The sequence below is a fragment of the Salvia splendens genome, chromosome 2 (genome assembly GCF_004379255.2).
Source record: "Salvia splendens isolate huo1 chromosome 2, SspV2, whole genome shotgun sequence".
Lineage (NCBI taxonomy): Eukaryota > Viridiplantae > Streptophyta > Magnoliopsida > Lamiales > Lamiaceae > Salvia > Salvia splendens.
The window spans coordinates 34,973,302-35,044,905 of NC_056033.1; the positions used below are offsets into that span (position 1 = coordinate 34,973,302).

Below are 71,604 nucleotides of genomic sequence, written 5' to 3' on the forward strand. Positions count from 1 at the left end.
AGCCATCAAGGGACAAGCCTTGGCAAATTTTCTTGCAGAAGCAAAGTTCGATCAAGCAATCCCTGTTATTGCCGAACAGAAAAATCCTGCCAATGACGAACTAACACAGCCCCAAGAATCCGAAGTAGAACCGCCGGACTGCTGGAGTGGATTCGTAGATGGAGCTTCGAATAAGACGGGAAGTGGAGCTGGTATTCTACTTATCGCTCCCGACGGACACGAGGTAACTTATTCACTTCGGTTCTTATTCCCAACTACTAATAACGAAGCCGAATACGAAGCCCTCCTTGCCGGACTTCAATTAGCGCAAAGTCTATTTGTCAAATCTCTCAAAATCCATTGTGATTCACAAGTCATAGTGAATCACATGCTGGGTACAAGTGAAGCCCGAGATGAGAGGATGAAAAAATACTTGGACAAAGCGCAAAGCATTAGCCGAAGTTTCTCTTATTTTCGGATAATCCGCATTCCCAGAGCGGAAAACAGCCGAGCAGATACTTTAAGTAAGTTGGCCTCATATCCGAGCTCAAAGGTGGAGGAATTACTACACCGAAGCATTGATGAAGCTGAGGTACATTCACTAACCAGCTCGCCGAACTGGATGACGCCGATCTTACAGTATCTAGATCAAGGACAACTGCCCGAGGATAAGAGAGAAGCTCGGAAAATCACATGCCGAGCACTTCGGTATGAACTTCATGAAGGAGTCCTATACAGAAAGTCCTACCTTCAACCGTTATTGCGATGTGTAGGACCAGAAGAGACGGACTACATCCTTAGAGAAGTTCATGAAGGATCTTGCGGTAGCCACATCGGAGCTAGAGCTTTAGCTAAAAAAGTTCTGAGATGGGGATATTATTGGCCAACTTTGGTACAAGAAGCAGTGCAGCTCGTCAAGACATGTACGAAGTGCCAAATTCATGCAAATATCCCAAGGATGCCGCAGACCGATCTATGTGCTATGCAAAGCCCTTGGCCTTTTATGCAATGGGGCATAGACATAGTAGGACCACTACCACAAGCTCATCGGCAAATGAAATTCCTTATCGTTGCCGTGGATTACTTCACGAAGTGGGTGGAGGCTGAACCATTAGCTACGATAACGAGCTCGAAGGCATTGGATTTCGTCTGGAAGAACATAGTGTGCCGATTTGGCATACCCCACATCCTCATTTCGGATAATGGGACTCAGTTCACCGACAAGACATCAAGAATTGGTGCCAAGAGCTGAATATTCAACAGCGGTTCACTTCGGTCTCCCACCCACAAGCAAACGGACAAACGGAGGTAACAAACCGTATCTTGGTGAAAGGGTTAAAAGCTCGGTTAGAACAAGCCAAAGGACAATGGGTAGAAAATCTCCCTCAAGTCCTATGGTCCTACCGAACTACACCCAAAACCTCCAACGGTGAAACTCCGTACAGTCTGGTGTACGGCACTGAAGCCGTGATTCCGGTTGAGATCGGCATACCCAGTCCCCGAACTCTTAATTTCTCAGCAGAAATGAATGATGACGGACTGAGAGCCGAACTAGATCTGGCCGAAGAAAGAAGAGAATTGGCCTGCATAAAAGCAGCCAAGTACAAGGAGCAAGTAGCCCGGTATTATAACCAAAGGGTGAAAAAGCTGCAATTTCAAGTGGGAGATCTCGTCTTGAGAAACAACGAAGTAAGCCGAGCAGAAAAGCTGGGCAAACTCGAACCCACATGGGAAGGTCCATATCGGGTGTCAGAAGTCCTCGGCAAAGGGTCTTACAAATTGACTCACATGTCAGGAGAACAAGTACCCCGAACATGGTACATTTCCAACCTCAAGAAGTTCCATTTGTAAGAGACAGTCCGGTCAGTCAGTCTTGTGTCTAGTTCGGTCCTAGGGGTATGTGCTTTCTTTGTTTTTTACTTGTTTTTTATGTTTGTCTATGTGCGTTTTGTTCGTCTATGTGCGTTTTGTCTGTCTATATGCGTGTCGTCTCTTACAAATGTTACTGAGGTATCTTGTTCTTCGAAGGCTGATCCCCTTTTTAGAACATATATAAGCCAACGATTGTGAGTCCAAGCTTCTAAGGAGGATACAAGACCACAATTCAGCTTAAGAAACAAGCAGTTCGTCTGAAACGAACTGCAACAAAGGGAAAGTCCGATCCACGCGATAAAACTCGCCGAACTAGGACAAGGGAAAGTCCGATCCACGCGATAAAACTCGCCGAATTAGGACAAGGGAAAGTCCGATCCCCAAATTAGGACAAGGGAAAGTCCGATCCGAGCGATAAAACTCGCCAAATTAGGACACAAGCTTAGTCCGGTCAAAGAAATTTACTTCATAAGACCAAAGACGAGTCCGGTCAAAGAAATTTACTTCATAAGACCAAAGACGAGTCCAGTCAAAGAAGTTTATTTCATAAGACCGAGGACCAAGTCCGGTCAAAGAAGTTTACTTCATAAGACCAAAGACGAGTCCGGTCAAAGGAGCTTACTTCATAAGACCGAGGACGAGTCCGGTCAAAGAAGTTTACTTCATAAGACCGAGGACGAGCACGATGAAATTTTTTCGCTGAGCTGTAAATACGCAGTGATAGAAGCGAAATGAAGATTTCATTTATTAAAACTTGTTCGGCATACAACTCCGCTGCCCTACGAGAAGGCGTTACGCTATTACAAAGGACTATTCTACTGTCCCTGGTTGCTAAAGTTGAGCCATCTATTCACAAAATCCTCGTGAAGCCGAGTTCGGGCGTTCCGGGCAGCTGAAGAATAAGCAGGTCGACGAGATGCTCTGATCGACCTACCGCCTCTTCCTTGAGTCCGGGAAGTACTGGCACCTCGGCGGCGAAGAGTCTCTTCACGAAGCATTTGTTGATCTTGCTCACTCATAATCACAGCTCCTCTACGAACTTCAGTCCGTCCTTGTCTTGACGTTTCCGGTTGCTCCTGAGTCCGTTCTCGTCTTGACGTTTCCGGTTGCTCCTGAGTTCGTTGCTGATTTGGAGTAGGATTTTGAGCAAGTGGATCAGAGGTTTGAGCTGGAGTATGAGCATCTGTTGGCGGGAAATGCCTAAGGAATCTCTCGATTGAAGGACGCCGGGAAAGAACGATGTCGTACCGAGAAGCCCATCGCCGCAATGATTTCACAACTTGTTGGCAAGCCGAGCTCTCCAGCGCATTGTTCCTCCGGAGTACGTGATATTCCTCCCACAGTTCGTCAACTCGTTCCTGAACTTCAGAGATGGTCATTCCCCCGCGCCTGCTGATGAAATCCTCATATGCAGTCCTCTCAGCGACGGCAGTGTTCAGCTCGGCCTCCAGATCTTTCTTTTCGGACTCTAAGTCCTTATTGTCGGCCTCCAGCTTCACTAAACAAGCCAAGAGTTCGTCATTCTTCATCTGGTCAGCTATGGCTTTTTTCTCAGCTTCGTCTAAAGCGGAAGAGTACAGCCGCTTCCAGTGAAGTACCTCCAGCTCCTTAAAGAGTTAAGAATACAAAGCAGCTATGTCAGTTCGGCATTTCAGTTTACTGAGCAGGTAGTAAACCACAACAGGAGTAAAAGAGAGTACGAAAAGCTATACGAAGACACAAGTGCAGAAAGAAGAATTTTTTCATTCATAAGAAAAAAATTTTTACACAAGGAGGGCTTCAAGGCCATTTTACAAGAAGGAAGAAACTAAACTAAGAGAAGGGAGACGAAATCATACTTCGCCAGCTTCGTCTCCGGCTCCTCGGTGAGGTTCAGCTTCCTTCTCCTTGTCTGCCTCAGCTTCAGCCTCGGCCTCCCTGCTCCCCCCAGCCTGCTCGGTGCCCCCATCACCGATCAGCAGCACCTCTTGCTCGGCCTGCCTGTCTCCGGTCTGCTGATCAAGCTGCTCGGTCTCACCCTCTCCGTGGAAAATTGGAGCGGGTGAAACTGGCCCTAAGGAGGCAAAGATAGCCTCCATATTCTCGTCCCGGTCAGCTCGGCAACTACGAACTCGGTCAGCAGAAAGCAGGACCGAGGACGAAGCAAGCTCCTCAAGGAGCGGCAGACTCTGGAGACGAGCTGCTATCTCTCGGCCGTACAGCGGCAGAACGACTTCGTGCCCCTGCTCGGCATTATCGGTCATCAGTTTCAGCAGATCACCGACAAAGGCCGAAAATTGATTGCTCAGAAAGAGTTTCTCCGCGAAAGCACGGAGAACCTCCCCTTGGGCAACCACGGCGGCAGCATCCCTCCGTTTCGTCTGCTCTCGCTGGATGACGAGCTGGTTTTTGGCAAACTGGGCTTCATCCTGGGCCGAGATCCTAGCAGCTCTGGCCTTCTCAAAGTCTGCCTTAGCCTGTTCGGCCTGGTGACGAGCAGCCGCCAACTTCCTCTGCATCTCAGCATAATCGTTGGACGCTTTGGAGAGTTCAACGGCGACGAGCTTGGAGAGCATATCGTTCCTCTGAAAATGGAAAAAGGAAAAAGTCAACCGAGGGGCCACGACAAAAAATACAGGAAAAAAGCAAGGCCAGAAAATCAAGAAGACAATTCACCTCGGCGAAGTCCGTGGGCCATAAAAATGGCTCACAGATATGCTCCGAAGGAGGCGCCAAGACCACGTCTTTCTCTGGCGCTCTTGGGGGCTTCTGGGTCTTCCCCTTCCTACTTGCCGAAGTCGACTCCGGCTTCTTTGGATCCGAAGAGGTCTTTTGCCTCTTCGGATTCTTCTCGGCATCAGGCGCCGAGCTGGTAGCCTTCTCTTTCTCCGACTCCTTAAGCTCGGAGGATTTGCGGCTAATCTTATTCAGCATGTACACTGCCAAAAAGCAAGAAAGCAAAGTTAGTTTTCGCCACAAAAGCAGTAAGGCACAAAAAAGAATTCCTCACCCTCGGTCTCTTCATCCGAAGACGAGGAGTCGAACACGAAGTCGCCCTTGACGAGCTCAGACTCCAGGTACTGCTTCCTAATCATAGGAATCTTATTGAGCTCGCCCTCGAGCTCGTCCAACGGTTCTAACCGAGGATGAGGAATCACGGACTTCGGCCCTCTCCAAGGAAAGCCCGGAGCCGCTGTCCTATTATAAAAAAAGAAGCGATGTTGCCACTTTGGCCACTTGGTTTTGCAGAAGGCCCTAAAAGGCTGTAAAGGGATCAAGTAAAACCAAGATCCTTTTCTCTTAAACTGGAAAAAATTAAGGATTGCCCTCAGAGACAGATCCTTGTCTAGCCTACGCAGTTCGGCAGCAAAGGCCGATAAGTGCCTCCAAGAGTTCGGAGTCACCTGACCTAAAGGGAGTTGAAAAAAATCAAGCAGCTCTACAAAGGCAGGGGGAAGAGGGAAACGAAGCCCGCATTCCAAGCCGGCTTCATAAACGGTGGCGTAACCCTCCGGCGGCGAGTCAGCCCTATGAAGGTCGTCGGGAATCGCAACCTTCCCCCCAGGAAAAAAATATTTTTCGTGTAAGGATATCACAGTATCCTTACTCAAGATGCTGTGAAAATACTCTACGGTCTTCTCCCCGGATTCCTTCCGGCTAGAAGACCCCTTATCCCCTTTCCTACCGCTACCTGACTCAGAAGAAGAAGAAGAAGACATGGTTCTTACTCTTTGAAAGTCTGAAGAAATTCTGAAGAAATTCTCGAAAGCGGAAGGAAATTTTTACGCAAAAGAGAGAGATTGCAGAAGAAGCAATAGCAAAAGTGTTCAACTGATGAAGAAAGGACGTATTTATCAGATTCGGAGAAGATTTCAAAATCATCGCACCGTTTCGAATCCCACCTTTTCAGGATTCAACGGCCGGATTTTACTGTCGCATTTAATGCAGTCACGCGCAAGGCACGTCCCCTGACGTCAGCCTCCCCCGTACCTTTATCCAGAATGCCGAAGTGACTCGCTTCGCCGAAGTGATTCACTTCGCTTTTCGGGGGGGGGGGTAGTGATGGGGTACGTACTAAACAAGCCCAATAGCAGTGACGGCCCATCAGCCCAAAGCCCAAGGAAGAGTATCAGTTCGGCATTACCAAAGAGTTCGGCCCCAGCCTACAGCTCGGTAAAAGCCAACCAATCAGTTCGGCATTACCAAAGAGTTCGGCTCCAGCCTACAGCTCGGTAAAAGCCGACCAATCAAGCTCTACTCTCAGATCGGCAAAAGCTGCTCGGCAATAGTTCAGAAGTTCGGTCTCAGTATTCGACCGAACTGGGAGATAGTGGACTCATGCAGAACCTCCACGACCTCCACTACACGATCTATTTAGTGGTGTCAACTCATGCAGGATAGCGGACCAAACAAAGAGATAGTGGACCCATGCAGGATCTCATGACCTCCACGACATCCACTACTTAGTTAGTGGTGATGCAAGCCACGACCTAGTTAGTGGTGATGCAAGCCACGATCTTAGTTCAATGTATAAATAGAACTTAGATCAGAGAGAAGAGGGCTCTCGAGACATAAAAGATCATATAGCAAGTCTGTATTTGTAAGCTGTAAACCAGATCAAGCAATACAATCTTGCCCTCCTTTCTCCCCGTGGACGTAGATTTACCTCAGTAAATCGAACCACGTAATTCTTTGTGTCGTGATCTATATTCCTTACCTGCATTTACTACCATCAAAAATTCGCCCAACCATCAAGAATCTATGACTAAAATAGTCTTTAACGTTTATAATGTCCATAAATAAAGTGCGCAATTGTTTTGACTCATATTGTCCTACCTTAATAATTAGATTTTTTTATATTTATTTTGGCACTTAGATTTTCAAATTTTCGAATTTTTGGTAATGACTAATGAACTTTCATTTTTTTTTAATATTTTTATGCAATTTCAGAATCTTCGAATCAGATTAAATTTCATAATTCAGATTTTTAGACAATTCAAAACAAATTCTTAATCATAAAATTTCAGATTTTCAAATTAAATTGAATTGAAAAAAAAATGTTATACGAAATCAGAATGTTCACCTTACTTTTTCCCCTTTACTAAAGGAGCTATCCCTCTCACGGAATTTAGCTAGTAGTACTATATGTTTTATAAATTGTGTGAGAGACAGGTATAACCACCTCAAAAATTTCCAAAATTATAGGCGAATCTCCCACTTATTTAATCCTTAATTCCTCCGCCAATATATAGGAGATACATTCCTCCTTATTTCCCTCCTCAACTAAAAATGGCCATCATGTTTTCCTATCCCGGCGCCGCCCTCTTCCTCGTCGTGGTGTCCACCGCCGTCCATTCAATCGGCGTGAACTACGGCACCGTGGGCGACAACCTCCCCCCTCCGGCCCAGGTAGACAACAATCGACCGCATAAAAATGTTCGACGCGAACCCGGACATCCTCCGCGCCTTCGCCAACACGGGCATCCTGGTGGCCATCACCCTCCCCAACGGCGAGATCCCCTCCCTCACCGACCCCAAATCCGCCGGGCGCTGGGTCACCGACCACATCAAGCCCTTCTACCCTGACACCCACATCAACTACCTCCTGGTGGGCAACGAGGTCCTCCACTGGGGCCCGCAGGAGGTCATCGACAATCTCGTCTCCGCCATGTCCTCCCTCCACTCCAGGAGGGCATCTCCGACATCGCCGTCACCACCGCCCACTCCCTCGCCATCCCGGAGCCCTCCGACCTCCTCAGCATCACCACCACCTGCCCCGGCTGGGACGTCGGCGTCCTCGCCCCCATGCTCGACTTCCACCGCCAGACCAAGACCCCCTTCATGGTCAATCCCTACCCTTACTTCATGTACTCGCCCGAGAAGGCCGACATGGCCCTCTTCCGCCCCAATAAAGGCTTCTTCGACAAGTACACCCGCCGCACCTATGGCAACCTCTTCGATTTCCTCCTCGACTCCGTCTACACGGCCATGAAAAAGCTCAGGTAATATCATTATCATTATACTAGTAAAACCTAGTATTCAGTTGATATATATTTTCTTATTTTATTTATTTCCGTCTACAAAGGTATGCTGACGTGGAGATTGCGGTGGGGGAGACGGGGTGGGCCTCGCTGGGGGAGGTCTTCGAGCAGCCCAAGTGCTCGGTGCCCAACGCAGCCGACTACAACGGCGGTCTAGTTAAACATTTTGAAGCCGGGAAGGGCACGCCGCTCATGCCGAAGAAGAGGTTTGTCACCTACATTTTTGCGCTATTCAATGAGAATCGGAAAACGGGCTCGCTCGCCGAGAAGAATTTCGGGCTTTTCAGGCCCGATTTTAGCCCCGTCTACGATGTTGGGATCATGCGGCCCGGGGGTGCACCCAATAAGCCTATTAAGGTAATACTTTTCTCTGAATAACTTTTAACCATTCATAATTTGTATTTGTGTGATTGATTCTGTCAAAGATATTTAAGGAAAACGGTATTTAATGCTACCATCTCAATTTTGGTCTGAAAATATGAGTAATAGTATAATATAATAAATTTGTAAACCTGGAAATAATTTGTCATTGTAAGCTGTAAAGTTAGCATATGGATGTGTATGTCGTACTGTTACTTGAGACGTTTTTTTTTGGCACATGATTTAAGAAAATTGTGTTTAGTGAATTAAATAAAGTAGATGAGAGAATAAAATAAGGGATAGAAGAGAAAGTAAAATAAGAGATAGAAGAGAGAGTAAGTGCGATTAGATGTTTTGTTTTTAGCCAAAAAGAGAAATGACTCAAGTAACTTGGGACAACTCAAAGTGGAATATGACTCAAGTAACTTGGGACGGATGGAGTATATAGTACTAATATATTCAGTCTATTTTGAATTCTATGCAAAATAATTTCAGTAATCGTATATATTGTTTGACAAATAACAGCAATTCATTATACTACTACTATATAGAAGGATGGAAATTAAAATTTTACAAGCATTACTTAATTACTATGATTATGTTTCCACATGACGGTGGTTGTGGGCCTTGTGGCCTGGGCGGCAAATGCAATCATCTTTATCAATTATGAACGTTAAGCAGTCAAAAGTTGCATGTGCCCATTGAATTTTTTTATAACATATTTTGCTGTTTGCATATTTAAAAAAAAAAGTGGTTTACCAAATTTTGTGAATATTTAATTTCCGAATCTTGGGACATTGCCCGTTACTCCCTCCGTCCCACAAAGATGGTCTGATCACTTTAATATAGAGTGTTTGCATATACAGGATATTCCGGATCCGGCAGGTCCAGGTGGGAAAGAAGTACTGTGTGCCCAAGTCGGATGCGAGCGACGCTGCACTTGAGAGTAACATTAACTATGTGTGCAGCCAAGGCGTCGACTGTGCCCCCATTAAACCCGGCGGCTCATGCTTCAAACCCGACACTCTCAAGGCCCACGCCTCCTACCTCATGAATGCTTACTATCATGCTAAAGGCCTCCATGATTTCAACTGTGACTTCTCCGGCAGCGCCGTTATCATCTCTACCGATCCCAGTAAATCTATTCCCTTCTCATTCTACAACCCTAATACTTATATTTTCTCGATATTAATCCATACTACTTTGTTTTTCTCAGGTAACGCATCTTGCAAATATGTTTCTTGAGAGAGCCCCCCCCCCACTTTTGTCAACTTAGCTTCTAGACTTAGGTATTTATTTGTAACGAGCTTCATTTGTACTTGGAAAAAATAACAAAATGGGCTCAAGGTCTGTCCAATATTGGTTGGGGGTCCTACAAAAATAACATAGTGAAAGGGAGTAATATCTTTGTAAATTACAGAGTGAGTAGTGTTAGAACACACAGAAAAAATTCCCTAAGTCTAGGCATATCAAGGTGGAATGGTGATGTGGTGTGTCCCATCTATAATATATTGACAAATGGAAATTTACATAGCTCCACTTCCACTTGGAAATTACACCTCCACACATGCTAATTGTCAAAATTTTTAATATGGTAATTATGAATATCCCAATATAACTTCCATAACCATATTACCCATGCAAAATATATTTACGCAATCTTTTTATGATTTAAATCTTCTGTCTTCTTCAAAACAATTAAAAAAGTTCTTCATTGCAATCAATAAATTTCAAAGGAATACCATTTTTTTATGCACACATACATGTATATATATGTTCGTTTATATGTATAATGTATTCTTATTAATACCGGCTACATATTTATTTTAATTAGTTATCTAAATGTTCTTTTATATCATTACATAATTATGTATAATCGAATGAACTAAAATTTAGTCTTCTTAATCAAGTAAAACTATATTTTGATCATCTTATTATTATTAACTACCTTTATATTTTAACATGGCATATAAATAAAATACTTAAGCAATAAAATAGTGATAAATATATACAAGTAAAATAAAAAAAAAATAAAAAAAACTTAAGCTATATGACAATATTTATTCTGTTCAATGCTATCAATTAAAGAAAAAATATTCCCGTAAAACGTGATTACACTCTATTATGTGTGTTCACATATATATGCATTAAAAATATATTTTACGTATATATATAATGAAATAGTTTCATAGTTTACAATTGCTGTAATTATTTTTTTCAGTTGATGGAAAGATAATGGGAGATTTAAGTCATAACGTTTAATGCGTATATATATTATATATGAGAGCATATATGGTTATGCATAGTATTATATATGGAATATTCATAATTTCCATATTAAAAATGTTGACGGTTAGCATGTGTTGAGGTGTAATTTCCAGCTGGAAGTGGAGTTATGTATATTTCCATTTGTCAATATATTATAGATAGGATACACATCATCATTCCACCTTGGTATGTCAAGACTAGAGAATTTTTTCTCATTGCAAGATTGTGTGTTCTTACCTTGCTCCATGTATTCTTGCAAAAAAAATGTTTCAAAAAAATGACTCAACCTGTTGGCTTGGTTCCTTTTAATGGCAAAAATGATTTTGTGATTTGGAAACAGAAACTGAAATACGTTCTTATTCAACAAAAGGTGTTTAAATCTGTTGATGATTCTTTGCCTGATGATACTCCTCAAGATAAACTAGATGAAATGAATGAGTTGGCTAGGGCTACTATTATTCTCAATTTGTCTGATGCCGTGATTAGGAAAATTGATCATATTGAATCTGCTTCTGAAATGTGGAAACACCTTGATACTTTGTTTACTGAAACTTCTATGTCTTCAAGGATGTATTTGCTTGAAAAACTGTTCAAATTTAAGCTTGACTTGTCTAAGGATATTGATGACAATGTGGATAGATTTCAGAAGCTTGTGCAAGATATTAAGAGATCTGGTGATAAAACAATTGATGAATATACTAGTATTGCTTTGATGAATGTCATACCTGATTCTTATAGTGATGTGAAAGCTGTCATTAAGTATGGCAGGGATTCTGTTCCTCTGGACTTAAAAATTAGCTCCCTAAAATCTAAAGAACTTGAATTAAGGGAAAGAGTTTCTAATAAAACTGCTTTTAATAAGGCTTTAAATGTTATGGGAAGATCTAAGTCAAGAGGGGGAAATGAATCAAATGGTGGATTTAATACCAACTCTAATTTCAAGAAAAAATATAGATCTAGGTCCAATAGCAAGGACCATAGATCTTTCAGAAAATGTTTTAATTGTGGAGAAGCTGGGCATTATCAAAGAGATTGTACTAAGCCTAAAAAGAATAGACCTCATAATAATAATAACTCTCAGATTGAAAATGTTGCAAATGTGGCAAAATATGATGTTGACAATGAATCTGTGTTTATGCTGCATGATTTGTTGTAAATAAATGCTTCCCCTATGTGTCCCTTTACTTCAAATGATTGGCTGTGTGACTCTGGATATACTTATCATGTTAGTCCCTTCAAGGAAGTGTTCACTGATATTAAGCCTGTAACTAATACTTATGTGTTAATGGCTGATGACAAGAAGTGTGAAATTCTTGGCATTGACACTGTCTGTTTGAAGTTTGATAATGGCTATGTGTTGAACCTGAAGGATGTGAGATATGTTCCAGATTTGTGCTATAATTTGATGTCATGTACTGCCTTGGAAAATTCTGGCATGGGTGGAAAATGGGGGAAGGTTGCATGAAAATCTGTAAGGGTTCTATGTGTTTGTTTAAGGCTAAAAGAAAATGTGGTTTATATGTCTGTACTGTTGTGCCTCTTACTTGTGAAAAAGCATGTGCCAATGTTGTGAAATCTGATAAATTGATGTTGTGGCATAATAGGCTAGGTCACATGAGTGAAAAATGGCTGAATATTCTAAAAAAGCATGCTATCTTATCTGAATCTGATGGTTATGGTAATTTGCCTTTCTGTGACACTTGTGTGCTGGGTAAACAACATAGGGTTACCTTTCCTACCCCTGTGTCTGCTAATATTAGTAGAAATATTCTTGAATACTTGCATATGGATGTGTGGGGCCCTGCCTATGTGTCTTCTCACCTGGTGCTGTGTATTTTCTTTCAATCATTGATGATTTTTCAAGAAAAGTTTGGTGCTTCCTTATGAAACATAAGTATGATGTGTTTGGAAAAGTAGTTACTTGGAAAACCTTGATTGAAACTCAGACTGGAAAGAAAATTAAGGTTATAAGAACTGATAATGGATTAGAATTTTGTAATAAACAAATGGATGATATGTGTGCTGATTTTGGAATTAAAAGACATAAAATTGTGCCTTATACCCCACAGCAAAATGGAGTTGCTGAAAGAATGAATAGGACTTTACTTGACAAAGTAAGATGCATGCTAGCAAAGTCTGGTTTATCTAAAAAAATTTGGGGTGAAGCTTTGTTGACTGCTACTTATCTGGTAAATAGATCTCCCTCTGTGCCTTTGTTAGGGCAGTGCCCTGAACATGTTTTTACTGGAAAATCCCTAAATCTTTCTCATCTGAGGGTGTTTGGTTGTTCTGCTTTGTGCATACTAAAACTGACAAACTTGAACCTAGATCTAGAAAGGGTGTGTTTTTGGGATACCCTGAGGGTGTCAAAGGGTATAGAGTCTGGTTAATAGATGAGCCTGGGTTTAGAGTCATTATTAGTAGGGATGTGGTGTTTAATGAAACTAAATTCCCTTGCTTGAGATTGACTGATAACCCTGCTCCAGATAGGGTGGACAATGATCCTCTTATTGAGGTGGAGTCCACAGAACAACCCACTGATGTGGAGCATCCAGTGGATTTTCCAAGTGAGATGGAGCAGCCTTTTTGGAACTCTACTCCAGCCTATACTTCTAATAAGATACCCAATGAGGGGAATCTTCAAGATAATGATGTCAACAATGTGCCTTTGCCCGATAATGTTGATAATGCTGGTGATATGCTTAATAGTCCTATGAGAATTAATACTCCTGCTTCTGCCCGGAATGTGTTAAATAGCCCCTCAGGAATTCAAAATGCTATTGATGCTCCCAACTTGAATGACTATGTGCTATCTAGGGATATGCCTAGAAGGCTTAATGTTCAGAAACCTGCTAGATATGATGGTTATGTGGGGTTGGTTGCTTTGATCAATTTGACTTTCAATGTGTATGAATCTGATGGGGATGAGCCTCAGTCTTATAAGCAGGCTGTTAAATCTAAATTCTGGAATAAATGACATAAAGCTATGTTGGAGAAAATGAAGTCTCTTAAAATAAATCTTACATGGATTCTTGTACCTCTGCCTCCTGGTCCATCTATGGTTGATTGCAGGTGGCTCTATAAGCTGAAAAGTGAGGTGGAAGGTCTGAGGTACAAGGCCAGATTAGTGGCAAAGGGTTTTACTCAACAAGAGGGGGTAGATTATACAGAAATATTTGCTCCTGTTGTTAAATTCACTACTGTGAGGTTAATGCTTTCTTTATGTGCTCATTTTGACTGGGAATTAAAACAAATGGATGTTAAAACTGCTTTCTTGCATGGTGACTTAGATAAACCAATTTACATGAAACATCCTGAAGGCTTTGTTGATCCTAAGTTTCCCGATCATGTGTGTTTGCTGAAAAAAGCTTTATATAGTTTGAAACAGTCTCATAGACAGTGGAATATCAAGTTCAATAATTGTATGCATAAGTTGGGCTTTGTTAAAAGTACTTTTGATGCAAGCTTGTATATGAAGAACCTTGATTATGTGCCTGTCTTCTTGCTTCTGTATGTGGATGACATGCTGATAATGGGTCCTTGTTTGAAAACCATATTTGTTGTGCAAACTGCCTTGAGTAAGAATTTTGATATGAAGGACCTAGGTGATGCTCAGAAAATATTAGGAATCAATATTGTCAGGAATAGAAAAGAGTGTGTGCTTGTGTTGCATCAGGAACCTTATGTGTACAAAATTATGAGAAAATTTAACTTGTTTGATGCTAAGCCTGCTTCTGTGCCTTTAGCTGCTCATTTTATGTTGAGTAAAGATATGTGCCCTAAAACTGAACATGATATTAATGCCATGAAGAAAATCCCCTATGCTAATGCAATTGGATCAGTAATATATTTAATGGTAAGTACTAGGTCTGATATTGCCTATGTTGTGTCTTGCTTGAGTAGATATATGGCTAATCCTGGTCATGTTCATTGGGAAGCTCTAAAATGGCTTTTGAGATATCTTAAGAATACTGCTAAGTATGGATTGTGTTATTCTAAATGTGATGATGGTGTGAAATTAACTGGTTTTATTGACTCCAATTATGCTAATGATAGAGACAAAAGGAAGTCAACCACTTCCTATATGTTTACTGTGTGTAGATCACGTATAAGTTGGAAGTCTTAGTTGCAGCATATAGTGGCTCTGTCCACTACTGAATCAGAGTATATTGCCATTACTGAGGCAATGAAAGAAGCTGTGTGGTTGAAGGGAGTGCTTTCTGAACTGAATTTTGCAAAATCTCCCCCTGTTGTGTTTTCTGATTCCCAATCTGCTATTCAGTTATGTAAAAATCCTGTTTTCCATGATAGAACTAAGCACATTGATGTAAGGTTTCATTACATTAGAGACATTGTAGAAAAGGGTGAAGTTTCTCTTTTAAAAGTGCACACTGATAAAAACTCAACTGACATGGGGACTAAATGCTTACCACTTGAAAAACTTCTTTTCGACATAAACAATCTGCATTTTGACCCAGGATAGGTGCATGTCCTGGGGGAAAAAAGTCCTCAGTCGCCTTATCTACTATGGTAAGGGTGTTAGGTGGCTGGAGGCATTAAGTCCTTTAGACTAATGGGTGTCAGCCCCTTTGGTGTCTAATAGGCAAACCTGGTGGCTTCCCTAAATGCTAGTGAACTTTGTTCTTTGGAGCTGAGGGGGCTGCCTTGTAGGCAATGATGATTTAAACCTTAGCTAATAGTACAATTGGTTTCCCAGAATAATGTCCAAGGTGGAGTATGTTGATTTATTGGGCTGATATATTGGTGGACTATTATTTGGGCCTGGGAATTATTTTGGCCCAGGTGGTGACTAGGGCTTGTGGCTGCCCTAGCCCAGTTTCCGGATGATATATCCCTCCTCCCTCCATCTGTCGCTTGACATTCACTACTCTCTCATTCTCTCTCTGCTCTCTCTCGCTTCTGTGTGATTCCCTTCTTTCTGTCTTCTTCTCTGATGAGTCTCCGATTGTTTCACGGTGATCTTTCACGGTTATTTGAGTGATTGATCTTGTGTAAGTGTGGGAGTAAGTAAATGCTTCGGTTGCTTGGGTGTTGGAGAAACTAGAGTTTCTGTTCCGAGGGTTTCCTGTGAGCTTGTGTTCGGAGAGTTGTTAGATCCGACATTGTGGAGTGGATTGGGGTTGGTATCCGGTGTGTGAGGTTAATCACTTGTGGATTCAACGGTGCTCCCGTGGATCTTGGTTTCTGGAGAATAGATTCGTACTATTAGCGGGTGGCTGAGCCATAGCTACTAGACCTATTCGAATCATTTATTTTCCTTATTATTTCTGCACTGTGTTTGTATTACTATTTTAGATCCGAGAGGATCTTTTGTGTTTTACTAACTAGGATTTTGAGTGTGCAGATTCTCGGTGGTCCAGTGGCGCATCCGGTCAAGGATTGCATGGTCCGAGAGTAATAGCTAGTTGTTGTAATAGCTAGGGATTCATATTGTATAAATCAGTCGCGTAGGTGAGAGTTTGACTGAGCTCTCTTGTATAAGAACAAAGAGGTCTCGGTAATTAGTGAACCCGGACTTGTCTGATCCCTACACAAACGATATTATATTTGTCTACTACCAATAATCCATAGTTTTGATCATATTTCAATATAAAATTGATAAAATAGAAATGAAATAGAGAGAAAATAAGTAGTAATTACTCCCCAAGTCCACGAAAAATAAGTCACTTTCATATTCTATACTCATTTTGAAAAAATGATAATAAATAGTTAAAGTGGAGAGAAAGAAAAGTAAGAGAGAGAATAATATAAACAAGAGACTTCTCTACAATTATCTCTCGTACTTTGCTTTCTCTTCATTTTAACTATTTATTATCATTTTTTTCAAAACGATTACAGAAAATGAAAGTGCCCTATTTTTTGTGGACTGAGGGAGTATCATTTATGAAGAACATGAGAAATGAACTTATAAAAAATAGCTAGAAGATGACTAATTTTATAGACGATCCAGAATGAATTAACATGACTATCTGATTATGATGGAAGAATGCTAAAATGAAAATTTCCCATATCTCTAAACTTCAATTTCAATTTTTTGGGTAGTGCAATGTTAATATGCTTTTCTTGGAAAAAAAAATGATCTCGAATATATAATTGTACTTGATTTGTTAGGGGTAATTTCCACTTAATTGATGATTACGTGTTGAGTGAACGTTAGGAAGGAAAAAAAATGATAATAAATTTAATACGTAAGTACATATCTAGAAGAGAGAAATGCGTGCGCTGACACACTAACTACTTGTGGAATGTATATATGTTGTACTATTACTACTACTAAATAAGATGGGATATGTATTGACCTACTTGTGTTCCACGCCACTATGTCATCACTTTTTTATTTATTACTCATCTCATTCCCACTACAAGTTTCATGCCAATATTAGTTATAACTCATCATTATTATGACTACTTATGTTCTTTAGAAAACTATTAGTCAGACTCACATTTTCAATTACTATGATCTTAAACTATTGTTATATGAAAATAAATATGCAACCTTAAGATATTAATTTAATAAAAATAGATCAAGGTGTAAGTTAATTCAATAACACATCAACGATTATTGTTAAAATGTTAGTGTAATCTAGAAAGCTTGAAAATGATAGTAGTATTGAATATTGTACGGTAAATAGAATAGTGACGTGATCTAAAAGTATATTAGCTAGCGTGTACAAGTGAATTAGTCTAGAAGGAAGAAGTGAGGTCGCGCTCGCCACACACGACTCTCCTACTAATATTGATTTTACGCGCTTAGCTTACGCGGTCAGTGACGCATTCACTATACCTTTCACACTTAAACATAATAAATTTTCCTTAGTATCCACACTAACTGCACTACTAGTAATATTTTTTTACTCCTCCATTATTTTAGTCATCAACAACTTGAGCACTACTAATCGAGTAAATTAAATAGATGGTTAGACATTCTCTAAATTACTTTAAACTTTCAACTCATAACTAACACTTTGTATAGAAGAAAGATGGTACTGGTTTCTTCAATTAATCAGACTTAGCTTCTTGAAAAAGAAACATCCCCAAAATTTCCCCTTTGTGAAAGGTCAATTGGATTGCACAAAGTCAAACTGTCTAATCTACTAATCCATCTAACTCAACCTAAGTTTCCAGTATATATACACATCCTAATTCGCAGTCATTTTACTACTTGAACAAAAAACACATCAAATATTATTTCAAAACACAATTCACACGCCAAAATGGTGATGAAGAGAAACAGAGAAGGATCAGATCTCGAAGACATACACACGATGGCCAATTGCTTGATGCTATTATCCGGCAGCGGCGGCGGCGGCGGCGAAATTAACCGCGTTTTCGAGTGCAAGACATGCAACCGGCAGTTTCCGTCGTTCCAGGCGCTCGGCGGTCACCGCGCGAGCCACAAAAAGCCGAGGCTGGGAGACGATCGGGAGGCGTCGCCGCCGAAGCCGAAGACACACGAGTGCGCCATCTGCGGCCTGGAGTTCCCGATCGGGCAGGCGCTCGGCGGCCACATGAGGCGCCACAGATCCGAGACCGTTCAGAAACTGTTGCCGTCGCCAGATCTGTCGCTGTCACCGTCACCGTCACCTTTACCTCCAATCGTGAAGAAACCGAATAGCCGGAGAGTTTTGTGTCTGGATTTGAATCTGACGCCCTCGGAAAATAAGTTCATGTTTGGCAACGTCGCCCTTAATGTATTTTTCTGATTAGTATGGGAGATGATTTATTCATTTGTTTGTAGGATTAAACAGACCCTAGCATAGATAGCACCCATGGATTCAGTCATTTATCCTTTGTACAGAATTTTTAATTTCATTAAAATTAAGTATATTCTTTCGTTCATTTGAGAAATAAACGATTATTTACTTCGTGTTTAAGATGGTCTGTAGACTGTGATGATCAATCTATACAATGTCGAAAAGTCAGAACAAGATAGGATAGCTGAATTTCGCAAGTCGTATGCCGGTGCTCTAGTTCTAATAATAGTAATGTTTAGGGTTGAACGATGTGCAAATTACTTTACTCTGTCCGTATCATCAAAACAGATTTTAGAAACACAGTTTTAATATTAATTAATTTGGTAAAATGGAAGATAGGTGGGAAGAAAAACTGATTACAATTATTATTAGTAGAGAATATGGTCACGTCGTAAGAAAGAAAAATTTATGAGTGGAAGTGAGGTTACTTTTATATGATAAACTAAAAAAAGACTATTTTTATGGGACGAGATACTGCTTTCGCTCTTAATAAGTTAGATAAAACCGAGACTTGTGACTATTGTTGGCTGGAATAGACATGCGTCACACGCCTCCATATTTAATCTTGAAATAATGTTATTTAGGATTAGTTTTGAATTATAACTCATAAACGAAACTTTCAAAAAATATAAAATAAATAAATCAGTTTGAGCTACTATAATTTTTTAGGGGAAACTACTAGTACTTCTTTCGTCCAAATTAAGTTAAAGACATTTTTTAGGCACAAAGATTAAGAATTTGTGTTAAATAGATTAAGTAAAGATAAGATAAAATAGGAGAAAAAATAAAGTAAGAGGCATAATAGAAAGTAAAATAAGGGAGAGTAAAATAAAAATGTTTTGATGATTTGGCTTTTTTTTGTGAAAAGAAAGAAATGACTACTAATAGCAAAAAGTGATTTTGTATTTTTCACCTTTTAAATTATTGCATTTTGTCATTAGTATTTATTTCTCAATTGCAATTAATGACTTTTCAATTAAAATCCAATTATTTAAAATGCTAGAATTTGAAAAGTTGGGATTGTCTGCATTGTAGCTGGAATTTGAAAAACTAACATGACAGCTGAAAAATGAATTTATAGCTGGATTTCTAGTTTATCACTGTGGACGCTCTTAGTTTACAATATATACTCCTAATTCCTAAACACTAAACTCCACAATATTCAGAATGAAAAAGAAATTGTACTAGTTAGTCTCCACAATATTTCATTTCAGTTTTTTCATAATTTTCTGATCTGTTTTGGGGTTTCAACCCTCTCCAGCTAAGTAATTATGATTGTTGTTGTATAGGATGTCCATTGGATACCCGGTTCACAATTGTATTAGTACTAGTAAATACTTTCTGATGTGGTACATTCGTGAATAGATGAGCTATGCTATTTCATTTTCACATGGTTAAGCATTTTTAGGTTGGAGGAGTTGTAACAGTGACAATATGCAGGTAACTCTAATTTCCAAACTGTAAAATAAGACTTTGACTAATATGGGCAGGGGCCGCGCGAACACAGGCCCCCTCTGGCACAAATTATGACGTAGGCTCGACCACTTGGGTCGACCTTAGGCAGGCGCCACTCCTGAGTGCAATGGAGATCACCAACCTAGGCCATTGGTCTTATGGATCGCCCATCGACCCCGTCCAGGTAAGTATGTTTCTTAGACCTAATCGCCCCTTTTTTATAACCCAACTTTCTCTCCCTTCTTCTTCTCTCCACCGATGTGGGATACTTAATATCAGCTTCAAAAATGAAGAAAACCATAATGATTATTGCTATGACAAGAAAAGAACATTGGGTGGGGCTATTGAACTATGAAAAGGTAAAGTGAAATGTTTGAACTTAATTGATATGTCAAACAGGATAGAACCGATTCCCATGGTTGAATGACAAGAAACGAATATTGGGTGGGGCTATTGGACTTTCATTTATTCCAATTGTTATGTTACTCTTTCAGTGGATCTCTTGTTCCACAAATATCTACTAGATTGAGAATGTTAGTCAAATGATTGGAGGTGCTGCATCGAAATACTGAAACTGTCTGCTTCTACAGAAAAAGCACATTTTATTGAATCACACAACAAGAAGAGCATATATCAGCTGCCCCCGACTTTATATAAACTGGTTGAATAATCAAAACCCACATCTATTTTTTTTCTGTTTTTACAAGAACAAGATATCAAACTTATTGTAACATTGCATGACAAACACATTTAAAACACAAGAAAATAGTATGATAGAAAAGATCAACCATGGTGGTTTCCTCTGCTGCCTCTGAGCTTCCTAACAAGAGTTAGATGGATCCCGGGGTCGTTGTGGTGGCAGCTGCTGTTGAACACAATGGAGTTGTTCACTCCTTGAACGTTGCTGTTTAAGTACGTCTCCATGGGCGGCTGCGACTGCCCCACCGAATTCTTATCCTTGTGGTCACTGGTGGTGTCGTTTGCAAGGGTGTAGGCGGTGCCGTGAGGGTGTTTCTTCTTGTTGGAAGAGTTTATCTCCATGAGGGCTCCCCTGTTTTCACCGGCAATGGTGATCACTCTCATTCCCAAATCTTCAGAATCGGAGAGTTTCTTGATCGCGCCCTTGTCTTTGGGTGGAGGCTCCCTTTTGCCTTTGGATGGGACGGAATGGAGGGTATGAGCATTGTTGGCTTTGGTGGGCTTTTCAAAGCTTTCTTGGACGAGGACGCTTTTTTGCTCGATCTTGGGCTCGCGGTCCTCCTGCGATGGCCTCATTAGAGCCGGGGGTAGTTGGAGGGGGGAAGGGGGGTGAGATGAAGCCTTGATTTCTTGTGATGGTTTGAGTGGTTTGGGAGATGATAGGGGCGTGGCTTTCTTGGGATTGGCTGTTTCTGCATTTGGGAGAGGTGGTGTAGGTTTGGAGGAGGGTGGGGATGTGGTTTGAGTCTTGATTTGAGGGGACGAGGTAGGGACAGTTGCTGGTTTTGTGACCGGGGAGGATGGCGGGGGTGGTGGTGGTGGTGATGTTGCAACTGGGGCCCTCAGTGGAGAGGGCCGGGGTGCAACTGGTGACCTAGGTGGGGTTGATGGGGTGGTGGTTGGGACAGGGGAAGTTGGTTTGGGTGGAGCGGGAGGCGATGGCGGGGCAGTGGGAGGCTGAGATGCAGGGGCTGGCTCTTGAGGGGGTGGTGGAGGCCTGATTGGGATTGCTGGCCGCACTATGGCCGGTGGGCGGGGCGTTGGTGTTGGTGCTGGTGCCGGTGCCGGTGCCGGTGCCGGGGGGCGCATAGTGGGCAATCTGAACCATGGTGGACGTTGAGTGGCCATTTGCAATTAGAAGTGTAGTAGAAGTATGAAGTTATGACTTATGAAAGTGAGGAGTAAAAATGAGAAATATATAAGCATGAAGAGGTATTGTATAATAGAAATGAAATTTGGAAAAGAAGAAAGGTATCGGATTCGGGTGCATGAAAAGGTTTAATGATGGGATACGATGATGGTTTAATTTCATTGAAAACACAATGCATCTTGACTCTCAATACAAAAAACACTCTAGTACTGTTCCAAATTCAGCAATTCTTTTTGTTTGTCGCCTGTCGGATTCAGATTTTGGGTACCTTCTTGTTCATATGTTGAGTTGTGTTTGTATCACAGCACAATCTTAAGTGTATGAAACACACAAATTGATTGCAAGAGGTTGCTTGTGAATACATTGATTCGGTGTGCTTTAATTTTTTGTAGGACAGTTGTGGCTTTATTTCTTGTCTTTAAGAGCATCATTAACCCCGGCACGGTTTCAGGCCCCAAGTTCCCTCCACGTCATCATTCCTCTACAGTTGTGGCTCAGGCCCCAACTGCTCTAACCCTGCAGGCCACAACCCGGGCCGCAACTAATAAATGACATTATTCACAACTTCGACCTATTTTACGTGTAAATATTGAAAACGTTGAACAATTATAACACGAGAAAAACATTCTTAATTCAAAAATAATAAATTATAAACTAAAAAACTAAAAATTATAATATAAAAAATGCAAAAAAATGCAAAAAAAATTAAAAATTAGAAAATTGATGTCCCCCTCCCCCTCCCCCTCTCCCTCTTCTTCCTCTTCCGAACTGTAAAAATTCAGAAATTGGTGAACAGTAGCGGCCCGAAGCCCCTCCAACCGGAAGCTCCATCGCCCGCCAGGGCCGGACCCTGGGACCGTCCCAAGGCCGCAACTTCCGCCCGGGACCGGCCTGGGCCGGAACTCCGTCGCCTCCAACGCGCATCTCGGGCCGGGACTCGCGATTTGCGGCCCGGCCCCTTGCGTTAACAATGCCCTAAGTCGCCTCAATTCGGAATAGATGCATGGAATATTTCTCAAACACACTGGTAGCCTCATGGGAGATTGTCACGTGATTTTCTCTACGCTATTCTCAAATTCTAGTATGACCATATGTAGCCTAGCCTCTACTGACCTCAAGTTTATTGGCCATCTAAAATTGTTGTTACTTTTATCCGAAGCTAATTTAGAAATTAGAAGTAATGTGTTCAATTGGCAGATAATTTAAATAATAAAAATATAATTTCTGATATTTGTAAATTAACATTCCACTTAAAAATCACAATCAAAGCTAGTAAAACCTAGGAATGTTATTGTCGTCCGAAATCCGTCCAAAAATTTACATAGTTAATGTTGTCATTTCTGTACCAATAAATGACGCGAATTTGGTCATGAATATATAGTATTTTTTTTCTTGTTTCACTCCATTAAGGATTTACGGTAATAATTACCCAATTCCCTCAAAGAGGGGTTGGGCGCCGTCCATGATGCGCTGAAGCTTCGTGAGTCGATTTTCTTGTTTTCATACACTCCTAATTAATTACGAGAAGAAAAAAATATTATGCTCAACGTACGTCGAAGACATCCCCCTGTCCCCACCTTGACCTTTAATTAGTAGATGGTCTGAATTAGCAATCCCGCTCATTCAATCAGAGTAAAACATATTCCCCTCCCACAGGAAATATTTTCTAATGACGACTATAATAAACAATCTTTAGATTTAAATGTGTGAATGGCTAAAGTATACATGATGGAATTTATTCTTATGGAGAACAAAATAATTTTTTTGTTTAAAGTTCCCTGCCTATTTTCTTTTCTAAAACATGTGTATGAGAGTTTCGTAAACTTTTGGCAGACAACTTGAATTTAAGATAAAACAAATACTGTAGATAATTGCATTTTTTGGTGCTTGAAACTTTTTTGAGATTTACTTTTGAAACCCAGATGCCTTCATATAGAAATAAACATCCATTATTTTTTTTGTCATATACAGTAGACATGAGAGGTTATAGTTATTCGTTCAAAGCAACCAAGCCCATTTATAATATGGGCCATGATACATATCAAATACGATAACTGGTCGCAAAAAACTAGCGTGTTAGAAGAGAAAACTCATTTAGTCTATATATTCCACACCAGTTGTTCTCACAACCGATGTGGGAATTGAGTCTGTAACATTCGACCCTCCTTTAATGGCCAACGTCCTCGTTGGTCACGGCTGGTTCTTTGCCATGCCACCACTCTGTGGGTCACCACTTCGAATTCTCGTTGGTCACGGCGAGTTCGTTGCCCGGCCACCACTCCGAGCTGTTTGGGCTTTCAATGAAAGCACCAATTGATACAAACTAAATAGAAGAACTCATCCCAAAAGACTAGTCTGTTAGAAGAGAGAGCTCATTTAGTCTATATATCTCACATCAGTTGTTCTCACAACCGATATGGAAATTGAGTCCGTAATACACAAGCATATAGTAGTAATTTGTTTGAATCACAAACTCACTTAAGGATATGTTTGATAGCATAGATTATATTAGGCATATATTAATTGTACATTTAGGGGTGGTTCGGTTTGCAAAACTATATCGACGTACACACTTATTTTCCATTGTGCGATTAGGCATGGATTAATCACCATGAACACCATTAATCACGGTATCGTCTTTGATATTATAATCTTTAATCTATTATGAACTTAATCCTAAATACTAAATCAATAGATGCATAGGTCACATAAGAATATAAATATTCTAACATCGACGTGCACATTTATTTCGTATTGTGCGATTTCAATTCGTTCAAAAATCTGGCGAGAAATTATTTAGGCGTGAAGAAGCACAAATTATTCACGCAAGCGGAGGAAAAATTGGAGAGCGGGCAAACAATGAGCCATGCGGAGATGGGCGAGTTGATATTAGTGAACCGGAGCTGAGCTCTGAAGACGGTGATTTCGGTGTTAAGGAACAGTAGGAAGGTGGTGCCGGACAGCGCCTTTTTGTCTCCAACGGCGGACTGTGAGGCTGCCGCTGCCTAAGGAGTTCCGCAAAGAAGTTTGCATCGGGGACATGAAATTGTTGATAGGTGACAGAACCGAACCATTGCATATTTCTAATACACTACACATATTTTGTCTATATGTAAAAGAAAACCATTTCGATCCATCATACATATATATAGCTAGTGATTCTCAATATTATATGACGTGTATAAGTTTCAAGTAAGGCGTTGTTGGTTTGGGGTGGGGTGGGGTGGGGTGGGGTGAAAAGTGTGAAGTTGATTTTGTGAGAGGGAGAGGTCCTACAATTAGGTGAGTTATTATTGGTGAATGGTGGTGATTGTAGGTGTCATAAATTATTGAGCTGGTCTTATTCCTTAGATCTTATAATACAGTACGATATTAAGTTGGAAGCAGTGGCCATCCAATCCAATGTTTGGCAGCAATATATGCAAGTTGTCTCAACAGAGGCCAAATGGCTGTTCAACTCCATGATTTTGTCAAACTAAACCCAAAATTTGATTTTAGTGGTGCTCAAGTTCAACAACCACATGATGCCATTAAGATGACAATTTTAATCGGACAGCGATGGATTTAGCCTCATTCACACATACATACACAAGAAGGAAGCATCGATGAAGAAATTGTTAATCTAAGGTCAGGTCAGGTCAGCAAGAACAGGTGGCCGGGTTGTTGAGCTGACTAACTTCAGATTCGATGTTGAAGCCCGACAAGAGCCCCTCATTGGGCTTGACCAAATTGGTGGTATCCAAGGCCTTCTTGGAGACGGCATCATGGATTTGGTGGAGCAGCTTGAGGAAGGCCGGCTCCACATTGTCTCCGGTGAGCGCCGAGGTTTCGAAGAAGAACAGGTTTTGTGTTTCCGCGAATTCCACAGCATCCTCAGTGGGAACCTCTCTGGAGTGGAGGAGATCAGCCTTGTTACCGATCAGCATGATGACAATGGAGGCATCGGCGTGAGCCCTGAGCTCATCCACCCATCTCGCCACGTGGTCGAAGCTCTGTCGCTTCGTCACGTCGTACACCAGCATTGCCCCCAGTGCTCCCCTGTAATACGCGCTCGTCACCGCTCTGTACCTGACTCAAATACATACAAGATACATAGTACAGTCTATCAGCATCCCTTTAGAGAGAGTGAGAGACAAACTCTGAAAAATGATGTTTAGAAACCTCTCCTGGCCGGCGGTATCCCAGATCTGGGCCTTGATGAGTTTGGAGCTGATGGTGACTGTTCTTGTCTGAAATTCAACGCCGATGGTGGACTTGGAGTCAAGACAGAACTCGTTCTTCGCGAACCTCGACAGTAGCTGCGTTTTCCCCACCGCGGAATCGCCGATCACCACCACTTTGAACACGTATGCGATCTTCTTCTCCTCGCTCATCTCTTGATTCATTTTTTCTGTACAAAATTGAGAGAGAGAGAGAGAAATGGAGGTGGTGTGTCTTAGAGAGTAAAGCGGTTAAGTTAAATAAATAAGGCGGAAAATGAAGTGATATTGATGGCTGTGAGTGTGAGTGTACGCTCTGCTCAATCAACTGTTTTCACTTTCACTAAATTCATTCACCACTTAATATTCTGCATTATTTCAGGTCCTACTCATTTTGTCTTGGTAGCAAACTCTAATTGGATTTACTTAAAAATGGGGCACTGACAGCCGTCCACAGTGGTTATAGCCCAGCCACAAACTCCTTATGCCATATCATCAATATTAAAAATCCTCCTGCCACATCCGAAATAGCCCAACTATAGCCTAGCCATATCATAAATAGCCCAGCCACATCAATAGCCACATCACTAATAACACAATATACGGAATTTAATTTACGAGACATATACGGGAAACATTAATAATACTATTTTAATTTTTAAAAAAATATACAATAAATTAAAAAAAGTACAAAAATTTTTAAAAAGTACATTAATAAAAAAAATTACATTCAAAATCAAAAAAATACATTACTTAAAAAAAATCACTCGCCGGCTCCCTCGCCTCCGTCGTCGCCGTCGCCACCGCCACCGCCGCCTCCGTCGCCACTGTCACCGCCGCCTCCGCTGCCACCGCCGCTGCCGCCTCCACGCAGATCGTCATTCATGCTCTCGAGCAATGTGAAGAGAAATCTCTTCTCCTGGGGGTTCGTCGCCGCTCGCCATTCGGCTAACGTCTTCACCATCATCTGGCGCGTTTGTTGACGCGCGAAGTACTTGAGATCCTCTGTAGACTGGCGGTTAAAGGGGGATGCCGACTGGACCTCCTGGGGACCCCCGGCGACCCCCTCGCCTCCTGTTGCGCCCGCTTTTTCCCAGCGGGGCGAGGTCGACGGCCGAACGAACGAGGGTTGGGGAGCACCTGGTCCGTCTCGGGGAGGTCGTGGGAACCACCGCTGCTGCCGCTGTAATCCCCGGTATAGTTCAATCGTTGCTTCTTCGGCCAGCCAGCGTCGACACCTACTCGGAATTTCTCGGAGTCGTTCAGCACAAGATAGCAGTTCCAGTAGGTGAAGTCCTTATACAACCCGGGCTGGGGGAAGGCTTTCTCCGCTATCCTCCTGCAGTCGTCCTCCGTTTGGCCACTACTCTGCATGCGGAGGACGTTGGCGTACAAACCCGAAAATCGGGAGACGGCAGCCCTGATTCGGTTCCACGCCTTCCGGCAATCCTCCCCGTTGTGTGGCCTCCCCTCCGGGCAAAATAGCTGGTAGGCTGCTGCTACCTTGCCCCACACGTTGACGATCCTCTGGTTATTAGAAACAAGAGGATCGTCGCAAACACTCACCCACGCCTTTGACAACGCAACATTCTCCTCGTCCGTCCACCTTCTCCGTACCGTGGGGTCATCCCCACCCGGCTGCGACGACTCCCCGACCTTCTTTCCCTTGCCCTTCTTCTTTGGGGCGCCACTACCCTGCACTGCTCCCCCCGTTTGAACGGGAGTTTCCGGAACTCCGAGACTATCAAACCCCAAATCCGATAACGCAAAATCATCAAAACCGCTCGGCGTGAACTGCGCATCCGTTGGGGTCGATGTGTGCGATGAAGCAGTCAAAAAATCAAAACTGGGGCGATAGACGTCCCCCCGCGTCACCTGCGTCGCCGGTACGCCCCCCGGCGTCCCCTGCGTCGCCGAACCTCCCCCGGGTATCATCTGCATATTGGGTGCCCACCCCGGCATCATCTGCATATTGGGTGCCCAACCCCGCATCGCTGGGAACCCCCCCGGCGGACTCCCTCCGGTCGGCATCCCGGGTAGCATCTGCTGCCACGGGTACATGTTGTAGTACCCGGGCATCTGATTCCATCCGCCTCCAACGGGGATTGGGGGAGTTTGAGAACCGCTCGTCCCTGAACTTGGCTCGTTGTTCAGATCCATTTCTCGGTGTTGATCTTGTACAGAAATTAAGATAGAGAGAGTACTCGTTAATACAAGTGGTGCAAATGAAATTGAAGTGCAAATCGCGTATATATAGTGTTTCAAAAATTAAAAATCAAAAATAAAAAATCTGCTGGGCTATGGGCTCGGCGATCCGGGTGCTGCAATGGAGCCGAGCGGATCGCCCAGCGCATAGCCCAGCGGTTTTTGACCGCCTAGCGCTAGGCGAAATTGATTTCCGGAAAACCGACCGGCGGTTTTCGGATCCTCCAATGGTTTGCCTAGCGACCGCCTAGCGCCGGCGCTCGGTTAGGCTGTGCGCTAGGCGCCATTGTGGATGCTCTGATATTGACAGCTATTAAGTGATGCAATTCAAAGTGCGATGTATATTATTGACAGCTATTAAGTGATGCAATTCAAAGTGCGATGTATATCTCTTAAGATTTAGCTGAACCATTTCTTTAACCAATTTAATTTAATCACCAAAGTTTACTTGTTACCGTTACGTTTTATTGGAGTAAAGGTCTTATTCCAAGCTGAAACCCAGGATAAAATCCATTACCCTCATCCTACAGATTCTCACATCCCAATCCAAATCAACTTTACTTTATTTTGAACCTCCAACGTGAATATTCAAAATTTCCAAAAATTCTTATGTTAAAAAGTCAATCAAAAAACGGACAAGTTATATGTTCTGTTTCATAGTAGTATCAAAGAACTAATCAAACCAATTCACAATCCAATTACCGATTCATGGAATTTTGTGTGTCAAGATTTGTGGTTAAAATGACTCTGCAACAATTTGTGATTGACCAATATAATAGTAACATTCTACAGTTTATTGTCTTTCAGATTATATTGAAATAAGATATCATCGATCAATATAAATTATGACAAATAACCCATCAATCCTGTATGTGGACCCTGTCAAGAGTCACATTGCACAGCTCCCTTGTCCTATCACAAATGTTGTTCAATTTCTTGTCCTATTTTGATGGAGTAGTATTCTTTTACTGCCGCAACAACACAAGCATTCAAGAGTAAGAATATGGTGATATCAGCCCATATGTAGAAACTGCATTCACCAATTGTCACCACAATGTTATGATCTCAAGGCGCCAAAGCAATTGGTGCTTCTCTGCATAACCAGAGGCAGCTTGCCATCACAGACTTTGTACAATCGAGTCTTCATTTCGCCTACTACAAGCTAGCGCAGTCGAGCCCCTCACAAGTCAAGAAAGACACTGGGGTCTGTGAGGCCGCTCATGGTTAGAAATATGCATGTAGCATCAAGAAATCATTTCAAATGAGTAATTCAATACACGAATTATTGAGGAGGAGGATAATTATTCAGCAAACAAATTTTGTTTTTATCTTTCAACTTTGAGCAATTAGCAATATGCAAAATTACAAAAATAAAAGCAAAAGATTACATTCTCTAAAATTGTAAAAAAATAAAGTAACATATTCAATAGCATGGTCACCATTTTCTGAAAATCAAGATTATAACAGCTTTTGTTTTGGTGTGAATCTCCTCCTCCTTCTCCTTCCCACATACTTAAGAAGTTCATCTATAAATATGACTGGTGCAGAGAGCAGCAAGACGAGGAGCCATTCATTCATGCTCAACGGAACCACACCAAACACATTTGCCATGAAAGGGACGTACAGAACAAAGCAGTGCAGAGCGAGAGAAACAGACATGGCCGCCAGCAGCCAAGGATTTGTCCACGGCGGCATTCTCACAAGGCTATTGTCTTCCGACAGTGCGTTCAGAGAGTTCAACATCTCAATAGCAACCAGCACAGACAGTGACAGAGTCATCGCCTTCACCTTACCCACCGAGAAGTAGTCACAGGGGTCTGAGAATGAGATGGCCCCGCCACCACTCACTGTGAAGGGAGACGCAGTGAAGTTTGACCATGTTGAGCACTCCCCCCAGCTGCGCAGCTGAGATAACTCAACCAGGGTGTGCCCATCCGCGACCAGGTTTATGCCTAGAAATGATGCCTGTGTGTACCACATGACAAACACTCCAACTGTTGCAACGGCAACATAAAGCCCTATCACCTGCCAAGGACAACCGTGTAAGAAAGTAATACTACTTGTCCTAAAATGGAAGGACAGCACAAAAAGAGCAAGCAGACCATGTAGCGGAAGAGGATCCACGTGTCAATGAGAGCTTCACTGCTCTTCCGAGGTGGTTTCTGCATGATATCAACATCAGCAGGGTTGAACCCGAGGGCTGTTGCAGGCGGACCATCTGTAACCAGATTCACCCACAGAAGCTGCACAGGTATCATACATTCTGGTAGTCCGAGAGCAGCAGCCAGGAATATGGATATAACCTCCCCTACATTAGACGAGATCATATACCTGATAATCAACACAACTCCATTAGTAATGGATATGAAGCGTATTTGAACCGTGTCTTGTAATGTAATGAAACATAGCATACCTGATGAAGGCTTTCATGTTATTGTAGATCGAACGGCCTTCTGCAACTGCTGACACAATTGTACTGAAATTGTCATCGGCTAACACCATATCTGATGCTTCTTTCGCTACCTAGTAATTGGCAATGTTTCTTGGATTAACTTCTATGATCACATCTCCAACTATATAGTTGCTTTGTACAATAAGCAACATGTTTCTAGACAAAGTAATGGGAAATGCATAACATATAGCTCTGTTACCTCAGTACCAGTGATTCCCATTGCTATTCCAATATCAGCTAGTTTTAAGGCCGGTGCATCATTCACTCCATCACCAGTCATTGCAACAATTTCTCCCATTTCTTTGAGCATCCTCACAATATCCTGCTTATGCCTAGGTTCGGCTCGAGAAAAGACCTTGCCCCCAGGTTTTGACAATATATCAATTTGTTGTTGAGAAGAAAGGGCCATGAACTCTTTACCAGTGAAACTTCTTCCTTGGAGATCCTCGCCTTCAGGAAACAGCCGTATTTCCTTACAAATGGCCTCGGCTGTGGACTTGTTGTCTCCAGTTATCACCATGACCTTGATTCCAGCTCCCCTGCAATCGTCGATTGCTTTACCAACTTCCTCTCGAGGGGGGTCCTGTGATTTGTATAGATTGTTATAAGATACAAATGCAAGTCCCTTTCGTGACTAATAAATAGATTACTTATTATGACAAGATAAGATATGCAAACTCACCCTTATACTAACTACTCCTACAAAAATTAGGCTACTTTCTATGGAGGAGTAGCACGAGGGGTCGAGCAACTTCTTGTGTGCTGGATGAATCTCAGTATAGTAGTCTGAGAACTCTCCAAGATCATCTTTATATGCCAAGCCTAAGCATCTCAAACCCTTTGAAGTCATGTCCAAGAGCCTTGCTAACAACATTTGCCTACAGGTTTCATCCATGGGGAAAGTTGAACCGTCAGCAAGTTGCACATAGGAAGTACGCTCCAGCAAACTCTCGACGGCACCCTACATGAGAAGTACACATCGAAGAAAAGAACGAATCAGTGCACAATGAGAACATAATGAATGGAAAATAGTCTTGGAACATTTCATTTGTGACAGATATACTTGGCCATGAAGTTCTTGATATGATATTTGAAAATGTAAACCAAATCAGAGAGGGTAATCTATTTTTCAGTGAGCGAGCATCCTATTGAAAAATAGCTGCTGTGAGACGAATGGAAGTTACCTTGACAAGAAGTCGATTGCTACCATTTGTCTTGCGGACAATAACGCTCATAGATTTACGGACGCGATCAAACTCTAGTGTTGCAACTCTTTTTGATCTTTTAGCCCACCACTCGCAACATGCTGAGGTGAAATGAAAATGTCAGAAATGATATATACAGAGCAAAAGGGCAGCAATAATGAAGATTAATGATCTGCTCACCTAATTTAACTGCGTTGCGATCAATCAAAAGATTGGATAAGAGCTTCGAATAACGAATCTTGTCCTTTACCTCACTATCAGGAACTCCCATCTTCTCAACCAAAACCTTAAGAGCAGCTTCTGTGGGCAATCCCGTTGCTCTAAACAAGCGACCATCACAATATATTCCAGCATCATTACAAACTGCACAAATCTCAGCCACTGCTTGCAAATTGGCATCCATATTATAACAGTTCCAATCCACTATCCCTCCATCCTTGGGGTCATAAGTTGTGCCTTTGACATGGAGAATTCTAGAAGCTGTAGTCTTACCTCCCAAAGTGAAGAACTCTGTCACTGCCATCTGATTTGTGGTCAAGGTTCCCGTTTTATCCGAACAAATAACAGATGTGCATCCTAATGTTTCCACGCTAGGAAGCTTGCGTACTATAGCATTCTTTTGAGCCATTTTCCGGGTGCCTAATGCTAAGCACGTTGTGATCACAGCAGGGAGGCCTTCAGGGATTGCAGCAACTGCGAGGGCAATGGCTATCTTGAAATAGTAAGTGCATTTATCGAAAGAGAACTTGAAATTCGAAGGCCATCCATCCACAACCTCCCACGAGAGAAAGTATTTGTAGTTGATAAGCCATACAACGAGGCAGATGATGCCAATAGCAGAAGTAAGCCTATTACCAAACTCATCAAGCTTCTTCTTCAAAGGAGTGTCACTCTCTTCCAACGAAGCCTCGTGTATTTGAGCTTGTATCTGTCCGATCTCAGTCTGCATCCCAGTGCTGACAACTATGCAAGTGCAGCTGCCATTGACAACTGTGGTTCCAGCAAAAACCATGTTCTCTTTCAACTGCAGCTCACAATCATCCAAGAATACGGGATTGGTGCCTTTCAACACCGGCATTGCCTCACCAGTCAGAGAGCTCTGCTCGACTCTTAAGGTCGAGGTTTTCAGCACCGCCACCCTCATGTCAGCCGGCACTTTATCCCCTACACGCAGTTCCACTATATCACCGGGAACTAGCTCTCGTGCAGGCAAATCAGGCACCAAATATCCATCTCTCAATACCTTCCCAGATTCACATTGCATCTCCTTCAACGCTTCAAGGGCCTTCTCTGCATTACCTTCTTGCCAAACACCAACTATTGCATTAAGGACCAGTATCAAGACAATGACAAAAGGCTCAACATATGCCTCGAACCCCAACTCCTCCTCGTCACTTCCTTGCAAGAAAGCCAGAACAAATGAGATGAAAGCAGCTAATAGAAGGATTTTGACAAGCATATCATCAAATTGCTCCAAAACAAGTCTCCATAGGGGCTTCCCCTTCTCTTTCTGGAGTTCATTCCATCCAGATCTCTCTCTCCTTTTCTCTGCCTCGTACGTGCTCAACCCTTTGTCTAGCTTCACTCTGTACTCCTTCAAACACTGCTCCACAGACCATGACCATGCCTTAAATGGCTTTTCATCAATTCTTTCTTCCATTTGCAAACAAAATACAAAGAAGATATCTCACTCAAAACTCCTACACAAGAATAAACGCCATTACAATTAGCTGCTTCAGAAAATAAGCAAGTAAATAGATGTATAAATGGCAAATAAAATGTAATCTTAATTTGGAAGAGAAAGAGACATTTGATAATATCAAAAGCCATTAAATTCAGCTATACCGAAACTTGGCCCACAGATGTGAAGGGAGACAATAATTCATCTTGGTTAACCGATTTGAATTTCCACCAACTAAAGCAATAAATACCCCTACCAACTTAATTAACACAACTAAAACATAAGATATGAAAATTCACAGTAATTCTCAACACTCCTGACCTCACGAAACCAACGTATGATCCAAATTCACATAAAAGCTTAGATGTTTGGAATCACAGTATATATAGAGAGTGAAATGAGAGAGACAAGAAGACCCCAGTTGAGAGAAGCCCGCAAATACCTCAAAACGAAGAAAAGTCCATGGCTTTAACTCCAAGCAACAAGGAATCGCTTCTCCCAAATATACAATTGAAAAGTAGTGGAAGAATTTTCAGTCAATATATGCTTTTGTTTGAGAAAGTGGAGAAAATCATTCAAAGAGTGAAGTGGAGAAAATCATTCAAAGAGTGGGGGTTGGATTTGCGTGGGGATAAAAGTGGTAGCATTATCTTCTTTCGAAACTGCTTTCTTCAGTTTAGGACAGAGTGCATATTTTCGAATTTAAAAAGCGGGATAAATGACTCTTTAATTGGGAGGAAAGAAAATGAAGTTTCACTGTTTTTTCATTTTTGCATTGAGTTGACTTGGTGCCTATGAAGACGTGAAAGATTGGAATCTCAAATCTGTTCCTTCCAACAAACAAAACAGTCTGGAGAAAAAATCTTTCTTTTTTCCTTTGTTTAATACAATAATTAAGATAGAAAAATTGGCAAAACAACAAGGCCTGCACCATATAAATAAAAAAATTAAGTAAACTTGCAAGCTACGAATATATTAAAATGTAGAATACAAGAAGGCCTGCACCATATAAATAAAAAAATTAAGTAAACTTGCAAGCTACGAATATATTAAGATGTAGAATGTTCTTTTAAACTATTTGGACTTGGTAAATGTCAATAAATCTTAAAGAATGGGAAATAAAGGAGGAAATGTTGTATACATAAAAATTTGAATTTTGTTGGGATTTAACTGTAGAGAAAAATGGTATACATAAATCATATTGTATTTTGAAATTTGTACAATCTCATATTCCCAACTAGACGAGGTAACCAATGGCCATTCGTGTCATTTTTTTGTACCAACCCTCACAAGGATATATTGATAGTAAGTACAAATATTCACATTATCTCGATGCTTGTCTTGTCAGGCTCCAAAGTAAAAAAAATTGTTAAAAATGAATTATTAACTTGTTGGCTTCCCTTGATTCCGCTCATTCTTATTTCTTCTACATTTCTATCTTCTTTCTACACTTTCAAAATTATAATTAAATTACAAAAGCTAGATGAATTGCAATTATTCTATCCGCCTCAATTTCGGAGAAATATGTGATGATGTAACCGATTTTAAAATGTGGAAGTATTATGACTATGTTAACACCCTTAAGGGTGATGATACATGTTTATATGGTATGTAGTGTGTTTAAAATCGGCTCATCGCATATTTCACTGGAAAAAAAAGAAACTAAAACAATTGTGAAAATTTCATTTTTCATATTTGATTTTCGAAATTTGACAATATTTTTGTGATTATTTAGCAATTTTCCAATCAATCATTTTGTTAAAATTTGTCTCGTCCATCATGTGATAAAAAATTACTACTACTACTATTATTTTTCACACACTTGTATACCATAAGTCAACTGTTGGTAAATATTTGTGAATAAAAGAAATAATTGGGGAGGAATCCGCTCTAGTGGCTGTGTCATATAAACATCATTGTCATTATTCATATATTTCAATCGTACTAAGATCATAAATCATAATGTTTGTACTACTTTTGGTTTTCCCAAATAGGCGCGGCTTTGTCTTCAAATTGACACCAATATTGCTATACATAAATCTTGATGTTGTTCTATACTTCAATTGCTGAAAGTCAATTCAAGTACGGTTTTTACTTTTTACAGTAGTACTATGTAACTAAAATTGGCTTTGGCGCTCCCACTTAACATTTCTCACAATATTATCGGACCGAGGTGTGAAGGGCACCTTAGGATCGGAGTTTCAACTTTTTTGTATGAATGTAACTAAAATAGATTTTGAAAGCGTCTATGTTATTTAACTCCTATTATGATAGAGAAATATAGTACTTTTCCGTTATCTGGAATATGTGAAACTTCATTTCTATAAATAAAATATTTGAGTCTTTCTGAATTGCTATGTCAAAGTCACTAACTAATTTATTATAAATTACGAATAGAATATGCTTTGTTAGTAGGAATATTACAAAACGAATGTTCGAGGAAAGTATCTTGTGATAATTTCCCCCACTCTTTTTAACTTTTCTAACCTTGATAAGTTACTTTTTATAATATGATCAGTCGTAGTCAAATGTACAACATTTTTCTTGTAGAACTAAAACTATATACTATCAAATATCAATATTATAATTGTAATACCAACTGGCTAAAGTTGATACGACATGAGTAGTTACAAGTATTTCGGCAAATTATGCAGATAGGTCATTATCAATCTGATATTGGGCCATAATAAGGTCAAAGATTAATCCAACACAAAGTCGTCAGATTTTTACTGGGTCTCAACCCATTAAATTCGTGCATGTTTGTGTTGAAATTTTTATGTTATATCAAAAATTGTCAGTCCTACCATTAACGTCAGAAACAATCAAATCATCACATTACACTATTAAACTCTGATATTATACGATTAAATATGATATTTTACAATTAAAACATGTTATAACATGATTAAAACATTATCATATTTTAATTTTAAATAATAAAAGTAACTTAGTTATATTTTTTAATTTATAAAAATAGTTAAAATAATAATTTTATTTCTTAACAAATAATCCGAACCAACTCCAAATCATCGGGTTCTTATTGGTTCGACTCGATAAGGACCAAAACCTCATAAGACTTGACCCAAATCATTACTCCGTGCGTGTTTGTGTCGGATCAAAATTTATCAGTCCTACGAGTAATAAGTAATTATAGCAGTTGATACATCAATCCATTATTTTGATCTCTTGATTCTTATTAAATTTTTGTATGACCATTTTTAATACCAATAATGTACTATTTTTATTGAAATTTTTGTATGAACAATTTTAATACTAATAATGTACCACATTTTTAGTATGGTCGTACCAAAAATTGGTACACCGATTTCGTTATAACATACCGCAATGCCGTTATACCGTTATATGATAGTACTCCATTATACATATGTTCGATATTCACAGATACCGTATACCATAAACCATAGTAAATACCTATAGAAATTTTAGATATATTGCAGTATAAAAAAAATGTATACTTAACTAAACCGAAAAGTACAGTATACCCACATCTCTATATTTATTCTGTACGATTTAAATCTGGTATACCAGTTTTCGAAATTTCCCTATCCCTGAATACAACAAGTCCTTTTACCTCAAAACTCAAAAGCAACCGTGTAAAATTTTAGTTTTTTTTATGGCCCAATGATATGACTTTTTTGGAGGCAGCCCATTAATAGCCCATGGACCTAGCCTGAGTTGAATGGTCCCCACCCAACTCAATTTGAAAATCTAGGGTTCTTACTCACACACATAAATAAATGTATGGTATAGTATGATTATGATAGATGCTCGTCTCCAACACTCCGTCACTCCTTTTCTTCATACTTTAATCAACGTCGCTTCTGGAAGCTACCTCCCCTCTGAATTTGCAAGGTGAGCTTTTTTTTGTCTTGTGTTGCGGTTTTATTGATGCATTAATTTAATGTTTTCTTCTGCAAGTCAGAATCTCGTCAAGCGACGAAGATGAGGCCGATTTTTTGCGGAAACTTCGAATACGAAACTCGCCAATCAGACTTGGAGCGGTTGTTCTCCAAGTATGGAAGAGTCGACCGCGTCGACATGAAATCTGGTACTATATTTTACAGGGGGGTTTCGTTTAGAGAACATCTACTTCGTTTTTTTTCTCTCTCGATTCCTTTTTCTGCGATTTTGTTAGCGAATCTGGACTTATTCTGTATTCATTGATAGTAATTACTTTTTTTTGTATGCTTATTTTACTATGATTTGTGTTAAATGATACTAGTATATACTCTTTTACTCTATGTAAATGTTTTTCGGAAGTGGGTATGAGTGAATCTTCCTTTGTGTATGGAGTTTCCAGTGAGTAACCATATGTATGTTCAAAGTGCTCAAAGATGATGTCAATTATACACATGTAACACCTCTGCTCTTCACTTACTACGCATGTAGGCGTGCATATCCATTTTGTAAATATTGCAGGGTCAGTGTGTCCTGAAAAAAAAAGAATTATGGAAAAATCAGGAAATATAGTTATATATACTAGAAGTTTTCGATATTTAAGCGCCTTGTTTTGACGCAGGAACATCTACAAAGGAACCATCTTCTATGCAATAAAAACCTCTAATGCAAAGGCTGCCTACTTTCCTACCTGCTCTCCTAGTTGCAGATGGGAACAGTTCCACATCTCATTCTCCAAATCATCTCATTCATTTCTTCAATGCTAGCATTGCTATCCCACCCAAATGGAAAGGGTGGGGATGATTTTGGCATGCCATGCTTGCCTCAATAATGTTAAGGGATCTAGGTGTCAGACCAGTTCATCATGCCATACCCACCTTCACTAATGTTAAGGCGATCAATGAGTTATATCATGCCATGTCTTCCATTTACTGATCTCATGCTGTGATATTGCTGAAGTATGCTTAGCAATGACTACTCAACTATCTCCATGATCTTAGTTTGCCTCCACTATCCATCTTTGCTTTCATCAGAACCTTCTCATGTTTGCAGGTGTTTTACTTATTTCAAATCTCCACAGGAGAAATAATATACTGGCTTAGTGATGCAGCTCTGTGCAACAGTTGTACTCCTGAATGATATCTGTTGTCTACACTTCTCATATAAGTTGTTTCACCTTCAGGATTTGCTTTTGTTTACTTTGAGGATGAACGTGATGCTGAAGACGCCATTCGCAATCTTGATAATATTACGTTTGGGCATGACAGGCGCAGGTTGTCAGTTGAATGGGCCAAGGTATGTTTGCGTTGTTTGTAGCCTTGATAAAATATGCTATGCTTTTGGTTTACTAAGGCAGCCTTTTGTGTTGTTCATCTTGACAGGGTGAACGTGGTAGGCATCGTGATGGGAGAGCTGCAAATCAAAAGCCAACTAAGACCCTTTTTGTGATAAACTTTGATCCTGTGCGTACCAAAGTCCATGACATAGAAAAACATTTTGAGCCTTATGGGAAGCTTCTCAATGTCCGCATTCGAAGGAACTTTGCATTTGTGCAATTTGAGACTCAGGAGGATGCAACAAAAGCTTTGGAATGCACCCACATGAGGTCAGGAGCCTCACTATACCACATAAAAGACGAAGACAATATTCCTCCATTCTGTTTGTGCTGAATAAGTATATTTATTCTGAATCTTTCAGCAAGGTACTGGATAGGGTTGTTTCTGTTGAGTATGCACTGAGGGATGATGATGAGAGGGGTGGAATGCACGAGAGCCCCAGAAGACACTATGGTAGGCGTGGAGACAGCCCTTACAGAAGGTCACCTAGTCCAGGATTTCGAAGGAGCCGCCCAAGTCCTGATTATGGGCGTGACAGAAGCCCTGTTTATGATAGGTACGCTGGCCCATCACATGACCGGCGCAGGAGCCCTGATTATGGCAGACACCGAAGGTAGATATATATGCATGTCTGACTAATATTATGCGTTTTGAATGAATAACCAAATACATATGAAAAATAGTCTCACTTTATCTACTGCTTGTGGCAAATGTACATTGCAGAAAATATACTCACTTATCTCCCTTTCTATTTTTAGTAGGTCACCTGTTCGAAGATCAAGAACCTGATGGCGAGTGTATATGAGCTCAGCGTTTTAGGCAATGAAGGATATAAGTTTATACACTAGTGTAGGAGCTACACTACTGGTTCTGTATCTTGAATTGAATGGATCTCTTGCTCTGGATTATCTTATTTACGTGCATCTCTTGTAATTTTGCTTGGTTTTGTGTATGAAGCTTATCTCTTTTAGAACTTTATTGTGATTGTGCAGTTACACTTTTTTAGAATTTAATCTATCACCTAAAATAGTAGTACTACTTCACTATTACATAGTAGGTTCTACTACATTTATACGGAGATTGTCATTCCAAGTATTTAAACAAATCCTTCTTATTACTAACTTGGAGTGATATGATATTCTCAAAGTTACTCTCATTACCAATTGGCTTGATAATGACACAAACATAAACTATACAAGAAAACAAGCCATAAAATGGTTTCATGAATAATTAGGAGAATAGAAAGATATAGATGTACTCATAAAAATAAAGAGTGAAGAAGAAGAATCAAGAAGAGGATTTGAGCAAGTCTCCTCGAATGGCCTTATCAAGCCAAGTCTCAGCATCCTCCATCATTCCAGGGCTGAGTCTGACCATGAGAATGCAGAATTCCATCTGATTGAGCGCTCCGTCTCCGTCGAGATCACCCTCCTGCACCATCGCCTCCGCGTCGTCTCTGCTCATCCCTTCCAACCCCAGGAGCGCACAATTCTTCTGCAGGCTCGCCGCCGTGATCAGCCCCTTGCTCGGATCCGCGAGCAGCCGGAATCCACCGCACAGCTCCGCCACGAAGGTGTCGCCGTCCAGCTTGTCCACCATCACCGGCAGCAAGTCTTCATACTCTTTCACCTCCGAATTTGGTTCCATGTCGATGGGATTGGAAGCAGCCATCGAGAATATCAAAATAGTCAACTTTTTAGAAGTATGCAAGGAGGGAAATATGTGATGGCTCTATATAAAGAGAAAGGGTTGTAAATGTAGTATAACGCAAGGTTGTGGTGGTGTAGTATAGTAGGCATTAAATGATCTCAACCGCTTGTGCAATAATGGACGGTTAGATTTTATTTCTAGGTTAGTATTATACTCACGTTTTGATGGCTGCCTAACTGTATAGTATGCCACAATTTTGGAGTGGGCATTGAATTAAATTGAATAAAAATAAGGGCATAGTTCCAATTCCAAAATGAGCGTTTTTTCGAGGAAGGTGCTTATTCGTTTGGAGTGGGGTTGCTGTTTGTGTCATGATACGTGACTCATGGGGAATTGCTTGCTTGTTCTATTGTAAGTGTATCTTCCAAGAAGCTTCCTCCCTCTTCCTCTCCCTATTTTTGGTTTTTGGACCAATTCTATATCTTCTGGTTTTACCTCTTTACTTTTATACACTGTCACATATAATTAGGGATATCAATCGGGTCAGTCCACCGAATTTCGGGCCAACCCTATGTTGGAAGATCTTCAAATATCCTGCACAATCAAAGAAGAGATTATATGGAATCAAGGGAGAAGATTAGGGGAAATCAATCACACACAATTAGGAAGATATTGTACACGGTTATTGTCACGACCGCCCCTTAGGGTTAATCAATACGGGCGATCGTGATTAAAAGAATTAAATAGAAAGACGAAAAGAATTAGGGTTTCAACACAAGTTGGACCAACAATTAATATTCAAAGGAGTTGATACGAAGTTGACATTGTCCAACAAAATCTCAAGTATTCAATAACCAAATAATTAAAGTTGCAAGCCCAATAAAAGATAAGTGAAAGCAATGTCACAGCGGAAACGACCAAGAGAGAGAGAGTGACGTCATGTGTGAAGACACAACGACACCCATAATTCAAAGACAACAGTTCATTCACCAATTAACTTGCTCAACACCACCGTACTCTCGTCGCCGCTCAACCTGCACATAAGGAAAACACATGCAGGGCTGAGTACTATAAAAATACTCAATGGACTCATGCCGAAAACATTTTCAATAAAGATTGTCAATTTATCATGCCATACTTAAGTGACTGCCGGGGTTTAGCTTTAGAAAGGCCCGAGGCACTAAAATCATTTTCCCATAGTAAAAGTCGACTTATCAGTCATTTTCCCATAGACGTTAGCCATATCTGCCAATACATGACTTGGAATGTGGCCACAAACCAAGCCACTAGACCGGCCAGCCCGTACGCTAGCACACGATCTACCATAGGTGTACACTAGTCCAAGTAGGGTTTGCGGCCCTACGAGGACCCGAATTCGATTTATATAACAATGGCACATAGCCACATCAGATAGGCACGTTAAAAATCAAATCACGGCATGATAAATACAGTTTCATTTCCATCGATAAAATATTTAGGACGTTGTCCTGCTGGGGTTTGGAGCCCCTTGCACAGCGGAAGTCATGCATTCACAAATAAATCAGATCTACGGATCTATTTGACCGATTATGGGATTAATTAACTACATGTTAAACACAGAATTGCATCCAAGAACGCACATAATTCATGTAAAAGGAATTAAAACCTAAAACATGAATTCCTACGGTTTAGAATTACCGATCTGATTCTCCAAAGAATCGAGGATTGCTTGCGCCTTCTCCACGTGATGTTCTTCGTACTCAACCACGAATCTTCTAATCTGTATCCCGAACTCAGAATCTGACCTTTGGGTGGGCAAAGCTTATCAGAATCGAAAAGGGCTTGATTAGAATGAAGACAGAATATCAGTTTTCTCAAAAACCGATTTTTCGTCCACCCCCACAGGGGAGCACGAAAATTAATTATTAATTCTCATTGAATCTCCTTTCTAATCTCCTTTTATATAGAGTTATGATGGGCCAGATTAGGGATCCATGGAGGTTGGACTTGGGCCAAACCTGTTGGACTTTTACTAATTAAATTGAGCCCCAATTTAATACAAGTCCAATAGAATATTATTATCATCCACTATAGTATAATAATATTGACTGCCCGTCCAATCCCAAATTACGAGTAATCCGGGCTTTACCTCTTTAATTTATTATTTCTCGTGTTTAAGATATAAATATCCATTAATTAATTTAAGTCTGCTATTTGACTTTAATTAATTACTATCTTTTTCCAAGAGTTGTCTAGTTCAAAATCTTTATTTATTATTCTGGAATAAATTCCAACCGGCCGGGTTTCTGAATAATAAAACCTTTTTCGAACACCTCTTGAGGATATTATCAAACTGGACTCACCCAGCACACGATTCATTGCAATAACAATACTAGCACCTCTAGACATTGATCACCACTACCCAAGATACCAGGATTCTTGGATTGCGAAAAATCCGCACCATTTGATAAATCAAAGTAGTGCATAATCAATATCGTATGCTCAATGTTATGTCAACAATGATTAAGAAATAACAATCACCGAGACCTCGTCTTTCAGTAAATAGCAAAAAAAGACTTATCTCAACTGTTAGATCCTTCAGTGCTATACCACACCAGTGTCGTTTATTTCCTAAGGTAAGGAAACATGCGGACTGACACTGCAACCTTTCACGATAGATAGCCAAAGCCTATCTGGGTTATGAAATTCTATTTCTCTTCTACAAAGGACCGACTGCGTCACCTTCTGTGAACGTCGTTCACGACCAGTCTACTATGCAAAAGAATTAGACTTATTTGCTTCTTATACATTTAAATGTTTGAGAAACATCTTATAAATGCATAAGCAAACACTAATGCGACAAAATTACTTCTTATCGCCTTGGGATAAAAGTGGATTGTAGAGTTTATTGTATACAAGCAATTCTATCCGTGCAACATGCTCGAAATATGCTTTTCAGTATACCAATTCTAACAATCTCCCACTTATACTCAAAATCATGCTTTCGAGTATACCCACTGCCAAAACTCTCCCACTTATACTCTAAGCAGGTCTCGGGCCATGATACATCGAACTACCGTACTTTTCACCTCATGTGTAAAACATGTTGCCATATAGGCATTTTGTGAAAAGTTCTGCCAGGTTGTTCTCTGATGATATCTTGGAAACCATAACGTCTTGCTTCGCACTTAATCCTTAATTAATTTCATACTTCATATCTATGTGATTGCTTAGCTTTATCAGATCGTGTTTCTCTCGAGTTAGACATATGACTAGAGTAATTATAACAAAATATAATACTCATACACATACTCAGAATCACGGTCAAAGCTATTAGGAAGTTACTGAGATTAACAACTCCTAACGTTAACACATAGTCAGAGGATAACTCGATCATCAATCAATTATAAAATCGAGTGGATGTAACCTAAAGGACATAACATGGATGTCTGGTAAACTAGAGCATACCGTTTAGTCTTTTTCAAGTACTATAGTATATTCTTTACCCAATCCAATGTCCTTGGCCATGGTTAAAATGATATCATGCTTCTATGCCAACGGCAAAGCTAATATCTAACTTAATACACATCATAGCATATATGAGACTTCCAATTATGGAACTTGTCTCATTCTTCTTGATCTCATTCAATGTCGAAAAACACTTGACTAGAGACAAAATAATTCCATCTAGAAAAAGAAAAACCTTTTCTTAGAATTTTCAATGCTAAAGTGTTTAAGTATTGTGTAGATGTAGGATTCTTTAAGAAAACATACATTCTTTTTCTAGCAATCTAATGACACAGATGCTTAGAATGTAACTAGATAATCTTAAATCCATCATCCTTAAACTGGGTAGACGACCAGTTTCCTACGCTAGATAACCCTCTGAGTTGTTTATCAACTTTTATAGATGTCATCATCGTAGAGTACCAAGAATACCAAATATAGTGCACTTTCAACTTTCTTGCCCTGTATTACATAATCATTAAGATGTTCCATGCAGATGATCTCCTCAAGACTTCTACTTAAAGAAAACTGTCTTGATAATCATAATACATACATCCTAATTTATGTAGGCTACAATAGACAATATACAGATCGACTTAGGCAAAAATGGCAGACGAGAATATAATTCTCTCTGGGTATAACCCTTTGCCATTATTCTAGCCTTCTGAGATCCATGCTTACACTTGCAGGTCACTAGCATCCCACTGACTGAAATAGTCTATGGGTAGTATCGCAAGTCTTGCAAACATTATTGTCTATTTAAGATTGTTATTCATAATCTATCATCTTATCAAGAATGATTATCTGAAAAAGTCATTGCGTCCTTGTAGTTACACTTACAGGGATTATGTTCAAGTTGATCTAAGACTGAGTCTTAAGACTCTTTTAGACCCATGAACTTATTATGTTCGCAAAGAACGCTCCCACTACGACACGACTTTTACAATCTTAGGTACAAATGTTGATTTTCTTAGTGCATAAGTTTCTAATGGTATGACTTCTTGGTTAAGGTGAAAAATAGATATTCTCATTATCTTGAGAATTACCATGTTTGTTAGGCTTGTAGTTCTCCTCATGATCTTCATCAAAGAATCTAGTATTCGTGTAAACAAACACATATCTTGCAGTGAAGATTATAGAACATGTACCTTTTCTATCATTTGAGACAACCTTAAAACATACCTCAGTACACACCTCCAATTACTTGGATACATTTTTCAAAACATGTGTTGGAATAACTCCACACCTTGAGATGTGCTGGACTAAACTAGGCTCTAGTCCACAACTCGTGTGTTGTAGAAGGTACGGATGTTATGATAGTTTCTTTAAGGTATAACTCGTTGTTTCCAACGTATATCCCATCACTGATAAGGTGTTATTGAGTAAAACTGTTCACTTATCGAACTTGTCTTCGAGAGACTTCGATATCTTCTTATATGACTATCCCATTCTTTAGAAGAACGCTTGGAGTAGTCAACTAGGATTTAACTCCCACTACTGATCTTAACTCATTTGCTCGTCTCCCATGGTGTAAACCATTGTGACTTACTAGTCTTTCTATGTTGCATCTCTATAAGTATTCTGAATCCCTTGAACCACCAAAGGATTCTAACTTATAGTGCATCAACCAGACTTTCTTGACCTTCAAGCTATTTAACAAGCAAGTTGTTAAAATCTCGATAGTCACTTGAGTTAGACAAAATCAGTTTGAACAATTACTAAGTACTTTCTTGGCCTTAAGTCTAAGTGCCATAAATACTTTATTGTTCATTGTATAAGAAGTTGAACTGTTGTGTTAAACTCAATCTTGTTGCAATTATATTGTTTAGATACTATGATGTACAATTTGTTTTTCTATGGTACTATGATAGATATTCGAATCACATTTCTCAATAATGCACGCATTATAAAATGAGATATCGAACATCGCTTAATCATAAACAAGTTTAGAAACTGAAACTAAATTCTTTCTAAACTAAACTGTACCAATAAAACAGTCTTATACATCAAAACAAAACAATAAAGTGAGCATAAAAAATAGCTCCCACTGCAACAACTGCCCAACTGGACGTAGATCTCTCCTTTAGAAGTTGCATTGTTATCTAAGCCATTGTCCTTCTATATAAGAGGTCAATCCGACTTACAATGCATCTTCTCTTTGCCTTTTCACCAAATTTTTCTTGCTTTTCTTGCTTTCAGCATGCATTGATGACAATTCAGCTCTTCCCTCTTTCCATTGCTAGTCTTCTGTTCGATTGAACTAAGACATAGGAAAGATGCAGCCTTAATGAATTCGTCAACTATCATGTTATCTTCCTCCAAAAGTAATAAAGTGAATACAATGCTGAAGGTTTCCAACTTTTCAGTAACAACCTTCTTGTACTCACTTCTTATTACATTTGGCGATGAACTGAGTGTAGAAAATATTTGAGTAACTAAATCAGAAGATTCCTCAAAACATTCTATCTCTTGTGGATATTCCAATAGAATCTGGACAACGTCCTTATTGGATATCTCTTTATCATCAATAAAAACCAAGACTTGTCTCACTACTTAAAAAAAATAGTTTGATCTTCTTCCTCAAAGAACTTGTCAAGTACATGCATAAAATGCATTCTCAAACTTTCTTTGTGGAATTTTGTCGAGGAAATGGAGGACATGAATTGGTGAATACAAACTTTAGTTTTCAGCAATGAGAATCTTATCCATTTACATTTCCAGTCTACATAATTTTGGCCTTCGAGTTTGATTTCATTAAGGTTCGCATACATTATTAAGAATTTGGCTGAGAAGAAATAAAACTATTTATCACATACTATGCTTGATACATAATCGCAAACAACCACAAAACAATTTATGTATCTCACAACTGTGAAAACCAAATAAGTACGCCTCTAGGGAGATCATACAAATTTGGATTCCAACAATTTCCTGGTCACAATACCGACGAATAGTCCAGAGACCACTAAGGTGGCATGGCCGCCAAATATTGCCTAAGCTTTAACCATAAATATTAGCATCTAGGAATTTCGTTTCTGTTTTGATACTCCTTCTAGGGAAGGTCGCACGCCACTAACAAAATTCCATAGCTATCTTATAAATATGTTTAAACATATGAACTTGCAATTTCGTAGGATTATGGCTCCCACTAGGGTGGGTCGCGATAATATTAGAAACATGCTTCCAGTTTAAACAATTTACCATTAAGAAGTCTAATCTTATGAACTTGCTATTTCGTAGGATTATTGCTCCCACTAAGGTGGGTCGCGATAATATTAGAAACTGCTTCATATATAGACCAATTTATGGAGACCATATACAACACACTGTTGTAATTATCGCTTAGTAATTTTAAACATGGTTTTGCATAATTATCACATAAGTAGATAAGGCAGATAATCCACTTAAAATAGATTAACACCAAATAAACAGATAAATCCATTTAATTCATGGTGATTAATCATTGGATAATTATTTAAATTATTTAATAAATCTAGGAAGATTTAATTAAATAATTAATTGCTTATCTTATCCAAAATAGGAATTTCGGATTTGTTAAGATTTATCTTGGATAATGGTTATCCAAATTAATTTAGGATTTATCTAGATAGAATTGAATCTATCTAAATCCTCTTAGGATTATTCTAGATTTTACATGGATAAAATCAAATCCTAAAATTCAAGATAATACTGACCTTGGATTATCATTATCTAAATCTTACCAGGATATTTCAGGATAAAAACAAATTTCTCCAAATCCATAAGACGAAGATAAAATCCAATCACTCTAAGATTTAAGAAAATCTTAAATTATTTAGAATAAGAAACTAGAATATATCATATCTATTAGGATTTATTCTAGATAAAATTAACTTTATCAAAATCCAATTAGATTAGGATTATCTTGTATTATCTTTATCCAAATTTATCTAGGATATTATCTAAATAGAAATAAATCTATTTATATCCATAAAATTAGGATAAACTAGAATTAATATTAATTAATTCAACTAGGATTTAACTAGATAGAACTAAATCTATCTTAAATCCAAAAGATAATTACAATACTGGATTAACAATTATCTAAATCTTCTAAGATATATTCTAGATAGATATAAATCTATCAATATCTATAAGATAGAGATACATTTAATTATCTAAATCTACTAGGATATTTTCTAAATATAATTAATTCTATAAATATCCACAAGATAAAGATAAACATGGATTTTAATTATCCAAATCTACTAAGATATATTCTAGATAGATATAGATCTATCAATATCTACAAGATATGAATAAACTTAATTAATATTTATCTTAGTCAATAAAGGATTCAATAAGATAGAATAAAATCTATCTAAATCCATATGACCGAAATAAATTTAATTATTCATCCAAATTTATCTAGGATTTCTCTAGATATAATTAAATATATCTAAATCCATTAAATAAGGATAAAATCCAATGTAATTAATTATTTATCTAGTCTAGCTAGGATTTATTCATATAGAATTAAATCTAAATAAATCCATAAGACAAAATAAAATAAGATTAATTATTATCCTAATTTATCTAGAATTTGTCTAGATAGAATTTAATCTATCCAAATTCATAAAATAAAGATAAATATTCAATTAATCCATGATTTAATCAAAATTAAATTGTAGATAATCCTACTAAAGATAGATTCAAATTTTATTCAAAATTAATCTTGAATTTATCCAAAATTAGTTTCTAGGATTGGGGAAACCCTAACTAATTTGGAAAGTTGCGCTGCCACACGAGCCCGGAAATGCCACCAACGAGCTCCCACTCGGACTGCAGCCGCTGCTGCCCCGTCTCTGCCGCACAAACGCCGCCGTTGGAGCTGTGCACACTGACTGCTGCACGAGGTTGCCCAGCCACCCGTTGTGAGCTGTTCAATGTCTCGCAGCTGATCTGGTCAGCCACTGTACCGCATCAAGGATAGCTGCTGCAGCTGCATTACCTCAGCCGCTACTGCCCTCGATGTGAACCAACAACACGATTGCGACTCGTCCTCACATATCGCAACGATATCATAATTGTAATTCAATTCACCACAATCACGTACAAACACGAATTGAGAATTAAATCACGCTCCATGTAATTCCCCAATATAATCATTATTATTCCATGTAATCATTACTACTTTATAAATATAAAGTGATTCAAGTAACAAAAACATATAATAAGGATTCATATACATGTTTCCGTGAGAAGTCAATCAAAACGAGAGCGCTCAATTGTTAATTGTTCTTCGTGTTCGTACATTCGAAGCCAAATTAAACACGAACCAAACAATAAACATGAGCAATTCACATGAAATTAATCCACATAATCAGAGCCAAAAATTGGCTCTGATACCAATTGCTGGAGTTTGGAGCCCCTTGCACAGCGGAAGTCATGCATTCACAAATAAATCAGATCTACGGATCTATTTGACCGATTATGGGATTAATTAACTACATGTTAAACACAGAATTGCATCCAAGAACGCACATAATTCATGTAAAAGGAATTAAAACCTAAAACATGAATTCCTACGGTTTAGAATTACCGATCTGATTCTCCAAAGAATCGAGGATTGCTTGCGCCTTCTCCACGTGATGTTCTTCGTACTCAACCACGAATCTTCTAATCTGTATCCCGAACTCAGAATCTGACCTTTGGGTGGGCAAAGCTTATCAGAATCGAAAAGGGCTTGATTAGAATGAAGACAGAATATCAGTTTTCTCAAAAACCGATTTTTCGTCCACCCCCACAGGGGAGCACGAAAATTAATTATTAATTCTCATTGAATCTCCTTTCTAATCTCCTTTTATATAGAGTTATGATGGGCCAGATTAGGGATCCATGGAGGTTGGACTTGGGCCAAACCTGTTGGACTTTTACTAATTAAATTGAGCCCCAATTTAATACAAGTCCAATAGAATATTATTATCATCCACTATAGTATAATAATATTGACTGCCCGTCCAATCCCAAATTACGAGTAATCCGGGCTTTACCTCTTTAATTTATTATTTCTCGTGTTTAAGATATAAATATCCATTAATTAATTTAAGTCTGCTATTTGACTTTAATTAATTACTATCTTTTTCCAAGAGTTGTCTAGTTCAAAATCTTTATTTATTATTCTGGAATAAATTCCAACCGGCCGGGTTTCTGAATAATAAAACCTTTTTCGAACACCTCTTGAGGATATTATCAAACTGGACTCACCCAGCACACGATTCATTGCAATAACAATACTAGCACCTCTAGACATTGATCACCACTACCCAAGATACCAGGATTCTTGGATTGCGAAAAATCCGCACCATTTGATAAATCAAAGTAGTGCATAATCAATATCGTATGCTCAATGTTATGTCAACAATGATTAAGAAATAACAATCACCGAGACCTCGTCTTTCAGTAAATAGCAAAAAAAAACTTATCTCAACTGTTAGATCCTTCAGTGCTATACCACACCAGTGTCGTTTATTTCCTAAGGTAAGGAAACATGCGGACTGACACTGCAACCTTTCACGATAGATAGCCAAAGCCTATCTGGGTTATGAAATTCTATTTCTCTTCTACAAAGGACCGACTGCGTCACCTTCTGTGAACGTCGTTCACGACCAGTCTACTATGCAAAAGAATTAGACTTATTTGCTTCTTATACATTTAAATGTTTGAGAAACATCTTATAAATGCATAAGCAAACACTAATGCGACAAAATTACTTCTTATCGCCTTGGGATAAAAGTGGATTGTAGAGTTTATTGTATACAAGCAATTCTATCCGTGCAACATGCTCGAAATATGCTTTTCAGTATACCAATTCTAACATGTCCTTATTTAAAAGAAAGCCCACCTCGAGTGCTTAATTTGAAATTACGTTCTTTCCCTTGCGATCACGATTCCCTTGCGATGATTCACCTTTAACAATTTATATAACACATAAATCAACACACTTTCAAATTAAATAAAAAGATGCATGCCTCCTAAGCAAAGTTATTTAACTCGTTTTATCTCGGTTTTCGATTATTCGGCGGCCGCTTACGCCCCTAATTCCTCCGTTGGCTCCTCGTATTTTCCTCAACGATATCAAAATAAAATCCCCCAAAAAAAAATATAAAGGTGTGTAATTAAAATAACGCAACCACTTTCCCTCGTATTATATTTATTTCGGACTTATGTTATAATTATTCATTCGTTGAAATATTCTGGAATTAATTAAATAATTCCCCACAATTAATTTAATTATTACTCAAAGATTTAATTAGTTATTGGCCCAAGGATTTAATTAAAAGCTCATGTCTTAATTATTTTCTCCACCTTATACCTTCAATTACAAATTAAAGCCCAAAGATTTAAATGGATCTCATAGATTTAATACATCCTCCCATTAACTTATGAGACCCAAATCTAAAAACAAGAGCCCAATTTTATTAAATCAAGGCCCAAAGCAAAATGGCCCAAAATAAAAAAAACTCTTCCCCCTCCCAGCAACCCGTCTGCCTCTCTCTTTACTCTCCTTCTTCTTTCCAATTTTCCCCCAAATGAAACACAAATCAAGTGATTCCCCTGCTCCCTCCATCTCGGTTCTCTCTCTTCTCTCTCCCTCTTCTTCTTTCACTCTCGACCAAATCGGAAGGAACCCCCCCATCCATTCGTCGCCTGCTCCGATTCACCCTCGCCGCAGCTCCGTCATCGCCGCTGCTGCTCAGCCAGGGGATGCCGCTGCTGTCGCTGCCCGCCGTGAGAAGCTGCGACGCCAGCCCCGGCTTCGCCTCCACCGTCGTCGCTGCTCCAGCCGCCCCAGCTCGCCGCCGCTGTTGTCGGCTGTTACCGTGCCTGCTCCGGCAGCCTCCGAAACTACACCGCGCAGCCCCGAAACAGACCCGACGCCTCCGACACCGACTCTCCCCGCAAGTTAAGTTCTCAGATTTGATTCCAGTTCTTTAAAAGTTCGATCTTTTATTCCGTTTTCTTTGTTTAATCGCTTAAGAGGTAAATTACAGATTGATAGGTGGTAGTGTTTGATGTAAGAATGCAGCAGTTTCAAAACGTATTTGGTTGGAGGGGGTGTATACCTCAACAATCTGAGACGGGTAAGCTGTAAATAATAGAGGTTGTGGCTTCTATCTTCCTTTCTCTTGGTTTCTGCCAGAAATATGTTCATGTGTCAAAAGAGGATTTATTTTGGAAGAGGATGATAGATTTTCTCTGAAATTACCTCTGGTCAGATTGGTAATGGAGACTAGCAGTGGATTGGAAAGAGCGTGTGGCTTGAATCTCTTTCTCGGTCCTGTTCAAGAAGTTCAATGAGTTTGACGATTTGATTTAGAAGTAAAAACGTGTACGGAGATGGAGATTGCCAAATTACCTTGAACTGAAATTTGAAGAGAAGTTCTTGTTTTGCTGCAGAGATGGGAATGAGGAAACGAAGAGTGCAGTCTGTATTATAGAGGAGTAAGAGATTTGGTTGAGAGGTTGGAGAGATTTGGGGAGAGATTCATGAGGGAGAGACGGTTGTTGAGGGGGGTTCAAATTCTTTTCTCTTTTTTTTTTTACTTACTTTGCATTTATCTGGTATTTATTTGCAGATTACGGAGGAGGAATATCTTTTCACGGAGGAGGAAGATATCAGCAGGATCTTTATTTAAATTTGTTTAATTCGCGGTCCATTGTATTTTATTTTAAATTGTGCAGTCCGCAATTTATTTATCACGGACTAGATTTTCATAATATTTATTTTATTTATTGGATCCAACACGGAATTGAGTCCAATAAATATTCCTCACGAACAGGAATTAATTAAATTTGCGCAGTCATTGTTTCACAGTTTCTAGTCCAACAACAATTAATCCACCAATAATTAATTCACGGACTTCGCGAAAATAATATCATTAAAACCAGTACTTTCGGGTTCACAAATTAGGGTTTAAAAAAAACGGGGCGTTACAGTTATACCATAATTATGCTTACCTTGTATAGTTCTTCCTAGGCCTATATTACCAATGTACAAAGTTAGTGTGAATAATATACAAGAATTATCCCTAATACCTAGTTTCTACATGGTATCCGAGCAGGGGCTCAGGAAACCTTCATCATAGCCCAGAAAACTATACCTTCCTCGACCTAAAAGGTGAGAAGAATAACCAGCCAAAATGGCAGAAGACAAACCAGAAATCACCGAACCAGTAGCCGAGAAAATCAGATCAAGCAAGAGTGTTACCGTAGCCTTTAAACTAAACGGCCCGAACTACCCACTGTGGGCACGTTTAATGAAGGTATCCATAGGCGGCCGAGGAGTCTACCGCCATATATCTGGTGTCCCACCTCCACCACAGCCGGGGGAGAAAGAGTATACCGATTGGGATGAGATAGACTTGATAGTCTTCTCCTGGATTATCGACAATATGGAAACCAATATCATTGCCGATTTTGCACATCACCAAACGGCGAAAGCGTTATGGGATACACTAGCCGTAACCTTTGCAAGTTCGGCAGATTCGTATCTCATATACGACCTGCGAGACAAGGCGAGTAGAATTATGCAAGGAGAATCAACATTGGAAGCATACTGGAGCAAACTCCATGGATTGTGGATCAACATTAATCGATGCCCACACAAAATAGTAGATTGCTGCGATAAAGGGATAGCACAGTACCGAGATATCAAGGCCGAGTTAAGGTTGTTCAAATTTCTTACCGGATTAAACGAGAAATACGACTGGATCCGACGTGAGATTCTCAAGGAGAATCCCTACCCCTCAGCCAACGTAGCGTATGGATGGGTGAAACGGGAGGCAGCTCGACTCAAGATCATGTCGCCGGCATCCGATTCGACCTCCATCACCGTCGGGAATGAGACATCATCGGGGTCGGATTCGGGTTCGGAGCGCGCGAGTACCGTCCACCACAGAACAGAGGACAACCATCGACGCAACGCAGCACCCCAACCGCCGGGGAAACAACCGACCGGACAAATCCAAACTTTGGTGCTCCCACTGTGGATTGCAAAAACACACAAAGGAAACTTGCTTCCAATTAGTAGGGTATCCAGAGTGGTGGGAGGAGGAGAAGGCCGGAAAGGCGAAGGTAGCCATCGGAACAAGCAGCGGTGGCCGAAACCAGACAGAAGGGGGACGAGAGGCATCAGCCTTTCAAGAAAGGAAATCCGATACTGGAGGTCTCCTAACCGACGGTGGCGGACGCAGCTAGAGCGGCGGTGGTGGAGGGAAATCAGCCGAGGCGATGATCGCCTCATTCAGGCTCGACGGCGGGGAAACTGGAGGTAAAGGGTTAGGGTTTGCAAGCCCTAACCCTCATAACCTTGTTTTTGGTATTAAGCCCCCTAATTTAGGAAAATGCGAAATATACCCCCATTCCAGAAATTATGCTGTTATTAGACCCCCAGAATGTTAACAATCGCATAAGTGACCCCATTATTTGCAGAAACTCCTTTGCACCCCTAGAAAATCTTTCATATGCTTTTGAAGCCCGGGATGGTGAAATTAGTAACGAGACGGGGTGGTTTTTTGACTGTGGGGCAACCGACACTATGTCCTATGATAGGAATGATTTTTTGGAAATCCATAAAACACCTAAGTCGCACATTAAGACTGCAAATGGAGGGGTAACACCAGTGGAAGGGGCGGGAACTATAGAAATTTTTCCTAATGTGCATATTCCCAATTGCCTCTATGTGCCTAAACTGTCTCAAAAGTTGATGTCGATAAGTCACGTGACTAAGAATTTAAATTGTTCACTCCTGATGCATCCAAACTTTTGTATGTTACAGGATATCCGGACGGGGAAGATTATTGGACGTGGCACTGAACGTCGCGGGCTCTACTTTGTGGATGAGATCGCTCGACGAGATGGTGCGGCGATGTTTGCTCACGGGACCACTAATCAAGATACTTGGCTCTGGCACCGACGGATGGGACATACCTCTTCGGGTTATTTAAAATCCTTATTCCCTAAACTTTTTGTTCCAAAAAACTTTTCTTGTGAAGCCTGCGTTTTGGCCAAGATGATGGGGTTTGGTGCCCCTTGCACAGCGGAAGTCATGCAAAAACAAATAAATCAGATCTACAGATCTATTTGACCGATTATGGGATTAATTATCTATATGTTAAACAATCAATTGCATACAAGAACGCACAGAATTCATGTAAAAGGAATTAAAACCTAGTTCATGAATTTCCTACGGTTTAGAATTACCGATCTGATTCTCCAAAGAATCGACGATTGCTTACGCCTTCTCCACATGAAGATCTTCGTACTCAACCACGAATCTTCCAATCTGTATCCCGAACTCAGAATCTGACCTTTGGGTGGGCAAAGCTTATCAGAATCGAAAATGGCTTGATTAGAAAGAAGACATAATATCAGTTTTCTCAAAAACTGATTTTTCGTCCACTCCCACAGGGGAGCACGAAAATTAATGTGTTAATTCACTCTTAATCTTCTTTCTAATCTCCTTTTATATAGAGTTATTATGGGCCAGATTAGGGATCCATGGAGGTTGGACTTGGGCCAAACCTGTTGGACTTTTACTAATTAAATTGAGCTCCAATTTAATACAAGTCTAATAGAATATTATTATCATCCACTATAGTATAATAATATTGACTGCCCTTCCAATCCTAAATTACGAGTAATCCGAGCTTTACCTCTTTAATTTATTATTTCCCGTGTTTAAGATATAAATATCCATTAATTAATTTAAGTCTGCTATTTGACTTTAATTAATTAATATCTTTTTTCAAGAGTTGTCTAGTTCAAAATCTTTATTTATTATTCTGGAATAAATTCCAACCGGCCGGGTTTCTGAATAATAAAACCTTTTTCGAACACCTCTTGAGGATATTATCAAACTGGACTCACCCAGCACACGATTCATTGCAATAACAATACTAGCACCTCTAGACATAGATCACCACTACCCAAGATATCAGGATTCTTGGATTGCGAAAAATCCGCACCATTTGATAAATCAAAGTAGTGCATAATCAATATCGTATGCTCAATGTTATGTCAACAATGATTAAGAAATAACAATCACCGAAACCTCGTCTTTCAGTAAATAGCAAGAAAGACTTATCTCAACTGTTAGATCCTTCAGTGCTATACCACACCAGTGTCGTTTATTTCCTAAGGTAAGGAAATATGCGGACTGACACTGCAACCTTTCACGATAGGTAGCCAAAGCCTATCTAGGTTGTGAAATTCTATTTCTCTTCTAAAAAGGACCGACTGCGTCACCTTCTGTGAACGTCGTTCACGACCAGTCTACTATGCAGAAGAATTCGACTTATTTGCTTCTTATACATTTAAATGTTTGAGAAACATCTTATAAATGCATAAGCAAACACCAATGCGATAAAATTAATTCTTCTCGCCTTGGGTTAAAAGTGGATTGTAGAGTTTATTGTATACAAGCAATTCTATCCGTGCAACATGCTCGAAATATGCTTTTCAGTATACCAATCCTAACAATCTCCCACTTATACTCAAAATCATGCTTTCGAGTATACCCACCGCCAAAACTCTCCCACTTATACTCTAAGCAGGTCTCGGGCCATGGTACATCGAACTACCATACTTTTCACCTCATGTGTAAAACATGTTGCCATATAAGCATTTTGTGAAAAATTCTGCCAAGTTGTTCTCTGATGATATCTTGGAAATCATAACGTCTTGCTGCGCACTTAATCCTTAATTAATTTCATACTTCATCCCTATGTGATTGCTTAGCTTTATCAGATCGTGTTTCCCTCGAGTTAGACACCTGGTTAGAGTAATCATAATAAAATATAATACTCATAGGCATATTAGGATTCACGGTCAAAGCTATCAGGAAATTACTGAGATGAACAACTACCTTAGCAGTTTCCGAAGAAACTACACTTGTAATTTTCATGATAGAGTCTGTGATGTAATCACACTCCTTCATGACTCAGTTTTCAACTCCTAACGTTAACACATAGTCAGAGGATAACTCGATCATCAATCAATTATAAAATCGAGTTGATGTAACCTAAAGGACATAACATGGATGTTTGGTAAACTAGAGCATACCGTTTAGTCTTTTCAAGCACTATAGTATATTCTTTACCAATCCAATGTCCTTGGCCATGGTTAATATGATATCAAGCTTCTATGCCAAAAGCAAAGCTAATATCTAACTTAATACACATCATAGCATAATCGAGACTTCCAATTACGGAACTTGTCTAATTCCTCTTGATCTCATTCAGTGTCGTAAAACACTTACTAGAGACAAGATAATTCCATCTAGAAAAGTAAAACATTTTCTTGGAATTTTCAGTGCTAAAGTGTCTAAATATTGTGTAGATGTAGGATTCTTTAAGAAACATAATATTTTTTTTCTAGCAATCTAATGACATAGATGCTTAGAATGTAACTAGATTATCTTAAATCCATCATCCTTAAACTGGGTAGACGACCAGTTTCCTACGCTAGATAACCATCTTAGTTGTTTATCAACTTTTATAGATGTCATCATCGTAGAGTACCAAGAATACCATATATAGTTCACTTTCAACTTTCTTGTACTTGTAGCTTTGTTAAGGGCACTGGTCAAATTCAAAAGATTTGACAACGTGCATGAAACACATGTTCTATGATTTAGATGCTTTCCTAAGACCATAAATGATCTACATAAGCTTCCAAATCACTTGTTTCTTGTTATTTATTACATAACCATTAAGATGTTCCATGCATATGAGCTCCTCAAGACTTTTATTAAAGAAAACTGTCTTGACAATCATAGTACATACATCCTAATTTATGTAGGCTACAATAGACAATATGATACAGATCGACTTAGGCAGAATGACATGCGAGAATATGATTCTCTCTTGGTATAACCGTTCTGCCATTATTCTAGCCTTTTAAGATCCCTGTTTACACTTGTAGATCCACTAGCTCCCACTGGCTAAAATAGTCTATGGGTAGTATCGCAAGTCTTTCAAACATTCTTGTCTATTTAAGATTGTTATTCAGAATCTATCATCTTATCAAGAATGATTATCTGATGAGTCAATGCGTCCTTGTAGTTACATGGATTAGGTTCAAGTTGATCTAAGACTGGATCTAAAGACTCTCTTAGGCCCATGAACTTATTATGTTCGCAAAGAACGCTCCCACTACGACATGACTCTTACAATCTTAGGTACAAATGTTGATTTTCTTAGTTTCTTGGTTAAGATGGAAAATAGATATTCTCATTATTTTGAGAATTATCATGCTTGTTAGGCTTGTAGTTCTTCACATAATCTTCATCAATGAATCTAGTATTCGTGTAAACAAACACCTATCTTGCCTTGAAGATTATAGAACCTGTACATTTTCTATCATTTGGGATAACCTTAAAACATACCTCAATACACAACTCAAATTACTTGGATACCTTTTCCAAAACATGTGTTGGAATAACTCCACACCTTGAGATGTGCTGGACTAAACTTGCCTCTAGTCCACAACTCGTGTGTTGTAGAAGGTATTGATGTTATGGTAGTTTCTTTAAGGTATAACTCGTTGTTTCCAACGTATATCCCATCAATGATAAGGTGTTATTGAGTAAAACTGTTCACTTATCGAACTTGTCTTCAAGAGACTTCGATATCTTCTTATATGACTATCCCATTCTTTAGAAGAATGCTTGGAGTAGTCAACTAGGATTTAGCTCCCACTACTGATCTTAACTCATTGCTCGTCTCCTATGGTATAAACCATTAAGACTTGCTAGTCTTTCTATGTCGCACCTCTATAAGTATTCTGAATCCCTTGAACCACCAAAAGATTCTAACTTATTGTGCATCAACCAGACTTACCTGACTCTCAAGCTATTTAACAAGTAAGATGTTAAAATCTCGATAGTCACTTGAGTTAGACAAAATCAATTTGAACAATTACTAAGTACTTTCTTGGCCTTATGATTAAGTACCATAAATACTTTATCATTCATTGTTTAAGAAGTTGAACTGTGGTGTTATACTCAATCTTTTGCAATTATATTGTTTAGATACTATGATGTATAATTTGTTTTTCTATGGTACTATGTTAGATATTCGATCCACATTTCTCAATAATGCAAGCATTATAAAATGAAATTGAACATCGTAGAATCATAAATGAGTTTATAAACTGAATATAAATTCATTCTAAACAAGACTGTACCAATAAAACAAAATCTCTAACATCAAAACAAAACAATAAAGTGAGCATAAATAAATAGCTCCCACTGCAACAACTGCCCAACTGGATATAGATCTCTCTTTAGAAGTTGCATTGTTATCTAAGTCATTGTCCTTTATATGAGAGGTCAATCCGACTTACAATGTATCTTCTCTTTGCCTTTTCACCAAATATTTCTTGCCTTTATAGCTTTCATTGATGACGATTCAGCTCTTCCCTCTTTCCATTGCTAGTCTTCTGTTCGATTGAACTAAGACATAGGAAAGATGCAGCCTTAATGAATTCGTCAACTATCATGTTATCTTCCTCCAAAAGTAATAAAGTGAATACAATGCCGAAGGTTTCCAACTTTTCAGTAACAACCTTCAAATAATCACTTCCTATTACATTTGGCGATGAACTGAGTGTAGAAACTATTTGAGTAACTGAATCAGAAGATTCATCAAAACATTCTATCTCTTTTGGATGTTCCAATAGAATCTGGACAACGTCCTCATTGGATATCCCTTTATCATCGGTATAAACCAAGTAGTGTCTTACTACTTAAAAGAAAGTAGTTTGACCTTCTATCTCAAAGAACTTGTCAAGTACATGCATGAAATGCATTCTTGGATTTTCTTTATAGAATTTTGTCGAGGAAATGGAGGACATGAACTGGTGAGCACAAACTTTAAGTTTTAAGCAATGAGAATCTTATCCATTTAATATTTCCAGTCTACATAATTTTGGCCTTCAAGTTTGATTTCTTTAAGGTTCACAGACATTATTAAGAATTTGGCTGAGAAGAAATAAAACTATTTATCACATACTATGCTTAATACATAATCGCAAACAACCACAAAATAATTATGTATCTCGCAACCGTGAAAACCAAAATAAGTACGCCTCTAGGGAGGTCATACAAATTCGGATTCCAACAATTTCCTGGTCACAATACCGACGGATAGTCCAGAGACCACTAAGGTGGCATGGCCGCCAAATATTGCCTAAGCATTTACCATAAATATTTGAATCTATGAATTTCATTTCTGTTTTGATACTCCTTCTAGGGAAGGTCGTACGCCACTAACAAAATTCCATAGCTATCTTATAAATATGCTTAAACATACGAACTTGCAATTTCGTAGGATTATGACTCCCACTAGGGTGGGTCGCGATAATATTAGAAACATGCTTCCAGTTTAAACAATTTACCATTAAGAAGTCTAATCTTATGAACTTGCTATTTCGTAGGATTATTGCTCCCACTAAGGTGTGTCGCGATAATATTAGAAACTGCTTCATATATACACCAATTTATGAAGACCATATACAACGCACTGTTGTAATTGTCGCTTAGTCATTTTAAACATGGTTTTTGCATAATTATCACATAAGTAGATAAGGCAGATAATCCACTTAAAACATATTAACACCAAATAAATAGATAAATCCATTTAATTCATGGTGATTAATCACACTGGATAATTATTGAAATTATTTAATAAATCTAGGGAGATTTATTTAAATAATTATTTCCTTATCTAATCCAAAATAGGAATTTCGGATTTGATACGATTTATTTGGATAATGGCTATCCAAATTAATTTAGGATTTATCTAGATAGAATGAAATCTATCTAAATCCTCGTAGGATTATTCTAGATTTTACATGGATAAAATCAAATCCTAATATTCAAGATAAAACTGACCTTGGATTATCATTATCTAAATCATACCAGGATATTTCAGGATAAAAACAAGTTTTTCCAAATCCATAAGACGAATATAAAATCCAATCATTCTAAGATTTAAACAATCTTAGATTATTTAGAATAAGAAACTAGAATTATCATATCTATTAGGATTCATACTAGATAAAATTAATTTTATCAAAATCCAATTAGATTAGGATTATCTTGTATTATCTTTATCCAAATTTATTTAGGATATTTTCTAAATAGAAATAAATCTATTTATATCCATAAAATTAGGATAAACTAGAATTAATAATAATTAATTCAACTAGGATTTAACTAGATAGAACTAAACCTATCTTAAATCCAAAAGATAATTACAATACTGGATTAACAATTATCTAAATCTTCTAAGATATATTCTAGATAGATATAAATCTATCAATATCTATAAGATAGAGATACATTTAATTATCTAAATCTACTAGGATATTTTCTAAATAGAATTAATTCTATAAATATCCACAAGATAAAGATAAACATGGATTTTAATTATCCAAATCTACTAAGATATATTCTAGATAGATATAAATCTATCAATATCTACAAGATACGGATAAACTTAATTAAAATTTATCTTAGTCTATCTAGGATTTATTCACATAGAATTAAATCTATATAAATCCATAAGACAAAATAAAATTAATTATTATCCAAATTTATCTAGGATTTATCTAGAGAGAAATCTATCCAAATCCATAAAATAAGGATAAAATCCAAACATAATTAATTATTTATCTAGTCTATCTTGGATTTATTTACATAGAATTAAATCCTACAAAAATCCATAAGACAAAATAAAATAAAATTAATTATTATCCTAATTTATCTAGGATATATCTAGATAGAATTTAATCTATCTAAATCCATTAGGATAAATACCAATTAATCCACAAATTGTAGATAATCCAACTAAAATATATTCAAATCTCATTTTAAAATCATATCTTGAATTAAATCCAAAGTTAGTTCCAAGAGTTTAGGAAACCCTAACTAATTTGGAAAGTGAAATCACGGGACGAAGACCCGCGCGAGTGTCGCTGCTGTAACAACAGCCTGCTCTCGCCTCCGTCGTTGACCGTCTTTCGAGTCTGGGAACTGCCCACGAAGGGCTCCCACTCGCACAACTACTGTCCGTAGTCTCCGGCACTGCTGTCTCGTCATCGTCGCATCGCGGCGCTGCCCTGCGGGATACCGACGCTGCTGTCGCTTTCGCACCCGCTGCTGTAGCGCTGATATCTTGCGGTTATCCCCGCAAATCCCGTGGACTCGCCAGGACCACGGCTTATCTCCATCGCGAGCAAATCGCCGTCAATCCCGAACAGACGTTTTCAATTTAATCGAATAGTTCCGCGAAGATGAATTCACGTTACCAACTCACAATTGATTTAAGAGATTGAAACTAATCATTCCATGTAATCATTACGATTTGATTGTTTTTTTTATTACATTTAATAAGGAAAAAACTTTCCAACACATCATAGCTATTCTCGACGGCGTGGCTTGCCAATTCGGCAACGTCATCGTATAACCATTCTTCGTAATTGTGATAAAATAAACAACCACACAAACCAACGAAGAAAGTCAATGTTCACAATTCTAACATGACATTAATCCACATAATCAGATCCAAAAATTGGCTCTGATACCAATTGATGGGGTTTGGTGCCCCTTGCACAGCGGAAGTCATGCAAAAACAAATAAATCAGATCTACAGATCTATTTGATCGATTATAGGATTAATTATCTACATGTTAAACAATCAATTGCATACAAGAACGCACAGAATTCATGTAAAAGGAATTAAAACCTAGTTCATGAATTTCCTACGGTTTAGAATTACCGATCTGATTCTCCAAAGAATCGACGATTGCTTGCGCCTTCTCTACATGAAGATCTTCGTACTCAACCACGATTCTTCCAATCTGTATCCCGAACTCAGAATCTGACCTTTGGGTGGGCAAAGCTTATCAGAATCGAAAATGGCTTGATTAGAAAGAAGGCATAATATCAGTTTTCTCAAAAACTGATTTTTCGTCCACTCCCAGAGGGGAGCACGAAAATTAATGTGTTAATTCACTCTTAATCTTCTTTCTAATCTCCTTTTATATAGAGTTATTATGGGCCAGATTAGGGATCCATGGAGGTTGGACTTGGGCCAAACCTGTTGGACTTTTACTAATTAAATTGAGCCCCAATTTAATACAAGTCCAATAGAATATTATTATCATCCACTATAGTATAATAATGTTGACTGCCCGTCCAATCCCAAATTACGAGTAATCCGAGCTTTACCTCTTTAATTTATTATTTCCCGTGTTTAAGATATAAATATCCATTAATTAATTTAAGTCTGCTATTTGACTTTAATTAATTAATATCTTTTTCCAAGAGTTGTCTAGTTCAAAATCTTTTTTTATTATTCTGGAATAAATTCCAACCGGCCGGGTTTCTGAATAATAAAACCTTTTTCGAACACCTCTTGAGGATATTATCAAACTGGATTCACCCAGCACACTATTCATTGCAATAACAATACTAGCACCTCTAGACATAGATCACCACTACCCAAGATATCAGGATTCTTGGATTGCGAAAAATCCGCACAATTTGATAAATCAAAGTAGTGCATAATCAATATCGTATGCTCAATGTTATGTCAACAATGATTAAGAAATAACAATCACCGAAACCTCGTCTTTCAGTAAATAGCAAGAAAAACTTATCTCAACTGTTAGATCCTTCAGTGCTATACCACACCAGTGTCGTTTATTTCCTAAGGTAAGGAAATATGCGGACTGACACTGCAACCTTTCACGATAGGTAGCCAAAGCCTATCTAGATTGTGAAATTCTATTTCTCTTCTACAAAGGACCGACTGCGTCACCTTCTGTGAACGTCGTTCACGACCAGTCTACTATGCAGAAAAATTAGACTTATTTGCTTCTTATACATTTAAATGTTTGAGAAACATCTTATAAATGCATAAGCAAACACCAATGCGATAAAATTAATTCTTCTCGCCTTGGGTTATAAGTGGATTGTAGAGTTTATTGTATACAAGCAATTCTATCCGTGCAACATGCTCGAAATATGCTTTTCAGTATACCAATCCTAACACAAGAGCCACCAGAACTCATTTAAACCTAGTGATACTCGTGTTGAGACTGTTTTTTCTCTAGTTCATTCTGATGTGTGGGGCCCAGCGCCTATAAGAACGAGCTTTGGATTTAAATATTTTGTGATATTTGTTGATGATTGCAGTAGAACTATGTGGGTTTATTTCATGAAACACATATCTAAAGTATACGATAAATTCGTGTTATTTTATAAAATGGTTCAAACTCAATTTTAGACATCTGTCAAAATCCTTCATTCAGATAATGGGGGGGAATTTTTAAACACTTCAATGACAAAATTTTTTGAAGAAAATGGGTTAGTACACCAAACCTCTTGCTCCCACACACCAGAACAAAACGGTGTGGCAGAACGGAAAAACCGAATCATCCTCGAAATGACCCGGGCCCTCCTATTTGACTCGAAAGTACCCCCATCTTTTTGGCCTGAAGCCGTAGCCACCTCCGTCTACCTCCTTAACTGACTTCCCACAAAAACCCTGAATCGGAAAACTCCTCTCGATCACCTGTCCACCTTAACCAAAATACCCTCTGCCCTATCCTTACCACCTAAAACTTTTGGATGTTCTGTATATGTCCATGTTCTCAAGCATGAAAGAAATAAATTTTCACCATGTGCCATTAAATGTGTTTTCATGGGGTATGGGATTAACCAGAAAGGCTATAGGTGTTATGATCCTACAACCAAACGAGTGATTACCACCATGAACTGTAACTTCCTCGAAACCGAATTCTACTACCACCTTGGGACTCAGGAGGAGAGTGTGAGACAGGGGGAGACCCGAGAAAATGACTCCATTCGGTGGTATGTGCCAAGTAACTTCGATTCGGACCTAACAGGGCAAGCTGGCACTGTTCCTGAGCCGATCCCGTCTGCAGAGACGACCCTGACAACGCTTCCGCCGCGTTCCTCTGATCCAACCGTAACGGAATCCGAGGTAATATCTAGTCCGAATCATGAAACTTCAGATACTATTTCTGACTCACTTGGTACAGAAGAAGAAGAAGACACTACTATTGATCAGGATACCGGGCAGTATGTGCTTCCTCCAAGAAGTACGAGAGGGGTTCCGCCCAAAAGATACTCCCCGGAGCCTAGAGAGAGGAAAAGTAGATACTTAGTGGCCAACTTCGCCGAAGCCAACTTATCCAAAATGCCACGGGCATTCCATGCAGCACTGTGTGAAGAAGACATTCCTAGAACCTTTGAAGAAGCCTTCAGAACCAAGCACTGGAGGGAAGCTATGTTAGTCGAGATGAAAGCACTGAGACGGAACGGCACTTGGGAAGTAAGCCCTTTACCCGATGGGAAACATACAGTGGGCTGCAGATGGGTCTTCACGATCAAACGAAGGCCAGATGGAAGTATTGAACGATACAAGGCGCGGTTGGTAGCAAAAGGATATACGCAGACCCAGGGAGTGGATTATTCTGAAACTTTCTCCCCGGTTGCAAAGATGAACACAGTACGTGTGTTGCTGTCTGTCGCAGCAAACAAAGACTGGCCACTCCATCAGTATGACGTCACCAATGCTTTTCTTCATGGAGAACTGAAGGATCCTATTTATATGGATGCTCCACCTGGCTTCACAGAGGAATTTGGACAGGACAAAGTGTGCAAGTTGAGAAAAACTCCATATAGGTTGAAGCAGTCCCCGAGGGCCTGGTTCGGGAGATTCACGGACGTAATGAAGCGATACGGCTACAGGCAGAGTAACTCAGATCACACCTTATTCATCAAACGGAGAGGAGAGAAGATCACTTGCCTTATAATCTACGTGGATGATATGATTATTATAGGGGATGATACAGAAGAAATGAACGATCTCAAGGGACATTTGGCTGCAGAGTTTGAAATGAAGAATGTAGGAGATCTTAAATATTTCCTTGGGATCGAGGTTCTCAGATCTGGAAAAGGAATCTTCATTAGTCAACGGAAATATGTCCTTGACCTCTTGACAGAAATGGGGATGCTAGAGTGCAAACCGGCAGATACACCAATTATGCAGAATCATGGACTTCAGATAATCAAAGGAGCTGCATCGACTGACCGAGGAAGGTACCAAAGGCTGGTGGGCAAGCTCATCTACCTATCCCATACTCGACCCGATATTGCATACGCGGTTGGGATACTTAGTCAGTTTATGCATAACCCACAGGAGGAGCACTGAGAGGCAGCACTTAGAGTAGTGCGCTACCTCAAGGGAACGGCCGGACATGGGGTACTATTCCAAAAAAATGGACATCTTGACATCCATGGATACACAGATGCTGACTGGGCAGGAAACCCGGTTGATAGACGATCAACTGGGGGATACTTCACATTTGTGGGTGGAAATTTAGTCACTTGGAGGAGCAAGAAACAAAAAGTAGTGGCTCTATCAAGTGCAGAAGCTGAATTCCGAGGCATCAAGAGTGGACTCACGGAGATTCTATGGCTCAGAAGGGTAATGAGGGAGCTAAACCTCGAATCACAGAAAACATGCAAATTACTCCGTGACAACAAGGCAACAATCAGTATTTCGGAGAATCCAGTGCAACACGATAGAACTAAACACGTCAAGATCGATCGACATTTCATAAAGGAAAACCTTGAAGAGAAGATAGTAGAAATCCCATATGTGAAGTCCGAGGATCAATTGGCAGACATCCTGACCAAAGCCGTATCAGTCAAGATCTTTCAAGAAATGTTGAGCAAGTTAAACTTCGGGAATCCCGTCGCTTAACTTGAGGGGGAGTGTTGGAAGATCTTCAAATATCCTGCACAATCAAAGAAGAGATTATATGGAATCAAGGGAGAAGATTAGGGGAAATCAATCACACACAATTAGGAAGATATTGTACACGGTAATACCATAATTATGCTTACCTTGTATAGTTACCAATGTACAAAGTTAGTGTGAATAATATACAAGAATTACCCCTAATACCTAGTTTCTACACCCTATTCGGGTTGCGTGTCAATCGGGTGCGGGCTAATCGGGTTGTGATTTTTCCAGGTTATAAAAGTTCGACCCTAACCCTAAAAGCTCGGGTTTCGGGCTAGCCCATCGGGTTAATCGGGTTGCTACCGATAAAATTAACATGCGATCAGTCCAATAAATAATGATGCAAATTAGTTATATTTATAAGATGTAAAATATTTAATTATGATAAATTTGAGATAAATGCTTAAACTCAAACATAAACACGATCAAATACTAATATTTGAGATTTATGCAAAATAAAACATAAACATCAAAAATTTTTAAAGCATGTTTAGAAATTTAAATATATTTTTTAGTGAATTTAAAGTTTCTAATTCATTTATCTATTATTATATTAATAAAAACATAATATATATTTTATATATTTAATATATAAAATGGAAAGTTATTTTTTAGTAATCTATATTATAAAATAATCAATGAAGTGTCGAATTACAGTCAAGCAAATAGAACAATAGAAATTTTATCGGGTTTTCGGGCCAGCCCATCAGGTTTTCGGGTCTGGCCCAACGGGTTACGGGTTAATCGGGTGCGGGCTAATTGGGCTGTAATTTTATCAGGCTAAAAATTTTCAGCCCTAACCTATAAATTTGGCGGGCTATTCGGGCCAACCCACGGGTTGCGGGCTAAATTGACATCCCTACATATAATTGTCCGAATCTTATGATTTACTATTTTTGTTGGAAGATATGCAAAGATCACGGAAGATCCACGAAGATCACGAAATCAATTAAAATTATTCTTCCCCAAATTATAGTTAGGGTAAATCATGTCTATATCTTACCATATGTAGAATGCTCTCTGTCTATTTAGGCGTGTACTACTCCCTCTCCTTTGTGAATAGACTTGAATGAATATAATTCCTCCCTCCAACATGGCATCATAGCCAAATAATCAAAGGCTCAGAATATAATCTCATCATTGCCCGAATACCTGTCCCGACCAGAAGACGGTGACGGACGAATCAAAACCTGAAAAGGGCAGACGAAGAAGATGTCAAGACCGATGATCTCAAGTTGAAAGCAAGCAAGAATGTGACAGTAGCATTCAAGCTAGATGGAAGAAACTATGCACTATGGGCCCGACTGATGCGGGTAGCCATCGGAAGCCGAAGAGCACTGCGGCATATCACCGGAGTGCCGGAACACCCGAAACCCACAGATAAAGATTATCTGAAGTGGGAGGAGACCGATTTAGTGGTCTTCTCCTGGATCGTAGACAACATGTAGATCGAGATTGTGGTAGATTTCACACACCACCAAAGTGCGAAAGCGATTTGGGATAGTTTGGCCGTAACGTACCAGAGTACGTCAGACTCATACATGATATATGATTTGGAGGACAAGGCCAGCCGGATTGTCCAAGGGAACATGGATCTGGAGACTTATTGGAGGACTCTACACGGGGTTTGGATCAAAATTGATCGATGCCAAACCAAAACCATCACCTGCTGCGATAAGGGAATATGTGAGTACCGAAAATCATTAATCAGAAGAGATTGTACAAGTTCTTGGCTGGATTAAACTCCCAATTCGAAGGAACCAGACGAGACATCCTCAAAGAGAGTCCAAAGCCTCCAGTGGACGTTGCATACGGTTGGGTCAAGCGAGAAGCCATACGGCTTAAAATCATGCCATCGGCGAACCTCGACTCAACCACAACAGCTAACGGGATGGGGCTTGGATTTGGAGCCCGACAAACCAGATTTCAGACACAGCTGGCGCCGGTCTGTCCCGGACAACCGCTCACCGTCACCAATAGCCGCCGCGGAGCCACCAAGCCTAATATAACAAAGTTATGGTGCTCAAATTGCGGGATGAATAAACATACCCAGGAAAATTGCTTCAAATTGATCGGATACCCGGAGTGGTGGGACGAGAGCCAAAAGGGGAAGGCCAAATTGGCTATCGGAGTGGAAGAAATCGACGGAACAGAGAGCACCACCCGTGGAAGGGGTACTGACGGCCTCACTCCACGCGGCGGCGGTGGCAAGCGAGCGGAGGAGGTCGGCCAGGCAGCATTCGCCGGTCGGATCGGGGGAATGGAGAGCGGCTTCGACGAAGGAGGTAATGGGCCAGGGTGTCTAAAACCTAGCCCATATCATTTTACATATGCATTCTGCCCCCCGAACTTTGATTAATTATAAAAAGAACCCATGCTGTGTGATGATTTGTGTATTAGCCCCAATCGTTTTGAAATATGGCATAAACTACTCATTGCATGTGCGGTACAACATAAGTCTAGAGAAAAAGATAGTCGGTGGATTTTGACTGTGGAGCGACCGATACTATGACCCATGATAAACAGGATTTCATGAATTTTTGTGGGACTATGAAAAGTCAAATACAGACTGCAGATGGATAATTTACTTCAGTAGAGGGGAATGGAACAATTGAGATTTCTCCGACATTGAAATTATCAAATTGTCTTTATGTTCCCAAATTGTCACATAAGTTGATGTCAATTAGTCACGTGACGAAGGAATTGAATTGTACATTACTGATGCATCCCAATTTCTGTGTATTACAGGATATCAGGACGGGGAGGATAATTGGGCGTGGTACTGAGCGTCAAGGCCACTACTATGTTGACGAGATGGCTCACCAAGGCAGTGCCGCAATGCTGGCTCACGGATCTGCTACTCGAGATGCTTGGTTGTGGCACAGACGTTTAGGTCATCCATCTCTTGGTTATTTTAAACTACTTTTTCCAAAATTTTCAAATCTTAAGGATTTTGATTGTGAGTCATGTGTTTTGGCAAAAAGCCACAGACAATCGTTTAAGTCTACTAAAACTCGTGTTAAGAGTCTTTTTCACTCGTGCATGCTGATGTTTGGGGCCCGCGCCCGTTATTGGTGATCATGGTTTTAGATATTTCGTATTATTTGTGGATGATTGTTCAAGAATGACGTGGGTATATTTTTTGAAAAACAAATCTGAAGTTTATGAAAAAATTATCCTTTTTTACAAATTGATCGAGACCTAATTTCAGACAACTATAAAGGTCCTTAGGTCTGATAATGGGAGGGAATTTGTTCACAAGGACATGTCAAAGTTTTTCATGGATAAATGGTTAGTTCACCAAACCTCGTGCCCCTATACCTCCGAACAAAACGGAGTAGCCGAAAAGAAGAATAGGATCATTATAGAAATAACTCGTGCTTTGTTTTTTGACTCAAATGTTCTGAAATTTTTATGGCCTGAAGCTGTTGCTACATCTTTTTATTTGGTGAACCGTCTCCCGACAAAATCTTAAAAATGAAAACCCCGTTGCACCTTTTGTCTTCTCTAGTCGATGTGCCTGAACCCCTTACCCTACCCCTTAAAATCTTTGGATGCTCGGTATATGTCCATGTTCCTAAACACGAGAGAACAAAATTTTCCGCGTGCGCAATAAAGTGTGTTTTTTTTGGGTATGGAATAAATCAGAAAGGATATAGGTGCTATGATCCATCGTCTAGGAAGATTATAACGACCATGAACTGTAACTTCTTGGAGTGTGAGTACTACTACACCAATCTTAGTAGTCAGGGGGAGAGTAGAACTATTGATAGGTCAAGTGGTGGTCAGGGGGAGAGTAGAACTATTGATAGGTCAAGTGGACCCTAAATTGGTTAGTGTCATCTCCAAGCGAATCTGCGGCGGAACCAACAGAGACAGCTAGCACTGCCGCCGAGCTCGTCTTGTCACCAGGAGAGCCTCCTCAGTCACCCACACCTGACCATCCCCCTCCAATGATATCTAAGATAACCACTGAAACTGATGTCAATAGTGCAACTATTCCTAACAATACTAATGTAGAACCCACGGAGAATGCTGCGATTGATGGGGACACTGGACAATACATACTCCCAGACAGGAGCACAAGGGGTGTTCCACCTAAAAGATACAGTCCCGAGCGTATATCAAAGAAAAGTAGATATTCAGTGGCAAACTTGGCAACGACAAATCTGACCGAAATGGCAAAGGCTTTTATGGCCGCATTATACGAGGAAGAAGAGCTTCCCCGGACAGCAGAGGAGGCGATAAAATCCCACATTGGAGGGAAGCAATGCTTGTGGAAATGAAGGCACTAATGAAGAATAAAACGTGGGAAGCAGTGATAGATCTCCCATATGTCCGTTCAAAGGACCAGCTAGCAGATATCCTCACGAAAGCAGTGGATGCGGGAAGTTTTGGTGAAGTATTAGGCAAGTTAAGAATGAGAAATCCTCTTACTTAACTTGATGGGGAGTGTTGGAAGATATGCAAAGACCACGGAAGATACACGAAGATCACGGAATCAATTAAAATTATGCTTCCCCTAATTATAGCTAGGGTAAATCATGTCTATATCTTACCATATGTAGAATGCTCTCTACCTATTTAGGCGTGTACTCCCTCTCCTTTGTGAATAGACTTGAATGAATATAATTCCTCCATTCAACAATTTTGTATATGTATGTAGTAATTAAAGTGCATAAATATTTCTTTTTTGACGAATGTGCAAATATAACGGTGAACATATAACTAATAAAGTTGCTGGTCTATGTTTGGATTTATATATCGTTGTTCAAACACTTTCCTAATCACCGATTTCTGGAATGTTGAAAAAACAATTCTTTATTAGTTTCCGGCTGAGAAATAACAATATGTTTTTTCTCCCATTATTTTTAGTTTCCAGGAATTTCGACTTGGTTGCAGGCAAGATTCCACTATCACAAATACACAACAATTTTCATTCAAAACTAACATTATTTAAAGATGGCTGGCTGTATTCGACGATAGACCAAGATAAGTAAATCCGAG

The 71,604-nt window shown here is 39.4% G+C and overlaps 6 protein-coding genes, 1 long non-coding RNA gene, 1 other non-coding gene and 1 pseudogene across 10 annotated transcripts; 4 read left to right on the forward strand and 5 right to left on the reverse strand.

Annotated features, from left to right (window-relative positions):
- Nucleotides 1-7,056: 7,056 nt before the first annotated feature.
- On the forward strand, nt 7,057-9,750 carry LOC121771067 (annotated as a pseudogene).
- A 7,703-nt stretch (nt 9,751-17,453) lies between these two features.
- On the forward strand, nt 17,454-18,394 carry LOC121767035 (zinc finger protein ZAT12-like). Its single transcript, XM_042163245.1, has one exon. It carries the CDS (start codon nt 17,735-17,737, stop codon nt 18,221-18,223), a length of 489 nt encoding a protein of 162 aa, XP_042019179.1. The 5' UTR covers nt 17,454-17,734; the 3' UTR covers nt 18,224-18,394.
- A 1,366-nt stretch (nt 18,395-19,760) lies between these two features.
- LOC121793232 lies at nt 19,761-19,921 on the reverse strand. The gene has a single exon (XR_006049067.1). It is a non-coding gene; the product is annotated as a U1 spliceosomal RNA (small nuclear RNA).
- Nucleotides 19,922-20,512: 591 nt separating this feature from the next.
- On the reverse strand, nt 20,513-21,556 carry LOC121779010 (vegetative cell wall protein gp1-like). Its single transcript, XM_042176367.1, has one exon. It carries the CDS (start codon nt 21,554-21,556, stop codon nt 20,513-20,515), a length of 1,044 nt encoding a protein of 347 aa, XP_042032301.1.
- Nucleotides 21,557-25,024: 3,468 nt separating this feature from the next.
- LOC121765278 (ras-related protein RABA3-like) lies at nt 25,025-26,094 on the reverse strand. Its single transcript, XM_042161368.1, has 2 exons — nt 25,740-26,094; nt 25,025-25,646 (listed from the first exon to the last, which is right to left on the reverse strand). Exons 1-2 carry the CDS (start codon nt 25,961-25,963, stop codon nt 25,217-25,219), a joined length of 654 nt encoding a protein of 217 aa, XP_042017302.1. The 5' UTR covers nt 25,964-26,094; the 3' UTR covers nt 25,025-25,216.
- A 3,189-nt stretch (nt 26,095-29,283) lies between these two features.
- LOC121792389 (calcium-transporting ATPase, endoplasmic reticulum-type-like) lies at nt 29,284-34,080 on the reverse strand. Of its 2 annotated transcripts, none has more exons than XM_042190308.1 (8): nt 33,763-34,080; nt 31,820-33,339; nt 31,619-31,740; nt 31,117-31,395; nt 30,634-31,017; nt 30,396-30,505; nt 30,085-30,313; nt 29,284-30,007 (listed from the first exon to the last, which is right to left on the reverse strand). In XM_042190308.1, exons 2-8 carry the CDS (start codon nt 33,297-33,299, stop codon nt 29,441-29,443), a joined length of 3,171 nt encoding a protein of 1,056 aa, XP_042046242.1. In that variant the 5' UTR covers nt 33,300-33,339; nt 33,763-34,080; the 3' UTR covers nt 29,284-29,440. The 2 variants fall into 2 exon arrangements, with proteins under 2 accessions (XP_042046242.1, XP_042046243.1); XM_042190309.1 differs by lacking the exon at nt 33,763-34,080 and adding an exon at nt 33,642-33,752.
- Nucleotides 34,081-37,041: 2,961 nt separating this feature from the next.
- On the forward strand, nt 37,042-39,553 carry LOC121792390 (serine/arginine-rich splicing factor RS31-like). Of its 2 annotated transcripts, XM_042190310.1 has the most exons (6): nt 37,042-37,193; nt 37,264-37,389; nt 38,422-38,534; nt 38,621-38,844; nt 38,937-39,188; nt 39,334-39,553. In XM_042190310.1, exons 2-6 carry the CDS (start codon nt 37,284-37,286, stop codon nt 39,362-39,364), a joined length of 726 nt encoding a protein of 241 aa, XP_042046244.1. In that variant the 5' UTR covers nt 37,042-37,193; nt 37,264-37,283; the 3' UTR covers nt 39,365-39,553. The 2 variants fall into 2 exon arrangements, with proteins under 2 accessions (XP_042046244.1, XP_042046245.1); XM_042190311.1 differs by lacking the exons at nt 37,042-37,193; nt 37,264-37,389 and adding an exon at nt 37,407-38,291.
- A 115-nt stretch (nt 39,554-39,668) lies between these two features.
- LOC121792391 (calcium-binding protein KIC-like) lies at nt 39,669-40,469 on the reverse strand. The gene has a single exon (XM_042190312.1). It carries the CDS (start codon nt 40,244-40,246, stop codon nt 39,863-39,865), a length of 384 nt encoding a protein of 127 aa, XP_042046246.1. The 5' UTR covers nt 40,247-40,469; the 3' UTR covers nt 39,669-39,862.
- Nucleotides 40,470-50,735: 10,266 nt separating this feature from the next.
- Nucleotides 50,736-52,567, forward strand: LOC121792393. The gene is made up of 2 exons (XR_006048874.1): nt 50,736-51,834; nt 51,970-52,567. It is a non-coding gene; the product is annotated as an uncharacterized LOC121792393 (long non-coding RNA).
- The last annotated feature ends 19,037 nt before the right edge of the window (nt 52,568-71,604 follow it).

What these genes read in the sequence shown, in the direction of transcription:
- LOC121767035 (XM_042163245.1), top strand. Translation starts at nt 17,735, where the DNA reads ATGGTGATGAAGAGAAACAGAGAAGGATCAGATCTCGAAGACATACAC.
- LOC121779010 (XM_042176367.1), bottom strand. Translation starts at nt 21,556, where the DNA reads ATGGCCACTCAACGTCCACCATGGTTCAGATTGCCCACTATGCGCCCC.
- LOC121765278 (XM_042161368.1), bottom strand. Translation starts at nt 25,963, where the DNA reads ATGAATCAAGAGATGAGCGAGGAGAAGAAGATCGCATACGTGTTCAAA. An exon ending in GATACCGCCGGCCAGGAGAG is followed by an intron (nt 25,647 to 25,739) that starts GTTTCTAAACAT and finishes TATTTGAGTCAG; the next exon opens with GTACAGAGCGGTGACGAGCG.
- LOC121792389 (XM_042190308.1), bottom strand. Translation starts at nt 33,299, where the DNA reads ATGGAAGAAAGAATTGATGAAAAGCCATTTAAGGCATGGTCATGGTCT. An exon ending in TCGCAACGCAGTTAAATTAG is followed by an intron (nt 31,741 to 31,819) that starts GTGAGCAGATCA and finishes ATTTCACCTCAG; the next exon opens with CATGTTGCGAGTGGTGGGCT. An exon ending in TAGGAGTAGTTAGTATAAGG is followed by an intron (nt 31,018 to 31,116) that starts GTGAGTTTGCAT and finishes TACAAATCACAG; the next exon opens with GACCCCCCTCGAGAGGAAGT.
- LOC121792390 (XM_042190310.1), top strand. Translation starts at nt 37,284, where the DNA reads ATGAGGCCGATTTTTTGCGGAAACTTCGAATACGAAACTCGCCAATCA. An exon ending in CCGCGTCGACATGAAATCTG is followed by an intron (nt 37,390 to 38,421) that starts GTACTATATTTT and finishes TTTCACCTTCAG; the next exon opens with GATTTGCTTTTGTTTACTTT. An exon ending in GATTATGGCAGACACCGAAG is followed by an intron (nt 39,189 to 39,333) that starts GTAGATATATAT and finishes TTCTATTTTTAG; the next exon opens with TAGGTCACCTGTTCGAAGAT.
- LOC121792391 (XM_042190312.1), bottom strand. Translation starts at nt 40,246, where the DNA reads ATGGCTGCTTCCAATCCCATCGACATGGAACCAAATTCGGAGGTGAAA.